The sequence below is a fragment of the Ursus arctos genome, unplaced genomic scaffold (assembly GCF_023065955.2).
Source record: "Ursus arctos isolate Adak ecotype North America unplaced genomic scaffold, UrsArc2.0 scaffold_19, whole genome shotgun sequence".
NCBI classification, from domain to species: domain Eukaryota; kingdom Metazoa; phylum Chordata; class Mammalia; order Carnivora; family Ursidae; genus Ursus; species Ursus arctos.
In genome coordinates this window covers 9376848-9448936 of record NW_026622863.1, presented here as the reverse complement: position 1 = coordinate 9448936, position 72089 = coordinate 9376848, and the positions used below count along the sequence as shown (strand labels likewise).

Here is a 72089-nt window from a genome sequence, read left to right as displayed (position 1 = left end):
CACTGCTAAGGAATTTAGAGCAACATTTTATTTTAGGCTCAGAGAAAAACTGAGCCCTGGCTTGAACATGCAAATCCCTGCAAATGAGCCCATTAAATGCCACCTTCGCAGGAGGTAGTCTGTGCCCTGACAGCATCTGTCCTTGCTGGGATGGTTCTCACTCTTCTTGGACCTATGAATGTCTAGATAGCTGGCACATGGCTGGGCAGTTTCTCTTAGGTTATCCAACTGTGCTCCAACTTTCCACAAATGAACTAAGATACCTCATTGGTTGACTCCCCTGGATTTACATCATCAAGTTCGAAAGAAACTACCAGGAGGCATTCATGATCGAGGATTTGTTTCCTTTGGTGGGGGCCCAATTCCCTGGTTAGGAATAAATGTAAATGAGAATATGATCAGAATCCTCTCCTTAACTCAAAGATATTGCAGAATGCATTGCTGAGATGAAAGCTGCCCCAAAATCCCTTAGACTCTGAGGCCAAAGTTGTTCTCGATAATAGGATAGTCCTTGATTACCTTTTGGCTGACTGCAAAGGTGTCTGTGCTGTGACCAACACCATCTGCTGCACCTGGATTAACTCTTCTGGGAAAGTTGGCACTCAGTTATATGAGGTCACTGAGCAAGCCACTAGGCCTAACACAGGGTCTTTTTTTGCCTTATTTGATTTTGATTGGTTTGGGTCTTGGGGACTATGGCTTCAAAGTTCACTGCAAACATTGGAAATCACCCTGTTTCATGGTCTTAATAATCTCCCTGGTGTGTTGTGTTTTCTCAAAAGCTTTAAATGCATATTCATAGCCATTAACCATGGAGCAAATGATTTTCCTAAGATTGAGACATCAGAAAGGGAACAAAGAAAAGAGTCAACTTAAAATTTATGAAGCTGAAGTCTTGGCCTCTGAATATCACAGAGATTAAAAAAAAATTTCATGACCTGTGAATGCCACATAAAGGATCAACAAAAGCTGTCAGAGTGGTAGCTCAGAGTGTGGCTAATGCCTTAAATTTTGATCAAATGGGGGAATTGTTAAAAAGGAGACAGTAGTTCCAAAATGGAGTCACTTGTGCTAAACCCCACATCAGCTAACTAAGACTTAATATCTAAGCTAATTGCAATTTCAACCCCACAGGAATGTGACCTTTAACCAGTTGACACAGAATTACCTGGTCAGCACTAGTGAGATAACCCAACCGGTTATCTTCAAATACTCTTAGAAGGACAATCTTGCCTGAAATAATGTATCCTTCCTTAATAATTTTCTTTTTATGCCCCTATTCTGCCTTAAGAACCTTTACTTTTCTATGACTTGGTGGACTCCATAACTCTCCAATTGCTAGCTGAGATGTTGTCCAATCCACAAATTATTCAATAAAGTCAATTATCTCTTTATATTTATTCAGTTGAATTTTTTAAACAGTTCTGGTCGTGGAATTGGAAGCATCCAACTCACAGGAAAAGAAAGAGATGGAGAAAAGGGAAAGATGGTAGCTTTCCTCGTAAAGAACTGAGTGTGCCGTAGAAACACAGTCTACTCATCCATCCCCTCCCCCTCCCTCAGGGACATTAGCAAGCAATTGGGTCACATAAGGAGAAATTACCCTCCAGAACTTCACAAGCTAAGGACTGACCTCAACTCCACCCCACACTGGCCCAGATCCCCTTCCTCACTCTGTCGAAATCTTTCCATCCAAAGCCAGGTTCACTCTCAAGGTCATCTTTGGTTGTCCTAACCACTGGACGCTCAGGCAAACCACACTTTCCCACTGCAAGGAAAGGGCATTAGTTTACACAGGCTGCCGCAACAAATACCACAGACTGGGTGGCTTAATCAACAGAAATTTCTCTCTCATGGTTCTGGAAGCTAAGAAGTTGAAGATCAAGTGTCAGCAGGTTGGTTTTTTTTGGGAAGGCCTCTCTCCTTGTCTTGTAGATGACATCTTCTCCCTGTGTCTTCACATGGCCTTCCCTCTGTGTGAGTCCTAATTTCCCCTTCTTATAAGGACACCAGTCAGATTGGCTTGGGTCACTCTAAGGTCCTAATTTTAATTTAATTACCTCTTTAAAGGCCTTGTCTCCAAATAGGGTCACATTCTGAGGCACTGGGGGTTAGGACTTCCACGTATACATTTTGGGAAGACATACTTCAGCCCATAATGGGGAGAAAACAGCTTGCAGAGAAATGAAGTAAGTTTATAGGTCATCTGATGATCCTTTGGTCCACTGGGATCATCCACCTGGGTTTACATTCCCTCTCATTCTTCTCCCTGTTCCCCCACCCTCTCTAAATCTTGACATATCAGAGGCTTTCTCACTCACCCACCATATTATATTTCTGCTTTAAAGCTGAATTAGAGCAAATTGAAAGCATCACTCTAAGTGCAGGAGATGAGCCCTGGAAAATATTGTGACCCATATCGGTACAGGTTATCTTCTGAATTGGGCCCAACTGTACGAATTAATTAACTCGTGAATAGCAGCCATTAGTCACTGGTGGGCTCTTCTCAGAAATTCTTTATTTGATATTTTGGAATAATCACCCAAGAGAGGGTCCACAGGGATGCACCAAATATTCTGGAATTCCAAATGGCTAGAGGAGGCCTGGCCCAGTATTGTCCGCCATCAAACTGGACAACCTGGAATTTATGAAACCTGGGATTGGGGCTATGGAGTGGCTATGGAGAAAAGAGGACCGAATGAAGATGAGGGAACCCTGCTGATCACAACTGGATAGACAATAGCAGCCTGCCCCTCACCCCTCACTGAACCCCAGGTCCTTGCTCATCTCCCCAGAGGGGCTGCCTGGAGGTGGTCTCCTCCATAACCCGTGGGGAAGAATGAGCCAAGAACACCCCCTGACTAACACAGTGATTTCAGCTAACAACATGGCATTAGGAAGTAGAATCAGGGAATTGTTTGCATGACTGGAGTCATTTTAAAAAGCATTTGCCAAATTCCTGTGGACAATGCCCAAGATATATTTTTACTAGTGCCCTCCTAACTTGGGTCAAAGCTTCTGCGTGTGCTGTGGAGAGAGCCTACTAGCCTGTAGTTGCCTTTGGGTGCATTAGAAAGGCCCCACTCTGGGAAAGTATGGTCTCCACCCTACCTCCATGATAACTTGATCCACGGTCAACACCTCCATGCAGAGAAAATGGTGCCCCATCCCTCTGTTGGAGGATGCCACGCTAAGCGAGGGTCCCTAGAACAGAGTCTGGTGCCTAGAAAGCGCTGTACAGAAGCTATTACTGTTAGTCACTGTAGGCTCCATGAAAGTGGGGATTATACCTCCCTGGTTCACCATTGCCTAATGCAGAGACAGACACAGCACCAGAGAGCAGTGAAGGAAACAGTAGGTCCCAGGCAGGTGAAACTGTGGTATGAGCAGCAAGGAGGAACCAGGATTTTTGCTTTCTAAGATATAGAATAAAAGAGCTACTTAGCTCACACTGGGCCCTCATTTTACACTTTATGACCGTCCAACAAGGGGATGATGCTATGTGTAAAAAGCCAATCTCAAAAGGTTACATACTGTATTATTCCATTTACATAGCATTCTAGAAATGACAAAATTATAGAGATGGTTTCATGTGCTTTTATACACATGTTTGTCACAGTTACCTTCCCAACCAGGCTTCTCAAAGCTGTGCGAATGGTAGTGTCTAATTCATCTCTCTCTATGCCATGGCTTAATCCAGTGCCTGGCCCTCTAGCAGGTGCCAAATATCAGCTTGTTAGATGAATGAATGAATGAATGAATGAATGAGCAGATAGAGTCCAGGGAGGGAAAGTAGTTGGACCTCTAGGAATTGTAGGGAACTGGAGTAGAAATTTAAAGAGAAGCCCAACAATTCATAAGGTGAAGCCAAAAGAGAGGCCTGCCAACATCCCTACACAGGCTTCTGGCCAGGAATGGTGTGGTTTTAGAGGGCCAGGTATTTACAGGTGCCGTTAAAACAGGTGAGTGGTTGCACCTGCCAGAAGGCTAGAGGTAAACCTTCAACTTGAGATCCAGAAACAGGACCATTTGCCCAACAGACCCTGTTCTTTGCGAAATGCCCACTCCAGGTGGGGGAGTTTATTGGAAGTCTGGGCTCCCTCCGCGTGCCAATCTGGAGCCAGCTCGGTCCCCAGCCTTCTCGCATTCTTCCAGGCCCTTCCACCCACCATCAGTGCCTCCTGCCGTAGGAGTCCATCTAAAATGTTGAGACTGTGTGTTCACGTGATACACAGAGCAGCTTCTGGGAGCTGGAGACGTGTAGGTTCTTTGGAGGCTGTCTGGGAATGGCTGAGCTGAGAGCAGCCTGCCCAGCTCACACAGGAGCGAGCAGGAGGTCTCATTAAGCTGATTTCCCCTTCCGTTGTTCAGGGACCAGCAGTCCATAACTTGGCGGGGAGAATGAAATCTATGTTTTGAAGAAAATGGAGTTGAAAGCATTTAACCTCAAATCATAAACAGAAGCAATAAATTAGAGAGAGGCCAGGGAGCAGGAAATCAAAAGGGAAGAGGCCCATTTCCAGCAAAGAGGAGATGACAATCGACAGCCCTTCACGAAGATGTTGGTAACTGGGGCCAGGCAGGCCTGGTTGCTTGAGCCACTGGGGGAGGAGTCTGGCCCAGAAGGGATGTCCCGAGGCTGTCCTGCAGGGACTTCTCCATCCAGTTATCCCAGAAGCCCAATCCTAGGGAAGAAAGGGATAAAGATCTCAGTGGGAAATGGGCATCCTTTTGTAACCCAACAAGGAACGCATAACGTAGGCTCTTAGGATTTTCAAAGAAAGGGATATATTTTGAGTACTTCTCCAGCTGCAAACTTGATTTACAACTTTGGGCCATTTGCATAAACTCCTTGGCAATGCAAGTCTACAGCTGCTCTGAGGGCTTACTCTGGGGCCAGCGAGGCAGAGATCAATGAAATATGGTTCTAGATTTCCAGAGCTGCCCAGCGTAGTGGGAGAGAAACATCAGTCACTCAGCCTCATATCAGGCAAGACGGCTGGTGACAAGGTGGCCCATGTCAGTATGATGGAAAAATAAGTCAGACCCAGGTTGCAAACTCAGCTTCACCACGTCCTACTTGATGGACCTTAGGCAAGGTATTTCACCTCCTGGAGCCCCCGTTTCTTAGATCTAAGAAGCAGGGGGCTCATCTCTGGGAAGATCTGTTTGGCGAGGACAAGGGGAAGAGTGTGAATCACATGGAAAGAAAGGTTAGGGACATGGTCCCGACGCTGCCTATGTGTGGACTGAGGTTTTGGGGTGAACATCTAGAAGCCCTATTGAGGTTTGCATCATCCATGAACTAAAGGAAATCTGAAGAAGTATGATGCTCTTCCTGCATTGGGCCCAGGATCAGCACTTGACAAATGTTTGCTGAGCGAATGGGAGAGAAAGCAAGAGAGTAAGTAGAGTAAATAGGAGCATTAATTCGGGACAGACTGCCTGGCCTCTGAGCAAGACCCTCCGCTGAACCCCTGAAAATAAGGGAGATTTTATTTATCTGTTTGCTTAACAAACATATGGCACTTAATATACAGCAGGCATTGTTCTCAGTGCCTTCCCTAAATAAGCTCATTTAATATTCACTGTAGCCCAGAGAGGTGGTGTTACTATTATCCTCATTTTACAGATGAAGAAACCTAAACATCGATAAGTTCAGAACCTTGCCGGGAGTCACATAACTGAGAAGGTGGCAAAGCCAAGCTTGGACCCCAGGCATTTGGGCTCTGGGAAGCCATGTTGCTACTCCAGGAAGGTCTTGTCCATCTGTAGCAGTCAGAGGGTGTCCAGAGCCCAAGTCCTGCCCTCCTCCTCTGTTTTGAGTCAAGGTACTCTGTTTAGGGGCCTCACCATCAAGCCCCCTCAGTACCACTACTCAGCCCTCTCTGAGCCTGGGCCCAACTCTGCCAAAGGTCCTAGAGGCTATGGCAGACTTTCTCTCCAGGTCCTCCCAGCAAAAGCCCTACCCAGTCCTCTCCAGGGCCTCAAGCAAGAATGGCAAACAGATCTGTCCTTGTGCCAAGTGTGGCTGGTCAGTAGTGGTTACCCACTATACTAAGTGGGAAAGTACTTGGGTCACATGTGGATCTAGCAGAAAAGATACCCTGGTCACTGATGTCCCCAATGGTGTAAGACAGGTGTTCTGTCACTGGCCTAGCCTCTCACTCAACCCCATGGCTGAGGCCCACAGTTCTTTGCCCTCTTGACCAACAGGGCTGAGCACCTTCCTCTGGTCACCTACAGGCTGAGAAGCTGTGATGTCAGTCAGGACTCTTCTGGTTGCAAGCAACAGAAACCCAGGTCTATGTGAACAAACACAAAAGAAGAAAGAACTGGTTCACATCACTGAACCATTCCAAGGAAGATTTCTCACCCTCTCGATCTCTCTGTTTTCTTCTGTAGCAATTCATCCTCATGAAGTTTCTCCTGCTCAAGATGGGGGGGGGGGGGGGGAAATGGTGGCCAATGGCCCCAAACTTGTTCAGCAAAAGTTCTAGAATTGAGTCTCATTGGCTTGAGTTGGGTCACATGGCTACCTGTAAGCCAAGCACTCTGTCCAGGGGATGTTCCAGCAGACCATACCTGGGTCACATGACTTCCCCTGAAATGGGATGCGGTGTTGGAGGTGAATTCTACTAACATTCTATGACTCTAGAGTGGAAGAGGGCTGGTTCCCCAAAAGAAATGTGGGGTGATTTCTCCCAAAGAAGTGGGAATGGATTCCAGGGTAGAGACATCAGACGTTCACCATGACTACCAAGTATTTGCCATCATTCAATGGATATATTTAGTTCTTTGATCTTCTTCCTATTCTGGCCCATTCTCTGGTGTGGCCTGTTTCTAGTAGAACTGTTTTAAAGGTCAGTGTAATCCTATATAAGGAAAAAGTCTGTGTTTTCAAAGAGGACTAAATCCTGGTCATTGGTATGCCTTTCCTCTTTCTTCTGTGGTGACATCAAGTAGCTATGCTAGATCTGCCTTCTTTCCAGCACTTACCAAGGGAAGAGAGGCCAAAGGTCAAAGGTCATGCCACTGGCATTGAAAGCCCCACACAAGGGGAACGTGGGGGAAGGGAAGTCCCAGAACTTGTCTTGGGGCCACCACTCCTGTGTCCACCTTCCCACCCTCACTGCCCCCTGACTTTCCTGCCAGGCTCCACTGGGGTAAGAAGGTGAAGGAATGAGACAGTAGAACAAGGCCCTGTTATGGCAGAACTTGAATATCACAGGAAGGAATTTAGGCTGGTGTAGCTGAGCCAGGAAGCCTTTTTGGTCTCCCAAGTAGGGGTGTAATGAAACAGTACTCAGCAGATCTTTCTGGGAGAAGTGTTTACGGGATGGATTAGAGCAGGGAGTCCCACAGTCTCTGCAAACTAGTCAATCCTGGCTTCTATGCTCTGGGTTTTCCCCCCATGGAACTCTGCTGAGGAGATGGGTTCTCTGTTGGCGCTGTAGGTCACTCACATCAGAAAGGAGTGCTGTTCCTTAAGATTTTTTTTTTTAATTGTGGAAAAATTTCAGATACAATCAGAAGTGCAGAGACTCATCTGATAACCACCCCCCTCCCATGCCCATTCCTGGGCTTCAGCAATTATTAACTCTGGTCTACTTCTGTTTCATGTGTAGTCCCACCCGTCCACGCTCCACCCCGGATTACTTTGAAGCTAATCCAAACACCATATATCTTTAAGATGCTCAGATTGCAAGGGCCCCAGAAGATCTGGAGATTCCATTCTTCTTGAGAAGAAAGGAATCTGGTCTGTTATTACTACGTCATTGAGCGAAGGAGAGTTTTGCCCTTCCTCCTCCTCTCCTTACTTGATATTATGCATCTTTATGGGAGGAAAATTGCACTCCAGTTATTCTTGTCTGGACATACTCAGCTGGGGTGATTGCGGTGTGATGTCCCTGGGCCATCCCCATGGGTCGTCCTCATCCCGCCATCTTGCCCACCCCCAGCTCTGCCCACTTTCTGGCTCGATAGCCTTGTTTTCTGGCATGCTCCCCACCCCCTCCTCCTTCCTCGGGATTCCAAGATGCACAGATGGTCCAGGGACCCACGATAGCCCGAGAAACCGATTTCCCATTGCATAATCCCAACCCAGAGCCATGCTGCTCCCATGCACCGTACCAACCTACAAGCGGCCGCAGATGCAATAATCAAAGAGAGACTGGCCTTCGAACGTAAACACGGGCTGACCTTGTGCTTTCAAATTATATGATATCGCTGCCCCAGCCATCCCCCTTGAGTAACTAATAAATGCAAAAGAAATTTGGGAGGAGAAAAAAAAAACCCACAAAAATTATTATTATTACTTAAAGAGCTGGAGAAAGATAGCGAGGTCCTTCTAAAGTTACAACACCATCTTTAGCAGCTGCGGGGTACATTAAAGCAAGGGGCCGGGGGAGGGAAGATAGGGCATATTTCAAAGCTGACTGCTGCAGTTAGAGAAAGCAAGGGGGGCGTTGTGTGGAATACGCCAAGTGTTTGAAGTGGACAAGATTTCTAGCATGTTGCCTTGATGCCTGTACATACTTAATAACAGATGTTTGGTCTCTCTAGGCAGATAATTGTCCTGCTGTAAGGTTGACTTGACCTGCCTGAGCCGTCCAGCTCCGAACGCCATAGCAGTAACAAATGGTCCCAGCTTCTCTCTGTTTTACTAGGGGAATGCTCAGCCACGCTTCCTTTTAAGCACATAATTGCTCGGCGGCAACTGAAGCCCATACATCCCTTCTCCTAATGGCCACGGAGCCATTCGGCCATAATTTATGGGGACAGGGTTCAAAGTTTTAATAATATTTGGATAATATCATTGCCCACACGTCGGTGGCGTCGTGATGAATAGAAGGCGAGCAGGCTTATTTTGATTCCATGCATGACAGTGGGAGCGTTAACGACTGGGTGCCCGCCATGGCCTTTATGGAAACTGCCACCAGGCCATCAGCTCATGAATTATAGATCTGGGCATGAAGGATTATAAACAGCAGTGGGGATCACACAGGGACGCTTGCTCATGAGGAACTGTCCTGTTAGCGCCTCTTCCTTATGCAGATAAATGAATTGCAGGGAACACCAAAACGGCGTAAATAAACCCTTAGTGGATAACATATTAGCACATCAACATAAAAAACCCAGTGCCGGGCCCTGCTCAGGGATATTTATGTTTATACTCTCTGCTCAAGTGGCTTCCTGGTTTTTTGGCTTCTTCCCGCTCACCTCATAATTCCCACATCCTAACAGCACCTCTGGGCACGGTTCTCGGAGCTTCTGCAGAGCCTGTGGGCATCTGCACGCCAGTGGGCTCCGAGTATCCCTTTTGGGCGGGCAGGTGGGTAAAGGACGCCCATCCCAGTGCAAACAGACTGAGGATCGCCTTGGTGAGCTCATGAAGTACCCTCAACACAGGAGCCCATGCAGGCAAATGCTAGTGGACCATCTCTGTCCCGAAGAGCAGGGAGAAGAACCACGGTCTCATCCATAAGCCGGGGAGGGAGGAGCCTTACAGTTGACTGAGTTCAACTCGCACTGCTGCCAAAGAGCAGGTGGCCAAAGTGAGTCTCAGAGAGGAGAAGGAACTCCCCCTAAATCGTATGACTTTGTTGCCAAGCCAAGATTCCTGACTCCCGAGTGTTGCCCCGGGCTGCCTTATCTGTCCCGAGTTTTCTCTCCCCAAAATGTAAACATTCAACACCAGTCCCAAATGATAGTGTTAAGACTGAAACAACGTTTGCCAACTTCCTCCTGTTAATCTAGACTGACTCACGCTGAACTTTGACAAGATTCGCGTGCCGTGAGCAATCGTTGAGCTTACACACTCGATATCCGTTTAATCTGAAGGATTTATTTGGAAAGAACAGCAATTATAGCTGCACCTCAGAATAACCGGGAAACAGTACATTTAAATCTCTTTAAATAGCTTCCTGGAGTTCTAAATCGCTCCCCTACACCCAGGTTCTGATCTTGAGCTCTCGCAGAGACCAGGGGCAGTCTGGAGCAGGTTTCAAACATCCCGGCTTCCTTCTCTACCATGAAGCGCTGTGTACAATGCTTCCTGCCTGCCAGGCCATCTAAAGACTGTCATCTTCTTGTTTATCTTGCCAGGGAAAAGGAGGAAGCAGAAGGACACCGACGTTGATCGAGCCTCCACATTTTCTGAAACGATCACGCAAAAATTCATGTTCGCTTGGTTCCTAGTTTTATGAATTTGTAAACACGTGTCTAGAGCCTTACAGCTACCACTACAATCAGGACACAAAGCTGCTCATCGCCCCCAAATCTCCCTTCTGCTAGTCTTTTAAGAAGTCGAACCCTCTCCCCCCTAACCCCTCACCCCCATCAACCACTGATCTGTTCTTCATCATTATACTTCTTTTAGGAATGTCATTTAAATGGAACGATACAGTATGTAACCTTTGGAAACTGGTTTCTTTCACACTATTCCTTTGAGATCCATCCAAGTAGTTGCCTGAATCTACAGTTGCTTTTTTTTTTTCTTTCTGAGTAATATTTGATTGCAAAGCCTCCACTTAGAGTCAGACGTGTACCAGGCACGTTATGGGATGATAATAGCAGCTAACAGCTAGGAAGCTCTGGCCTGGGGTTTCGCCATATTAATTCATTGAACCTCTCCACGTCCCAGCGGGGCAGCTACTAGCATCGTGTCCATTTTGCAGATAGGGAGACATGCAATGGAGAGGTGACCTAGCTTGTTCAAGAACCACCTGTAAGATTAGAGCAGGGTCCACCCTTGTATTTCATAATGGGAGAAAATAATCATATATGTCTCTGGCAGGGAGATGAGAAATTTCAATCCCCCGGGGGAAGTGTAAATGTCAGATAGCATTCCTTTCCAGAAGCAAGCTGTGTTGGGGACTGGGGACAACTGACAGGACTAGAATAAAACAAGGAAAGGTGACCAGGGGTTCCCTCTACTGCATGTCACTAAGGACCACTTACAGAGTGTATACCCCCTTACACACACCCGAGGAGAGAACAGTGCTTTACAGAAATGCAGTAGCTAATGACTAAGAAACATCCTAGCCTCCACCCATCCTGCCTAGTCTCAGGGATTAGGAAGGGGACCAGGTCTGAGAATGTGGAATTAATTACCATGAATCCTGGGGCTGCTGACCTCAGACTTCCAGAAGGGCAGTCATCAGCTGTCCCATCCAGCATCCTTCAAAGCCTGCGATGCCCTTTCTTTATGTGGAACCCTAACTGTTTATAAGCATAGATGTGGATTCCAGGTATTATCTCACCCGATAATGTACAATGTGGGGGAACCGAGGCCCAGAAAGAGAATGGAATTGCCCAAAGGCACACAACAGATCACCGACTCATTCACTTGCCCACCCATTCAACAGCTACTGAACTGACCATGTGCCAAGCACTTTTCTAGATGCTGGAGACAAATGATGATGAAGATACAGTCCGTGCCCTCATGGGGTTTTAGTGTTGGCAGAAGAAAGGACACGAAACAAATGGTCACAAACAAATAGATCACCTAAAGCTGTAATAAAGACAATAACATTGTCTTAAGACTTGCAGGCAGCGTGTTTCGCCATAAACCTCGCTGTTTCCATCTCCTAAAGGAATGAGGGTGAAGTTTCCTATAGCAGCAGAAGCCTCCATGGGCCCCAAAAAAGGTCATGCAAAAATACAGTTACATAGCCCTGCAGCTTTTTATTATCGATGTCGAATGCTGCCCTCCAAGTGTCACTCACAACCTGTCGTGAGGCACAGTTGAGTCTCTCGGTCCCTGCAGTGGAAAGCACTAAACACCTCGACAGAGCTTTAATAGCATCTGAGAGAGGGCCAGGCCAGGTGAGATTTCTACCGCGATTCTGAACTCTGATTTAAGGATAGTTTCCAAAGTGGTGGTAGGGGGAATTGGTTAGAATTTGGTAACCGCCATGTTGTCATAGCTTCAGACTGATGGAAACAGCAGGGGGATTTCGAGGGGAGGGTTTCAAAGCATCTTAGGGTATAAAACATTGTTGGATGCTTTCTATCGAAGCGTTTATGGGATATTCCTGTAATGAACAATAAAGTTAATTGACTGGGCAAAAGTAGTCATAGAATAGTAACATTATGCTAATGAAGACGACAGACAAGGAAAGCCATGTTACTGTAGACACTAAACCATGTGGGGTGGATGACTTTGTTTCGCATAGAAGTAATCCCTGTTCATTCTAAGCCAGCCCAAAGAGGTAATAATAATAATAATGATAATAGTAGTAATATCCCCGCCTTCATGCCAATCAGTGAGTGTTAAGAAGGTGCAAGGAGACTTATTTTATAGACGTTGAACTCTGAGCTGGAGAGGGGCAAAGAAACTCATTCTGAAGCCTCCAGTTCAAAGCAGGAGAAGCAGGGATTCAAATGCAGGTCTGTCTGTGTCTGTGTTCTACTGCCCCCAGCCAAAGAAACAGAAGATGAAAATTACCCATCATCCCATCACCAATAACCAAGTGGGACCTTTTGGTGACCACCATTTGAGTCTTCTTTTCTGTGTGCAGGTGAGCATACATAATTTTAGTAACAGTTCAATTATTTCTACTCAATTGTCTCTAGCTCTTTGCTCAAGTCATGTTTTTCTTTCTTACTGGCCCAAATCCACGGCTGCTTTTTCTGGGAGAACACTGCCAAGTTCTTCCATTGTCAGCCACGCCATTCAAATGCGGTTCACCACCTTGCCCTACCCTCTGCCTGTTTCAAAGTGACCATGTTACCCAGGATTGGCCAGTTGACTTGGACTTGAGTCAAAGTGATTGATTCTGGGAGTCACATTATGCAAGCCAGACCCATGAGAGAAAATTTTTTGAGACCACTGTGGGGGGGAAATGCCCATTTTTCTCTAAAATTTCTAAGCATGAAGATTCAGTAAGCTTAAAGTTGCCAGTGACCATCTCTGGTATCAGTTGGGGAAATCTGCCTGAAAATGAAGCCCACAAAGAAGAAAGTAGGACCAACATACAGTATATTCTGATAAGGTGCCCGAGCCCCTGGATCCAACTATGCCTGAAGTTGTTTAAACTCTTTTGAACTATGCAGGTACAGAAGCCAAAAAATTCCTTATATGGTTTAAGCTAGTGTAAGTCAGATTCTGGCTCACAAACCTGAAGTCCACAGGGTTTTTCCAATGGCTCTAAGTCCTTGGATCTTATACCTAAGCCTGGACAGCTGAGAGAGCCCCGGAATCCTCAGTAACTCACAGTTGCATCATGACCACCCCTCACCTCCTTCGGCAGCAGTATCTGCTGTTCAAACCTTTGTATTTTGTGTAAGCTGCTCATTCTGCCTGAATGTTCTTTCTCCCAAGTCCAACTGGAGAATTTTACCTCAGACTGAAAAGCTCAAATGAAGGGTCTTCTCTGTGAAGGCTACTTGCTGCCCAATCACCACCACTTGAACCACCATTATCACCACCACCATCATCACCATCATCCCCTCTACCACCACAACCTCCAACACCTTCCTCATCACCTCCACCACCACCTCCACTACCACCATCACCCTCATCATCTCTACCACCACGACTACCATCATCATCACTACCATCACCTGCACCACTCCCACCACCATCACACCATCATCTCCACCACCACCACTACTTCCATCACCACCCTCATCTCCACTACTACCATCACCGTTACCTTCATCATCACCTCTACCACCACCTCCATCACCATCACCTTTGTCATCACCTCTACCATCACTTCCAGCACCGTCACCTTCATCACCACCTCTACCACCACCTCCATCACCATCACCTTCATCACCACCTCTACCACCACCTCCATCACCATCACCTTCATCATCACCTCTACCACCACCTCCATCACCATCACCTTCATCATCACCTCTACCACCACCTCCATCACCATCACCTTCATCACCACCTCTACCACCACCTCCATCACCATCACCTTCATCATCACCTCTACCATCACCTCCATCACCGTCACCTTCATCATCACCTCTACCACCACCTCCATCACCATCACCTTCAGCATCACCTCTACCATTACCTCTATCACCGTCACCTTCATCATCACCTCTACCACCACCTCCATCACCGTCACCTTCATCATTACCTCTACCACCACCTCTATCACCATCACCTTCATCATCACCTCTACCACCACCACCTCCAGCACCTTCATCACCAATTCTACCACCACCTCCATCACCATGACCACCACCATCACCACCCCTACCTCTACCATCACCCACCACTGCACTGTGCTAATCATGCAGCCTTTGTGTCTTTTCAGAAAGGTCATTGCAACACTTGCCAGGGACTTTACAAGTTGTTTGTGAACTCACTGGACAAGAAGCTTCTTGAAGGCAGGGGTCCTTTGATTTAATGCTGAGCCTCCAGCAGCTTGCACATGGCCTGGCCCAGAGCGGGCAGGATACTTTCACTGAGTGATGGGACATGAGGTTCTGGTGAAACCCAGATTCCTGTGCAAGAGGCTGAGGCAAGGTTCCTGGCTCACTCCCAAGTACTATGAAGAGGAAGGGAGGAGCGGGGGAGGAGGAGATCTATCACTTCATGCCAGTCATTGTGCAGGGGTCTGAGAATCCAAGAGGAGGTCTGGGAAGGGTTCCAACCCAGGGAGTTCCCACTCAGTAGACTGTGGACTCCTTGGAGGCTTGCTCCAAGCCCTGATTTAATCAGTGCTCCAACCCCTGAGTCTTACCCAACAGGGACCGGAAGTCAGCCGATATTTGCTACATGAAAGGAGTTTTATTTCCACTTATTTCCTTTTTAACCTTAAAATTAAATCCCCTGGTAGAGTAGGTTTCAAATTTCAGGGGTACATCAGGAACACCCTGGATGGCTTGAGAAACAGATTGCCAGCCCCTCACCTGCAGTTTCAGAGTCAGCAGGTGGGTGTGGATCTGATCAGCTCATTTCTAACCAGTTCCCAGGTGGTGCTGCTGCGGCTCCAGGGACCCCAGTAAGAACCACTGCCCAGTGGAAACCAGCAAGAAGGCGCTGGGATTGTGGATCGAGAAGCCCGGGAAGGACCACCCTTCCCTACTCCATCTTCTCCCATCGTCTTCCCCACCTTGAAGGGCCATCAGGGCAAAGGTCAGAAGCCGCATCAAAGAGTCCAGCCTAGGAGCTGGGACGGGGCCGGGCAGACCCTACCTGGGGAAGGGGCAGATCCCTGGGTCTGAGGGGCCTCCTGTTTAGCCAACAAACAGAAGGGGCCAAATCCCCAACTGGACCTGCTTTTTCAGTAAACACAGTGCAGGCCGCCTGTGTAAACACGCATTGTCTACTGGCGGATTAAGAGGAGCAGAAGCTGGGCTTTCTTTTTTTTCTCTCCTTCATTTTTTTTCCCTTTTTTTTTTTAAGCACTGAGAAAAGCCATTAAGGGATTAACACCCCGATTTATGAAAATGGAGGATGATAAAGGAACAATGGGGTGACAGCATTGTGTAAACGACATTGATTCATTTCAGAGACAGGACTGTTAACTGGGAGAAATGGAGAAATAAATGGAACAATGAGGAGATGCTTTTACCAGCTTGTCATTAATTAGCCGAGAGTACAATTGTTTTATTGTCCTTTTTGAAAAATACAAAATTGGTAGGAAAATACAAGCAGTGAGCAAAGTGATTATTCTGTGTCACCGGCTGACATCTGCTTTTCCTTGTCTCCTGAAGCTCGCCTCCGGAAGTGGTTTTAAGAAGGTAGGAAAAGAAACTTTCCCCCCTGGAAGAAGGTTCTTGTGGGGTTTAGGAATGCAATGACCCCCTCCCAAGTCCTCCCCAAACTTTTTGCCTGTGGAGGGTGGGCTCCATCCTGGTCCTCTCTGGCCTTCACTGGGGAGGGTGTGGGGACTGGGAGGCCAGAGGTGGCCCCCTGGGGGGGGGGGTTCTGGCAGCAGGTGGGAAGGGACAGGAGCCTAGGGGAAGGGAGGTGAGCTTCTGGGGGCTGGGAGACAGGCATGGTGGACCCCCCAATGCCCAGCCTGCCATGTGGGCTTGGTGGCTGGGCCAGTGTGGTTCTGCAGGCTGCCATGAAGTTCCCTCTCTCACACATGTCATCTACAGCTGGGAGCCAAGTGTTCAAAACATGCCCCCATTGAGATGCATGTAATTCACAGGCTCTCCAGATCAGGAAAGTGGGCTCAAATCCTGACAGCAATGGTTATTCCCCAGAGCCACAGACAACCCCAGCCCTGCTTTGGGGAAGAACCCACTTCTGGCTCCATCGAATTTTAAAAAAGACCCTCCGGGTCCAGGAGGCCTTGCTCCCATTAGTATGAGCTGAAGGGGCAATGCATGACGCGAGCTTCAGGTCCTGTAGACTCCCAAGGCTGCCCCCCAGCCCGTCTGCGGGGACTTATGGTGGAGTAAGTCAGGCGTGTGCTGTCTGGACGGTCCCCACCCAGCCAGCCCCTGGCACGTGCAGTGGGGCGAGGCTGCCTGGAGCTGAGTCCTGGTCACCCCTCCATTTGGAAGGGCCATTTGGAAAGCTGAGCATCCCATGTGTAGAGTCCAACATGTCAGATACAGAAAAGTTGGCCAATTCTGGCTATTTCTCGAAAGAGTCAAGCAATCACGGAAGGGTTAATAGCACGTAGAAAGAAGAGGGGCTCAAAGAAACCAACAGTGTGCCTGGCAAGGAAACTGTAAACAGCTTTCCCATTGTTCTTGCCTTCTGTGACTGTTGGTCATTGTTTGGCCTTTAATCTGGAAACACTATGGATATAAATATAGCTATCTTTATAGCATTGTATCTTTGCAGGCAAAGATACAACAATGCATCTTTGAATCTCTAAGCTTTATATTTATATAAAGATATCTTTATTCAGGAAGCTTATGTATGTATGTCTCCCATAGAAATGTGGAGCTATCATAGACTTTTATCCATTCATACCACACACTCAGTGTCCCCTATGTGCCAGGCACTGCTCCCGTGCTGGGCACACAGCAGCGAACAAACACGAACCCCCCCACCCCCACCCTAACCCCCACTCCCTATATAATTTACATTGCTGGATATGAAAACAGGCAATAAATATGTAAGATGGAAGCAGGTCACAAAATAGTACTACGGAGAAAAATCAAGCAGATCTAAGGGGTACGGGGTGGGGAGGAAGTGTTATTTTATATGAGGTGGTCAGGCAAGGCCTCCCTCATAAGGTAACAGTTGAGTGGAATCTGAAGCTGGCAGCCAGGCTGGAGGAAGCGTGATCCAGGCAGAGGGCAGAGCAAGTGCAAAGGCCCGGAGGCAGGAGCGTACTCGGTGGGTTTGAGGCACCGAAAAAGCCAATGAGGCTGGAGGACAAACGGGAACAAAGTTCAAGACAAGGTGCTTTTTAGGCCATTGGTGTTTACTCTGAGGGCACTGGGGGCCACTGAAGGGCTGTGGGCACAGGAGTGACATGATCCAAGGTCTGAGGTTAACAGGACCACTCTGGCTGTAACGCAGAGAATGGACCAAAGACCGTGGTGTAGTTCATAGCCTCAGGGAGGCCATCCATTCTAAGGCACTCACAGGGGCCCAGCCTTTGCCGAGGGGAGTGAATGATGGAGAATTTCGGCGGGAAGGGTGTCAAATAGAAGTCGGCCTGCTTGTCTAAAAGGACAACCGCTCCTGCTGCTTGCTGACCCCGAGAGATATGAGCGCCAAGTGGCCATCGTGTGTCATCCTAAAGCGAGGCTGGATTTTTTAAGTGAGCTCACCTGATTTTAAGCCGTATACAATGACACAATGCAATCTTGAGGCCAGACAAGCCCTCTGTTCATCTTCTCCCTGAAACTCTCATCAAGCAAGGAGAAATCCTACGATCCATCCTCTTACCCTTTGTTACCCGGCTTCCAGGAAACTCAGGAGTAAGTTTCATTTTAAAGCATCCTCACTCTCCTGCAAATTATTGGCAAAAATCATCCTCTTCCTTCTTCCGGTCCTCATAGCTTAATATGATTTTAAATGTCTGGTTATAGAACGTGTGCTTTTTATTATTACGCGACCTCAAGTTACGTTAAATGAGGAATAGAGTCTAGCAAAATGACACCGAGGGAGAATAGCTACACTCTTTGGTAACCATGTATCGTGCTCAGGGGAAAGAAAAATACTGTGAGAACGATACCTTATGAAATGTTTGCTGTTGTCTGTGAGGTTCATGTTCTCGTGACCGTAGGCATCCCAGGGAACAGAGCTAGCTGTCCTTCTCTTCATCCTCCTCTCCCCACCGCCCCCGTTGCAGATCTAATTGCTGCCATTCCCCCCTACACCCCCCACCTTCCTAATTCCTCCTGTTCTGCTTGATGACTTGACTTGAAATGGGCCCTGTCTTAACATCCCCACTCCCAATGCCAGCTCAGCCTGCCTGCTGCTTTGATTCCCTAGAAAGACACCTCTGGTTGATGCCAGTTGGAACCCACAGGAGGGGAAACCGTTCGCATCTCATGTGCCAATTCCGGTCAGGTGGAAGTGGCTATCGAAAGCACACGTGTTAAGAAGGAATCCGAGGTCAGGCTTAGGTTAAGTAGGAAAATGCAGGCTGGTAGATTAGGGATGTCTGCTGTCATTAGCAATTAGGCCATTTCCCATGGTGGGAGGAGGGGCAGGGCTGAAGTTAGTCCATCCCCTTCCAACGGAATCGCATGCGGGGGCTCAGGTGAAACCGGAAGCCAGCAAAAGCAGGCTGCACCTGTTTTGTTTGCCTACCGTTATCAGCCTTCCATGGTGAGAGCTCTGGATTCAAGTTCTCTCTTTCACAGGTTGCATAACCTCTGTCCAGTTCCTTAACCTCTGAGCCTCAGTTCCTCATCTGTAAGATGGGGACAACAGTTGTACCCTATCATGCAGAACAAAAGGGATGAAGTGTAAAGATCTTAACTTGGCTATTGTTAAGTATAGGTCATCATTCGATATTATCTATTATTGCCATTATCATTAGTACTTTTTGGGGAGTCACTCTTGGGTCCATGTCTTCCCACGCCCATGCATCATGCCCTCCACCATATGCCTGACCCTTCAGGAGATCATTGTCTTTCATGGTCTTGGGCTGTGGCGAAGGCTCAGCTCCCCCTCGGCGCCCTGCTCCCTAGCTCACCGCTGCTCTGTTCCCGAGGTTCCCCCCAGCCGACTCTTGTCCCAGAACTAGAAATCCAATCAGTTCACTGCACCCTTCACCATCTTGATCCAGTCATGGCCACTCTGCCAAAGGAAGAGCCCACGTTGCATCCCGTGGGCAGGCAGACCCAAGGACAGCCAAGTCAAGCATGGCAGCCGCCGAGACTGTCAGAGGCAGGGGCCCCCCGTGGCATCCACAGCACCTCCCCAGGGATTCCTTGTTGGAAATTTCTAAGATGCTGACTGACGGGCCATCGAGGTATCAGCCTGTGGCCTTGACTGTGTCCTGCACTAGATTATAAAGAGCCTGGGGGAAGGACATATCAAGGTCACCATGGGGTCCCCTGCCCAGGCACCGGGGGACACTGAGGAAAGGCTTGGCAGGTGAAAGAAGGCCACATCTGGATTCCAGTTCCTGATTCTTCCAGAAAAGGGTTAAGATGGCAGGGCTGGGCCACTTTGACTCCTCAGGCCTATGTTTTTACATCAGTGAAAAGGGGTAAAATTGCTGTTATTTCACTGAATTCCAGCAAAAGCATATGATTTACTTATGAAAAAAAGGAAAACAGGGTACACTTATGATCAGTCCTCCCTACAGATGTCTTCTTAAACTTGGTATTAGTCAGCCACGGCCTGAAGTGCATTAGTCAGCACGCTTCTCCCAGCGACAGAAGCCCAACTGCCATTGCCCTTGGCCTAATCAGCATAAGAATAACAATAAGGAATTGACTGGCTCAGGCAGCTGGCAGGTGTGGGAGTCAGAAATCCTGGCTCCATGCCTATCCCAGCTTTTTGGTTTGAGAGGCATCTCAGCCTGGACCCCCGAGCCAGACGTCCTGGGTTCAAAGCCCGGCTCTGTCACCTTACAGCTACAAGATCTTAGGTGAGTCACTCAACAGTCTGGACGTTGGTTTCTGTTGACATGGGGGTGATGATAATAGCACCAACCTTACAGAACCCCTGCGAGGACTAAGTGATGTGGTACATGAGCGTGTATATGAGAGTTTTCATAGCACTCGACACATAGAAAGCGCTATAGTATTTATTTTATTTTATTCTATTGTATTTTATTTTAGAGAGAGAGCTGAGTTGGGGGGGCGCAGAGGGAGAGGGAGAAGCAGACTCCCCACTGAGCAGGGAGCCAGAGGTGGGGCTTGATCCCACCAACCAGAGATCATGACCTGAGCTGAAGTCAGACACTTAACCCACTGCACCACCCAGGTGCCCCGTGCTATAGTATGAATTAGCTTCCATGATTATGATTTTTTTTTAGTGGCTATTTTTGCATAGTTATTCTTTTGGTTAGCCAACTCATTAACTTCCTTCTTATTTGGGGAACCTTTGCCACTTTCTGAGTCTCGGAAGGAACAGAGCCCACCTGTCTCAGGCAAAGGACGAAAATGGCAGATAGCCACCCTCCCAGGATCCCTTGCAGCTGGAGAGGAGGCGTGTCACCTGTGTTCCACCAATCAAAAACACCCACCCAGGTTATTAATTTATTGCTCGTGATGCAGAAAGGTTGGGCCTGGGAAGTATTCTTGGGACAGTGGTGACCCTCACGGCAAGGCGGGGTCCCGGGGGGCAGCAGGGACAGGAGCTGGGAAAGCTGCGGGCAGGGCCACCCCGCCTCTGATGCATTGGAGTGGTGGCATTCGTGCCCTCACCAGACCTTTCGGTGACATGATTAGGGTGTCTGCCTGCTGCGTGGCCCCTGAGTCTGGCTCGCCACCTCTCCCAGACGACCTTGGTGAGCCGCCCTTATCCCTGAATTCCGTTCTCTCCCGCTCAAGTCAGCCAGAGTCGGCCGCTTTGACTAAATACCTTCCTGATTCAATAACGCAGGGCAGAGACATTTCTGAAAGCTTGGGTAGGATTTCAGTTTTAATTCTTTTCAGTGATGAACCTGGTAAAAATGCCTCTTGCCCTGACCAAGCCGGAGTGGCATGGCTAGGTGCTAGGACTCTGCGCCTGGCCCTGGCTGACATCCCCGCCTTACCCAGAAGATGCCAACTGAGCGTCTGCAGCCACGACTGTCGCCAAGGGCCCTGGAATGTGTGCTCTGCCCACTACTCACCGCACCAGGGTGCCTCCTGGACTCCTCAGGGAAGAGGGGGATGAGAGGACGTTGTGGGGGGGGGTGTGGGAATGGAGATGCTCATAGCAGCTCTGTGCTTACCCTACTAGAATCAAATACAAAGATCACAAGGGCACAGAAAAACATGGCAGGTCTGGCTGGCCCCCGCTGGGAGAAAGCTCACTGGAGAGGAAGCCAATACTAGTTTCAAGAGGCTTTTGAGGTATTGGCAAATGAAAATCAAGCAGCCTGATGTCCTCGGCTGGAAGCCCCTTCCTGCAGTAGGGTCATGTGCACAACCTCTGAGCCCCCACCTGCCGTGGTCACTAGTCACCGTCCTTCCCTTGGAGATGGCCGACCCGCTGCAGGGCACCAGCCCTGGAGAGGGGTGGAGGAACTGGGCTTATTCATTGGCCTCAGGGCAATGGCAGCCATCTGAATTACCCAGAGGGCCTGTCACAAGGCAGAGCCCCACCTCAGAGCTGCTGATTTGGAAGGTCTGGGGGGAGGCCTGAGAATTTGCCTGCTAGCAAATCCCCAGGTGACGCTCCTACTTTGAGGACCATTGACTCAGGAGGAGTGACTTACAGTTTCTTCATCTATAAAATGGGCGCATGACCCGCCTCACAAGATGGTCCTAAGGGTCTATTACATTCATGGATGTGAAAGTCCTGTACGGAACCGCAGGGTTGTTCGTAATAATGCTAATGAGCGTTCCCAGAGTCGAGCTGGCGTGTGGCCCTGCAGTCATAGGCCCGTGCTTGTTGAACCTCGTTATGTGCTCAGCACCCCTCAAGAGTAAAGGAAGTGTGGAAATGATCCCTACCACCCCGTCAGCAGCCTGTTCCCTGAGATTTCTCATTCTATACTCCAGAAAGCCCTTTGGTTTAATATCTTCGTTTTACAGGACATGAAGAGACTTCCCAGAGGCCACCAGTCATGGACGCTTTCTGGGGTGCCTGGTCATCTCCCTACCAGCCTTGCCTCTCCTTCTTAGAACCGACTTCCCACCCCCAGGGCTTGATCTGATGTCATCTTCATGCTTTGTGCCCCTGACATTCCGGCCAGAGTTGTTGGATCAAAGGTTGACCCCTGACCTAAGCTGGTCCAATTAGTATCTCCCTCCTGGGAGTGTAGAACTTCCCCTAAGAGGCAGTGACTGAGTGTGTGGACGAGAGGATGCATGTGTGAGGAGGGGGAGGTAGAAAGCTTGCACACAGAAAGCATCAGAGACAAGATCCAGAGTGTTTCCAGTAACTTCCTGGGCCCCCACTGTATTCCTAACTCTGGATTCCATGTTCTTTTTTTTTTTTTTTTTTAAGATTTTATTTATTTATTTGACAGAGGGGGAGACAGCCAGCGAGAGAGGGAACACAAGCAGGAGGAGTGGGAGAGGAAGAAGCAGGCTCATAGCGGAGGAGCCTGATGTGGGGCTCGATCCCATAACGCCAGGATCACGCCCTGAGCCAAAGGCAGACGCTTAACCGCTGTGCCACCTGGATTCCATGTTCTATTCCTAACTCTGGATTCCACAGTAGGGAGTAATTTTTTTGTTGTTGTTGTTTTTGTTGTTGTTGTTATTGTAAGTGAAAGAAAACTTATATCAAGTAATCTTATATAATAAAGATATTACTGACTGTCACTCATGCAACTAAAAAGTCCAGACGTAGTTCTAGTTTTAGATAGGGTTGATTTGGTAGCTGATAGGACCTAGGACTCAGTTTTTCTCATCTCTCTCTTCTGTCTTTAGTTTATTTATTTGAGAGAGAGAGAGGGAGAAGTAGAGAGAGGGGAGAAGCAGGCTCCTCACTGAGCAGGGAGCCCAATATGGGGCTCGATCCCAGGATCATGACCTGAGCTGAAAGCAGATGCCAAACCAGCTGAGCTACCCAGGCATCCCTGTCTTCTACCTTTTGTGATGAGGAATTATTCTCAGGAACCATAGGATCCTTTGCAGCTCTAGGCTTTTCTTTGGTGGTAGTAAAATGGCTGCAGTAGTTCCGGACATCACATCATAGCTCAAGCTATTTAAAGGAAGAGAAACTCTCTTCCAGTTGGCCCCATACAAATCCTCGGATTCACTGTCATTTGCCAAAACTAGCCCATGTGCCCATCTCAGAACCAATGGACAGGGAGATAAGACATATGCCATGTAGATTAAATCAGGCAGGACTCCGTTGGAGCTGAGGGTAAGGTCTATCCCTCCCATGCTAGGTGTTTGAAGATGAAAGAAAGAATTACCCAAAGGACAATCGAGCATATTTGGTGGAGACAGGAGGCAAGGGAGAGATGTTACAAAAACAACTAACACATCCCCACTATATCCGTAGCCTTAACAAATGATTCTTAAAAAAAAAAAAAAAAAAAAAAGGTGTTTCTTGGGGCACCCGGGTGGCTTAGTCAGTTGAGGGTCTCACTCTTGATTTTGGCTCAGGTCATGGTCTCATGGGTCATGAGATTGAGTCGTGAGTTGGGCTCCGCACTCTGCGGAGAGTGTGCTTAAGATTTTCCCTCTCCCTCTGCCTCTCCCCTACCTCTCTCTCTCTCTAAAATAAATAAATAAAATCTTAAAAAAAAAAAACAAAACAAGAAAATCTTTCTTGAGTTAATTTCTAACTTTTAACCCAGGAGTCCTAGCCAACTACGTGTATGTGATAGTCACCTTTTATTTTAATTTATTCTAAATCATTCCTGAGAGCTCCTGGGATACTCTTGCCCAGTTTACATAGGCAAGAAGAGAAAGGAGCCATATCTCAGTTATCAGGGAGATAGACAGAAGGTTAGCCAGATTTGATCAAGCTCCCTAGCTCTATAAAAATTTAACAGAAATGTAGTTATTGTGACCGATAATACGATATAAACAAGATCTAAAAGAATGATACGAAGTAAAATTATTAGGACTAATTGATAATATTTTAATGCAAATCCTTCATCTTTCATAATGTTTCATTAATTTACAATAATCCATTTCACTCAAGACTTGTTGCTTGACTCATATTGAACAAATCTTAGTTTGAGTCATTGTGATTTAAAAAAAAAAGACTTTTGGGGCGCCTGGGTGGCACAGCGGTTAAGCGTCTGCCTTTGGCTCAGGGCGTGATCCCGGCGTTATGGGATCGAGCCCCACATCAGGCTCCTCCGCTATGAGCCTGCTTCTTCCTCTCCCACTCCCCCTGCTTGTGTTCCCTCTCTCGCTGGCTGTCTCTATCTCTGTCGGATAAATAAATAAAATCTTTAAAAAAAAAAAAAGACTTTTGTTTTACTAGATGTCTTATAGTCCTATAATATTCATATAAACATTTGCAGAGAGGAAAACTTTCAAAATCTTCCCGAATGAGAATAGCACATAAAATTTCAGAACCATCACAAACACGTAAGCCATAAATAATGCTGTATAATTTGCAGGATGAGTGTAATTGCCCAGCGAGAAAATGCCAGAAACAATAGCCATGCGCCCTTTTAGGAAATGCTGAATCACCAATGTGCACAGTGACAGAGGACAATGTTGTACGAATAACACAGACTGAAATCTCAGAGTCGAGGAACAAATTGAGAGCGTTGGACTTCTAACGTGCCTTATCACTGCGCTTCTCCTCTAGGATTGTTCGAGAGGAGTATGGCACTAAAATCATGTTTGAACATGTGTACAAAAGTACTTTCAATCCACTTCATTTCAAAATTCTAGATAAGAAAACACTGCGTGATATTTACTTGATGGCATTTTTTTCCTGCTTCGTGGTATGTGAAATGGTCACTTAGCGACATCCTAGATTTCACAGTCTCGTAGCCTAAAAGCTCACATGAGGCACCCCCACAAAGCTATTATTCCAGTTATAGTGATTTTTGGGGGGGGGCCGTAAATGTCGTTCTCCAAAACTCCGTACACCACTTTCTCCCCCCGCCCCATATATATGCATTGCAGCCTAAGTAGAGTGAAGCCTGGTGTTCAGCACATTCCCTGGGAAGGATGTTATTCGTGGTTCTGTGCGAAAGGGTACGTGCATCTTACAAATAATAGTACAGTAGTGGAAAGGCAATGATATCAAAACTTTTTCTGCGGTCGGACACCCCATTTCCTCCACGAATCTAAGATATGTAAAACAAAACACAGCAACCATATTCAAACACATTACCATTTACTGACAGGCACTGATGACTCCCATGCAAATGGAGAGCAGTTCAAATAAACAAATGCTTAGTGTTGTCCAATGAAGTGTAAACAAGATCCGAATAAATGAGTGGGCGCATTCACTTCCTGCGCAGGCGTCAGTTCCGTATTGGTTGATCTGTGTCTCCAAATGCCTCCACGCGCATGGGATTCATCCGCCAAGCTGCCTTACACCTGTGACTGTTTCTAGAAAATTAAGGCTAGGATTAATGCTAGAACCATGCTAAAGCATGAGCGTGCCTCTTGCAAGTCTTTCTTCTCGTTCGTAGCTGATCATTCCATTACGTCATAATTATCATACAGCTTATAGCGTAAATACATAGTTATTTCCATCTCTCCATCCAGATGGTCGGTTACACGATAATTACAGTATGTTTGTACTTACTGGGTTTAATTACCAGATAATCAGGAAGAACATGCAAATTGCTAGGTTGTTGTTACACAGTACATTGAACCAAGTAAAACCTGTGTATTGCATAAAAGTAAACAAGCTCTTACATGGGATTGTGCACTGTAACCTGTGACGACAAGAAGGCCTGAGGTTTGTTACGGGTCCATTGTGTGGGTTAGCCTTACACTTGCTGAGCTTGGATTAATGTCCAGATTACAATGCAATGTAATAGGAGAGACACTCTGGCTGCCACGCCTGCCATGGGAACAATGGGGGATTGGCCACAGGAGTGGCCGAATTCGGTGCAAGTTCTTGGCTCCGGAGTCCTACTCTGTTCCAAACATGCGCATTCCAGAGTCACGTGCAAGCCTCTAGTCTCAGCCCATCCGTGTACCTGCCCCAGTGCTGACAGAGAGAGATTGCAAACCATCAACCAAGTAAACCTCTCCCAGAAACAAAACATGGCTGCAGGCAGAAGCTACCGTCTAGTTCCCCAGTGTGCCCATTCTGCAGACTAGTACCATAGCTGTGTGCCTCCCTATGCCACACCAAGGGGAGCTGCCCGGGGCCAGTGTCTTCTGATTCCCACGATCAGATCACTGTTGCACTCCTGCACGTTTGCCTCCTTTCTCCTTTTGACTTCCACATGGAATTTCATGTTGTTCTAAGGAAGCCAACTTCATCTCTTGCTCCCAGGAGTGAAACCTATGACCCTGGCAATCATTATCTTCCCTTGCCCCTGCCTACAGTGATTGGTTTAAGGTTGAACATCTGCCTCAAGCCACTTAAGCGGCTCCTGAACAGAACTTTTTCTGATGCCGGAAGCAAATTTCTCTTCCTTCCTGTGAGTGATCAAGTCTGAAGCCTCCAAAGCCATTACAAGGCATCTTGCAACGGAGAAAGTGGGTCTTTGATGACATCATTGAACTGCAGGATCAAGCTCTACCTGAAACCCAATCTGTATTTTCCAATTACATGAGTGAATCAACTCTCTTTATTGTCTGTGCCACCAAAACTTGGGTTTCTGTTATTTTCATTGAGAAGTATAATAACTTAAAAAGTTGCCACAAATTACCTGCCTGGCTTGCCACAGAAAATCTCATAAATTTCTTTTGGGAATCTTCTGCCTCATTGCCTGGACATAAGCAGTCTTCATGTTCCGATACATCATTCCCCCCCCCCCAGTTTTAATGAGATATAATTGACATATAACATTGAGTTTTATGTGTACATGATGATTTGACTTGTGTACGTATTGCAAAATGATGACCACAATAAGTTTATCTAACATCCGTCACTTCAGAGTGACAAATTATCTTTTCTTGTGATGAGACATCTACTCTTTCAGCAACTTTCAAATACACAGTATTGTTAATTACAGTCGCCATACTGCACATTCCATCCCCAGAATTTATTGCCCCCAAAATCAGAAGTTTATAAGAACTTATTTATCTTAAAACTGGAAGTTTGTGCGTTTTGACCACCTTCCCCCACTTCCCTTCACCTCCCACCCCCCACCTCTTGCAACTACGCATCTGTTCTCTTCATCTATGAGTTCAGTTTTTTTGTGGACGTTGCATATAAGCAAGATTATATAGTATTTGTCTTTCTCTGTCTTATTTCACTTAGTCCTCAAGGTCCATCCATGTTGTTGCAAGTGGCAAGATTTCCTTCTTTATTTATGGTTGAATAAGATTCCATTGTGCGTTATCTACTATATTTTCTTTACCCATTCATTGGTCGATGCACACTGAGGTTGTTTCCATATCTTGACTATTGTAAATAATGATGCAATGAACATGGGAGGACAAATATCTTTTCGAGATAGTGATTTCACTTCCTTTTCATATATACCCAGAAGTGGGATTGCTGGATCACAGGGTCGTTCTATTTTTAAATTTTTCAGGAGCCTCCATACTATTTTCCATAGCGGCTGCACCAATTTACCTTCCCACCAACAGTGCACGAAGGTTCTCTTTTCTTTACATTCCCCCCGACACCTGTTATCTCTTGTCTTTTGGGTACTGGCTGTTCTAATAAGTGTGAAGTGATATTTCGTTGTGGTTTTGACTTGCATTTCCCTGATGATGAACGATGTCGAGCACTTTTTCTCGAACCTGTTGGCCGGCTGTATATCTTGTTTGGAGATGTGTATTTAGTTCCTCTGTGGATTTTGGAACCAGACCGTTTATTTTTTTATTATTGAGTGGTACGAGCTCTTTATATATTTTGCATACTATCCCCTTAGCAGATAAATGATTTGCGAATATTTTCTCCCACTCCGTAGTCTGCCTGATACATCACCTCTAAAGCTTACACACTGATTGCTTTTTCTGCTGCCTTGAGAGGGCATCCCAGTGGCTACCGATGGAAAAGGCAGCCCCATCGGTGGGAAGAGAGAAGCCGAGAAAGTTTTCTTCATCCGTGGGTGGGGGCTGGAGAGAGACGCTCACCAAGGGGCTGCTCTGCTTCCTGGAGAGAAGTCTGGTGGGAGGGCCTGGAGGCCATTCCGGTGGAATGTTGCATGTGGTGACTCAAGGTTACAGGCCATGATAGACGGAAACAAAGACACTGCTGGCAAGACAACCGACTTCTTTTTTTTTTTTTTTTTTTTGAATATAGGATAATTGTATTTATTTATTTATTTATTTTTTAAATGATTTTTTATTATATTATGTTAGTCACCATACAGAACATCCTCGGTTTCCGATGTAAGGCTCGATGATTCATTAGTTGTGTATAACACCCAGTGCACCATGCAATACGTGCCCTCCTTACTACCCATCACCAGCCTATCCCATTCCCCCACCCCCCTCCCCTCTGAAGCCCTCAGTTTGTTTCTCATAGTCCATAGTCTCTCATGTTTCATTCCCCTTTCTGATTACCCCCCTTTCTTTATCCCTTTCTTCCCCTACTGATCATCCTAGTTCTTATGTTCCATAGATGAGAGAAATCATATGATAGTTGTCTTTCTCTGCTTGACTTATTTCACTTAGCATTATCTCCTCCAGTGCTGTCCATGAAGACAACCAACTTCTAAACCCAGAGAGCGAAGCAAGGGCGTACTGGCAGAAGTTGGGAGGGGCCTTGGGACAGATATGTGGGGTGGTCTCACACTTCTGGGTGAAGAACAGACCCTGGGTCACTCCTGAACAAGGGCCTGTTATCTACGTCTGAGTCCAGGCTCGAAGCAGCCTTATCAGGCTGGACATTCATTTAGCCCAAAAACATTCCTTTCATGTCAAGGTATAGAGAAATAGAACTGTTCCCCACGTGGACTTAAAGACACATACACCCCAGGGTGGCCCTTACGCTAATCCTTCTTGCAGTTCTCAAGTGAGGCAAAAGATTAAGCAAAGGCCACACAACGTGGCAGTCGCCAGTCTAGAAGAGGGGTGAGAGGTCGTGGGCGGATGCGAGGAGAAAAGCCGACTGAATTCAGGTTCAGGGACACCTTCCTGCGGGAAATGACATTTGCCCGAACTCCTGAGGAATGAGAAGCCTTGGTTGAGGGGTGAACAGGAGGGGAAGTGCTCTCGGCAGAGGTAAGAGCATTGGGCAGAGGGGAAGAAGGCATGCAGATTTCTAGGAACAGGAGGGGCCTGCAAAGTAGGAGAGGGGGCGGCAGGAGGGCGAGTTGGGAAGTGCAACCCCTGACACGGGCAGGGGCTGAACTCTCCAGGGCCTGGTCAGCTGGGCGGGGAGTGTACAGTTTATCTCAAGGTCCGTCTCGAACAGGCAGAATGGGATGCTCAGATGTGCCTTTGAGTGGGTCCTCGCTCACAGTTTGTCCCGAATATATCTCTAAATCACTTTTCCAAGGTCTTCTTTGGGGGCCTAAAGGGAAAGGGAACAGCACCAATAAAGCCCCAAACATATCTTCCTAGAAAATCCCTGTGCAGCAAAAGTGAGGCACAACCCATGCATTTCAGAGGCTCGTGTACTTCCAACTCCAGCCCCCTTTGCTCAGCTGTTCCAAGTGCAAGATGCCCTTGGAAGACTTTCAAGAAATCTTTTTAACTCTGTTTTTCCTCAAAGTAGGAAACCTTGCGCTCAGCCTGTGATTAGGTCGCAAAACCAGCGTTTTCCAGACTCTACTCAGGAGGCACAATGGAGCTCGCAGCCCCGCCCAAGCTCCTGCTCCATCCCGGCCAGGATGCCCATCACCCGCGAGGAGACATCTGGAACCTCTTTCTTCTGATGCTATAAAGCTTGAGAGGGACATTACCCCAGGATGATGTCAGAATCAGGAAAGATAACTGTCCCTTGAGTATGGTGGCCAAATTGTGCCTTCGGCCCGACCCTGCTGGACCAAGATGAATGACAAAGAAAGGCAGGAAATGGATTTTCATTTCCGTGAGTTCGCCTCCCTGCCATGTCAATTTTTTTTTAAAGATTTTATTTATTTATTTGACAGAGGGAGAGACAGCCAGCGAGAGAGGGAACACAAGCAGGGGGAGTGGGAGAGGAAGAAGCAGGCTCATAGTGGAGGAGCCTGATGTGGGGCTCGATCCCAGAACACGGGGATCACGCCCTGAGCCGAAGGCAGACGCTTAACGACTGCGCCACCCAGGCGCCCCATGTCTATTTTTTTTTAATATGCCCAGTCATCATCATCAGAGGTGGAGAAGGAGATTACGAGTAAGAATAATGATCTACAACAGCCTTTGAAAATAATGGCTCCCAATCATCCAGAGCTAAGTACCTTAAACAAACTATCCCACTCTCGCCTCGCAACAGCCTTGTGAGACAGAGAATAACATTGTTCCTATTTTCCAGATGTGAACACTGAGGCCCAGAGAGGTGAACAGCAATGAATATTATTGGGAGGGTTTGAACGCAGGCCATCTCCCTGGGATGTCCCCAAAATGCTTGACCCCTGGGGAAATCCATTATTTATGAATTAGTAGGAAGGTGGTCCCAAGACCCCTTGGCCCTTTTAGGTTCCATGCTGCCCAGCACAGGATAGAAATCTGCCTGCTTCCCCAGGCATTTCTCCCTGGTGAACGCCCCTGCTAGAGGCACAGTGCTGAGCCAAGAGAGGTCCGATCACCTGGGCCAAGTTTTCATTAAAATGTGTGCGTGTTTGGGGGGCTTAATGATTATTTTCAGTCCCGGTTCCTGCTTATTTGGTTTGGGTTTTGCACGATTAATTAGGAGCCTAAATTAATGAGAAGGGAAACACGTGTCCAGCTGGTCCTCCCAGATGTTCCTGGAAACAAACTCTCCAATTTGCACAGCATGACAGTGTAAACACGACTTGGGGAGCTCGCTCGGAGCTGGTTCAGTACCCAGCACTCCTGGCGGTGAGAAATGGGCCTTGCCTGGAGTCTGGGCTTTCCCAGGTCTGAAAGCATGTCTCCCGCATGCTTGCAGATCTGGTTCTCTGGTCCTACAAGAGTGCAGCCACAGTTATACTTCCTCGCCTGAGTCCTGGGAAGAAGGAAATCCGAGCAAGAGCTAGAAAAGGAAGGAGGACAGCCAGCCGTAATAAAGATTGAAACAAAAAGTTCTCCAGATTTCAGTGGTGATGCCAGTTTCACAGACATCCAAGGGTGCGGGAGTCCAGGTTTCCTTCCCATCCTATCCCCGTGTTGCTTTTGTCTTTATGATGAGGGCAAATGGACCCATCGATTCCAGGTACATCCAGTTTGGGGTGGCGACTGAAGGAAACTAAATCAGAATCCATTAGGGTCGTCCAGTATATGGAGTGAAATGCCATCGGGGACCCTCCCCATCTGTGGCTTCCACTTAGAGGAAAAATATGACCAGTATGGAAGCGGACAATTCTAGGAAATCTACAGAAGGTCAGGGAGCTTCACACTGTCTCTCTTTCAACGTATTGGGCACCTACTCTGTGTAGGTGCTGGGCGCTGGGGCTGTGCACTGAACAAGGTAAGCACGACCGTCATCCTCAGAGAGCTTAGGGTCTGGCTGGACTCCTTCAGCAGTCACGAGCCTGAATAAGTCCTGAAGTTCCCTTGGGTATACACATAACATAAATATTATTCAGCCTTAAAAATTCGTTTGGGAAAGGCAAATTAAAATCACAATGAGATACCCTATATACCTCTTAGAATGATATGTCTAAAAAAGTAAGCCTTTCCCTAAAATGTAAATTCCTTTTTCTTAAAAGGAACGAAATTCTGATGCATGCGACAACATAGATGAAACTTGAAGATGTTACGCTGAATGAAAGGAGCCAGACACAAAAGGACAAATATTGGTGAGGCGTTTGGCGTAGTCAGATTCATGGAGACAGAAAATAGGAGAGTCATTCCCAGGGCCTGGAGGGAGAGGGACAGGAGTCAGTGTCTAATGGGTCCAGAGTTTCGATTTGGGGTGATGAAAAAGTTCTCGAGATGGATAGTGGTGACGGTTGCACAACATTGGGGTGTACTTAACGTCACCAAACTGTACATTAGAAATGGCTAAAATGGTAAATTTTATGTGCATTTTACCACAATAAGAAAAGAAGGAAGATCTGGTAGGTCTCACTGAACACAGTTCCTGGGTGAGTGGACAAGCTGAGACCCCCCTCTATAAACAATCTCCCACCCTATGCCCCTACCGTGAGCCCCTTATTCAAGTGTGACCATCACTGATCAACACAGCATTCGTTCAACAAATATTAACGACACTTCCCAACGCTGCCTTAGGGTGCTGGGAATACAGAGAAAACCAACACAGAGAAGGTCCTGCCCTCAGAGGCTTACATTCTAGCTGAGGTCAGTCAATGAGCAAGCACCTTGCAGACCCCACCCCCAACATGCTCTGTTCTGGCCCTATTTTATGTTTCTACTTAACATTTGTCACAATCTGACATAATACCTATGTTATTAATTCATCCAGGGTGCCTGTATCTGTTGACTGGAATATAAGCTCCATTATAATGATTTTATTGGTGTAACCACATCGTACCTGGCACATAGGAATCATCAATACAGGTGTAAATAAATAAAAGTAAACAAAGCTATCAAAAGGATAATTTTTGATTGTCCAAAATATTTTAAAGGGAAGAAACAGTGTTCTGTGAAGCAATGTCACTTATAGAGAAAAAAAAATTACAATAACTTGGGGTGTACGATTTTGAATTAGATGATCAGGGATTTTTTTTTTTTTTTTAATAACGTCTGAACTGGCACTAGAGGGCAAGAAAGAGAGCTCCATGGATCCTTCTGGAGGAAGAGTATTGCAGGCAAGGGAAATCGCAAATTCAAAGGTCTGGTGGCAGGAAATCTTTCATGTGTTGGGGGAAAATGAAATAAAAACCCAGTGTGGCTGAAGGGGAGTGAGTGAAGGGGAGTGATGCCAGGTGAGGTCAGAAGTCAGCAGGGACCAGGTCCTGCAACGCCTCACACGCGATGGGAAGAAATTGGATTTTATTCTAAGTGTGATAAAAAAGCCACTTTTTCTTTGTAAGATAGTTTTTTTTTTAATTGTGTTAAAACATACATAAAACTTAGCATTGTAGCCACTTTTTAAAAGATTTTTTATTTTTTTAGTTATTAGAGAGAGGGAAAGAGGCAGAGGCAGAGGGAGAGAGAGAGTTACAAGCAGACTCCACGCTGAACACCGAGCCAGATGCGGGGCTCAATCTCATGACCCTGAGATCACGATCTAACCCTAAACGAAGAGTCGGACGCTCAACCGACTTCACCACCCAGGCCCCCCGCATGGTAGCCATTTTCAAGGGTACAGTTCAGTGGCATTAAATACATTCACCTTTCTGTACAATCATCACCACCATCCACCTCCAGAACTTTCTCATCATCCCAAACTGAAACTCTGAACACATTCCATGAGAAGGACCCATTACCCCTCTTCCCTCTGCCCCAAGTAACTACCATTCTACTCTCTATCTCCATGAATTTGACTGTTCTATGGACCTCGGATAAATGGCATCATACAATATTTGTCTTTTTGTGACCGGCTTATTTCACTTAGTATCACGTCTGCAAGGTTCATCCACACCGTAGCATGTGTCAGAATGTCATGCCCTTCTAAGGCTGAATAATACTCTATTGTATGTATCTACCATGTTTTGTTTATCCGTTCATCTGTTGATGAATATTTGGGTTGTTTCCACCTTTTGGCTCTTATGAGGCATGCTGCTATGAACATGAGCGTACAAATATCTCTTTGAGACCCTGCTTTCAATTCTTTTGGGTGTATGCCCAGAAATGGAATTGCTGGATCATATGGCAACTCTATGTTTAATTTTGAGGAACTGCCCTAATGCTTTGCACAGCAGCTAGACTATTTTACAGCCCCACCAGTAACACACAGAGTTCCAAGTTCCCTACACCATCACTAATGCTTGTCACTTTCTCTTTTTTTGAAAATAGCCATCCTCACGGGTATGGGATGGGATCTCATGGTGGTTTTGATTTGCATTTCATAATGATTAATGATGCTGAGGATCTATCCATGAGCTTATTGGCCATTTGTAGATCTTTGGAGAAACTTCTATTCCAGTCTTTTCCCTCTTTTTTTAACTGGGTCTTTGGGGTTTTGTTGTTGAATCGTAGGAATTCTTTATATATTCTGGATATGACTCCCTTCACAAATGTATGTTTTGCAAATTTTTTCTCTGACCTCGTGGGTTGCTTTATCACTCTGTTGCTGTCCCTTGAGGCACAGAAGTTTTAAATTTCGATGAAGCCCGATTTATCTATTTTTTTCTTTTGCTGCCTGTGATTTTGATATTGTATTGAAGAAATCATTGCCAAATCCAATGTCCTTAAGCTTTTCCTCTATGCTTTCTTCTAAAAGTTTTATAGTTTCAGTCTTACATTGAGCTCTTTGATCAAGTTTGAATTAGTTTTTGTATATGGTCTAAAGGAAAGGCCAACTGTATTCTTTTGCATGTGGATATCCAGTTCTCCCATCACCGTTTGTTGAAAAGATTGTCTCTTTCCCATTGAATGGTTTTGTCTCCCTTGCAGAAAATCCTCGGACCATACACGTGAGGGTTTTCCTGGGCTCTCTATTCTCTTCCTTTGGTTTTATATGTCTGTCTCTATGCCAATGCCACACTGTTTTCTTTACTATAGCTTTGTAGGAAGTTCTGAAATCAGAAAGTTAATACCTCCCACTTTGTTCTCTTTGAAGATGTTTTGATTCAGAGTCCAAAGTCCCTTGATAGTTCATGTGAATTTTAGGATGGAGTCCTCTGTTTCTGCATAAGCATAGTTGGGATTTTGATAGCAATTGAATCAAATCTGTAGATCTCTTTGGGTAGTATGGATGTCTTATCAATATTGAGTTTTCCAATCCACAAACACTGGATATCTTCTCCTGATTTACGCCCTTAATTTCTTTCAACAATATTTTGTAGCTTTCAGTGTACACATCTTTTACCTCCTTGGTCAAATTTATTTCAGTATTTTCTTATTTTTGGTGATAATGTAAATGGGATTGCTTTCTTTTTTTCTTTAAGAGTTTATTTATTTATTTGAGGAAAGGAGAGAGAGCAAGAGCAGAGGGAAGGGGAGGGGCAGAAGGAGAAGCAGACTCCCCCCTGAGCAGGGAGCCCAGCGCAGGGCTCGACTCCAGGACCCTGAGATCATGACTTGAGCCAAAGGCAGATGCTTAACCCAATTCCAGGCGCCCCTGGAATTGTTTTCTTAATTTCCTTTTCAGATTTATCATCATTAGCGTTATAGAAAAGAAACTGAATTTTGTGTGTTGATCCTGTATCCTACAACTTTGCTGAATTCAGTCATTATTTCTAACAAGTTTTTTATGGGATCTTTTCGGTTTTCTGTATATAAGATCAGGGTATCTGTGAACTGAGATCATTTTACACCTTCTTTTTCAATTTGGGTATCTTTTATTTCTTTTTCTTGTCTGATCATCCTTGCTAGAACTTTCAGTACTATGTTCAAAAGAAGTGGCAAAAGAGGACGTCTCTGTTTTATTCCTGATTTAGAAGAAAAGCTTTCAGTTTCTCACCATTAAATATGTTTGTTGTGGGTTTTTCTTACATGGCCTGTATTGTGTTGAGATAGCTTCCTGAGATAGTTTGTTGAAGTGTTTTTATCATGAATGAGTGTTGAATTGTATCAAATGTTTTCTCTGCATCGATGGAGATGATCATGTGTTTTTTCTTGTATTCTGTCAATGCAGTGTAATACTTTGATTAATACATCAGTGATAACCATCTATTGAACCATACTTGCATTCCAGGAATAAATCCCACTTGGTCATGGTTTATGATCCTTATAATACACTGCTGAATTCCATTTGTTAGTATCTTTTTGAAAACTTTTGCATCAATATTCATAAGGAATATTGAGCTGAAACTTTCTTTTCTTGTAGTACCTTGGTCTTTAGTATAAGGTTAATGCTGGCCTTATTGAATGAAATAGGAAGTGTTCTTCTCTTCATATTTTTGCAAGAGTTTGAGAAGGATTGCTGTTAATTCATATTTTAGTGTTCAATAGAATTCACCAGTGAGTCGTTTGGTCCAGGACTTCCCTTTGTTGGGATATTTTTGATTACTGATTCAATCTCCTCACTATAGGTCTACTCAGGCTTTATATTCCTAATTCAGACTTGCAGGATTGTGTATTTCTAGGAATTTGTGCATTTCATGTAGATTATCTAATTTGTCGGCATACAAGTCTTCATCATACTCTCTTACAGTCATTTTTTCCCATAAAATCAGTAGTAATAGGCCCATTTTCATTTCTTATTTAAATAATTTGAATCTTTCCCCTTTTTACAGAATCAATCTAGCAAAAAGTTTGTCAGTTTTGTCAATCTTTTCAAAAACTAACTTTTGGTTTAATTGATTTTTCTCTGATATTAGTATAACCACCTCAGTCCACTTTTGGTTACTGTTTGCATAGAATATCTTTTCCGTAATTTCACTTTAACCTAGTTATGTCTTTAGATCTAAAGTGAGTCTCTCATAGACAGCTTCTAGTTGTGTCGTGTTTTTGCATCCATTCTGCCAACCTATACCTTTTGATTGGGAAGATTAATCCATTTACATTTAAAGTGATTACTGATAAGAAAAGACTTACTTTTATCATTTTGTTATTTGCTTTCTGTGTCTTATAGCTCTTTTGTTCCTCATTTCCTTCATTACTGTCTTCTTTGTGTTTAGTTGATTTTTTTGTACTGACACATTTTGATTCTTTTTTCACTTTCTTTTATGTATATTTCATAGATATTTTCTTTGTGATTATCATGGCGATTGCATATAACATCCTGAAGCTATAATAATCTATTTTGAGTTGATGCCATCTTAATTTCAATACCCTACAAAAACTCCACTCCTTTTTTTAATAATATTTTTTTAATATGTCAGTCACCATACAGTATATCCCTAGTGGGTTTTTTTTTTTTTTTTAGATTATTTATTTATTTATTTGACAGAGACAGACAGCCAGCGAGAGAGGGAACACAAGCAGGGGGAGTGGGAGAGGAAGAAGCAGGCTCCTAGCGGAGAAGCCTGATGTGGAGCTTGATCCCAGAATGCCGGGATCACGCCCTGAGACGAAGGCAGACGCTTAACGACTGCGCCACCCAGGCGCCCCAGTACATCCCTAGTTTTTGATGTAAAGTTCCATGATTCATTACTTGCGTATAACACCCAGTGCACCATGCAAAAACTCTGCTCCTTTACAGCTCTATCCCTGACTTATTTTATGTTATTGATGTCATACGCAAATTACGTCTGTATGTATTGTGTATCTGTTCACATAGATTTTTTTTATGCTTTGTCTTTTAAATCTTATAAAAAATAGAAAGTGGAGTTACAAACCAAAATTTCAATAATACTGGTTCTTATATTTGCCTGTGCATTTACCTTTCCCAGAGATCTTTATTTCTTCATATGGCTTTGAAGCTAGCATCCTTTTATTTCAACCTGAAGGATTCCCTTTAGGATATCTTATAGTGCAGCTCTTTCAGTCATGGCCCTCTTAGCTTTTGTTTACCTGGGAATGACTTTATGTCCCCTTCATTTTTTGAAGAACAATTTTACCAGGCATAGAAGTCTTTGTTGGGGCGCCTGGGTGGCTCAGTCGTTAAGCGTCTGCCTTCGGCTCAGGGCGTGATCCCGGCGTTATGGGATCGAGCCCCACATCAGGCTCCTCCGCTATGAGCCTGCTTCTTCCTCTCCCACTCCCCCTGCTTGTGTTCCCTCTCTCGCTGGCTGTCTCTATCTCTGTCGAATAAATAAATAAAATCTTTAAAAAAAAAAAAAAAAAAAGAAGTCTTTGTTAACAGGCTTTTTTTTTTTTTTCTCCCAATCAGCACATTAAATAGAACATCCCACTGCCTTCTGCTGAGTAATCGACATAATCTTTTGAGGATCCTTTGTACATGATGAATCAGTTTTCTCATGTTGTTTCCAACATTCACTCTTCATCTTTTTCTTTCAACAGCTTAATTATGTCTCTCTCTCTCTCTCTCTCTCTCTCTATATATATATATATCTTTGGTTTTATCTTACTTGAAGTTCATTGAGCCTTTTCAACTTGTATTTCATTTATTTCCTCAAACTTGGGAAGTTTTCAGCTGCTATTTCTTCAGATAAGTTATCTTCCCTTTTTCTCTATCTTCACCTTCTGGGACTCCCATAATGCATATATTTGTCCACTTTGTGACCTCTTGGGCTCTATTCACTTCTCTTAAATCTTTTTTTCTTTCTGCTCCTTACACTCAATAATTTCAAATGTTCTACTCTCAAGTTCGCTTATTCTTTCTGCTTCCTGCTTGAGTATGCTATTCAACCCTTTTGTAAATTTATCAATATAGCTATTATAATTTTCAGCTCTGAAATTTCTGTTTGGCTTATTTTTATAATTTCTTCTCTTTATTCATATTCTAATTTTGTTCATTTATCATTTTTCTGATTTTCTTCAATATTTGTCTTTGTTTTCCTTTAGCTCTTGAGACTATTTAAGACAGTTCTTTTAAAGTGTTTGTCTAGTAAACCTGATGTCTTCAGGGACTATTTCTACCACTTTACTTTCTTTGAATAGAGCACATTTTCCTTTTCTTTGTGTGCCTTGTGATTTTGTTTTCATTGTTGTAAATTGGCCATTTTTATTTTATTTATTATTTTTAGAGAGCGAGAACGTGAGTGGATGGGGAGGGGCAGAGGAAGAGGGAGAGAGAGAATCTTAAACAGGCTCCACACTCAGAACAGAGCCTGACGTTGGGTCAATCTCACAACCCTGAGGTCATGACCTGAGTCAAAATCAAGATTTGGATGCTTAACCAACTGAGCCACCCAGGTGGCCCCCAAATTGGCCATTTTTAAAAGGAGATTTTTTCCCCACTCTTTGTAGACTAGCTGTGACAGGGAAGTCCTTCACTAATTAGCTAGGCATGTTCTAAGCCTGAGGAGAAAGCTTAAGATTTTCCCAGATCTTTTCTGAGCATGAATCTTTCTTGGGCCTGTGTGCATTTTGTATTCCCCTGTACACAGAGCTGCCTTTAAATGTTTTAATTTCCCATAGAGCTTCTTGCCAGCTGTTCCTGGGGGGTCTTAGATAGTCTACTGTTTGTCTCTACCCATGATCTCTTGCTCCAAATGTCCACAGTCTTGGTCTCCCTCCAGCTTTCCCAAGTAGTATCCATTGCTTCTTCCCACCTGAGATCCATGTTAGATGAAACAAAGATCAGTTCTATAGGCAGTTCCATGACAGGTGAGAATGTTGCCAATGAGGATTACTCTGTTCTTTCCACTTGGAAGGAGAGTATTGGGAACTGGGTTGCTTTCTTCAGACCAAGACCACTACTGCTCTTGGGGAAGAGACAGAGCAAGGGCAAGCAAAAATGCCACAAACTTTCCTAATGTTTTGCATGTGTCTTTTTTCTTAATTGGGTATTTCTTGGATTGCTATAGATCTTTGACCATTTTCCAGAGCTCTTATAAGGTTATTTTAGCAAGTTTGTAGGGTTTTGTTTGTTTGGCTGGTTGGTTTTTTGTTTGTTTGCTTTTAGGTCTCCATGGGGAACAAGGGTTTGGAACTTCCTAGTCTGCTTTTTGCCTATGTCATCTCCACTAGAAAGTTCTTGTGAATCAGTCTTTGCTGAAAAAAATCACAGACATCTCAGGAAAACACAGCATAGAAAGACTGCATGAGTTTATTTGAACTTGGACCTCAATAAAACATCTATGAAAATGAATCTTAGTGGGGTGGGGTCAGTTAAGTGTCAGACTCTTGATTTCAGCACAGGTCATGATTCTTAGGGTCGTGAGATCAAGCCCCATGTCAGGCAGGAGCATGGAGCCTACTTAAGATTCTCTCTCTCTCCCTCTCCCTCCACCCCTCCCCCTACTCATACTTGTGCAGGTGCTCTCTCTCCCTCTAAAAATAAAATAAAATAAAATAAAATAAAATAAAATAAAATAAAATAAAATAAATAAAATAAAATAAAATAAAATAAAATAAAATAAAATGAATGTTAGCACCAAAATCAAAGCAAAGAAGAATGGCAGGGATAAGGCTCATGAAGGATTGGTTTGTCTCAGGGGACCACGGAAGCATTTTTAAAATAGTTTTATTGGGGCGCCTGCGTGGCACAGTCGTTGGGCGTCTGCCTCTGGCTCAGGGCGTGATCCCGGCGTTCTGGGATCGAGCCCCACATCAGGCTCCTCCACTATGAGCCTGCTTCTTCCTCTCCCACTCCCCCTGCTTGTGTTCCCTCTCTCGCTGGCTGTCTCTATCTCTGTCAAATAAATAAATAAAATCTTTTTTAAAAAAATAAATAAAATAAAATAGTTTTATTGAGGTATAATTGATGTGCAATAAATTGCACACTTAAAATGTACAGTTTGATACATTTTGACATGTGTATCTACCTAGGAAAGCCACAGCACAATCAAGAAAACAAACATCCTTTACATACTAAGTTTCCTCCTGGTCCTTTGAAATTGCTTCTACCTTTTTTTCCCACCTCCCATCCCCCACCACCCTCAGGCAACCACTGATCTGCTTTCTCTTACAATAGATTCCTTTACATTGTCTAGAATGTCATATAAATGGAGTCATACAGTATATATTCTTTCTGTTTTCCTTCACTCAGCACAAGTATTTAGAGATTCATCTATGCCGCAGCATGTATCAATGATCAATAATCATTCCTTTTTCTTGCTGCATAGCACTCCATTACATGCAGATGCCACACTTTTTTACCTATTTATCTGTTGATAGATAGTTGGGTTGTATCAAGTTTTGAACTATTACAAATAAAGCTGTAATGAACACGTTGGTACACGTTTTTGTGTAGACATAAGCTTTCGTTTCTCTTGGGCAAATAGGTAGGAGTGGGCTGGCTGGACCACATAATAGATATTCTTTTAACTTTTTAAGAAATTGCCAAACTGTTTTCCAAAGTGCTTATACCATTTTCTATTCCCACCAACAGTGAAAGAGAGTTCTAAGTCCTCTGAATCCTCACTAACATTTTATATGTTCAATCTTTTTAATTGTAGCCATTTTAATAGGTGTGTAGTGGGACCTCACTGTGAGTTTCATTTGCATTCCCAAGGGACTAGTGATTCTGAACTTCTTGTGTGTTCATTTGCCTCCCACAGTATCTTCTTTGTTTAAGTGTCTGTTAAATCTTTAAGCCATTTTTCACTGAATTGTTTGCTTTTGTTTTTTTCATTATTGAGGGTCTTTTTTTTTTTTAAGATTTTATTTATTTATTTGACAGAGAAAGAGACAGCCAGTGAGAGAGGGAACACAAGCAGGGGGAGTGGGAGAGGAAGAAGCAGGCTCCCAGCGGAGAAGCCTGATGTGGGGCTCGATCCCAGGACTCTGGGATCACGCCCTGAGCCGAAGGCAGATGCTTAATGACTGAGCCACTCAGGCACCTCTATTGAGAGTCCTTTTTAAGATGTATTTATTTAGGGGCTCCTGGGTGGCTCAGTCATTAAGCGTCTGCCTTCAGTTCAGGTCATGATCCCAGGATCCTGGGATCAAGGCCCACATTGGGCTTCATCTCCCTCTCCCTCTGCCCTTGCCCCCCACTCATGTTTTCTCTCGCTCACTCTCTCTCTCTAAAATAAAAAATTATTTATTTTAGAGAGAGAGAGTGAGCATGTGAGTAAGGGGCAGGGCAGAGGGAGAAGGAGAGAATCTCAAGCTGACTCCCCGATGAGTGAGCCTGATGCAGGACTTAATCTCACAACCCTGAGATCATGACCTGAGCCAAAACCAAGAGTTGGAGACTCAACTGACTGAGCCATCCAGGTGCCCCAACTGTTGTCTTATTATTGAGTTTTGAGGGTGTGTGAATATATGAGTGTGTGTGTGTGTGTGTGTGTGTGTGTATACTCTGGATACAAGTACTTTATCAGTTATATAATTTCCAAATCTTTTCTCCCACCGTGTATCTTATCTTTTCATTCTCTCAGCAGTGTCTTCTGAAGAGCAAAGGTTTTAAATTTTGATGAAATCCTGTTTGTTATTTTATGGATCATGTTTTTGGTGTCAAATCAAAGAAATCTTTGACTAACTTAACGTCAAAAAAATGTAACCTATTTTCTCTAGATGTTTTATAGTTTTACTTTTTACATATAGTTCTAGAATTCATTTTGAGTTAAACTTTTTATTAGGTTGTACAGAATAGATCAGAGTTTTTTGGGTTTTTTTTTTTAATTTGCATATGGCTGTTCAATTGTTTACCACCATTTGTTAAAAAGACTATGCTTGGGGTGCCTGGGTGGCACAGCGGTTAAGCGTCTGCCTTCGGCTCAGGGCGTGATCCCAGCGATCTGGGATCGAGCCCCACATCAGGCTCCTCCGCTATGAGCCTGCTTCTTCCTCTCCCACTCCCCCTGCTTGTGTTCCCTCTCTCACTGGCTGTCTCTATCTCTGTCGAATAAATAAATAAAATCTTTAAAAAAAATAAAATAAAAAAAAATAAAATAAAAAGACTATGCTTCTTCAACTGAATTGCTTTTTGCACTTTTGTGAGAAGTCAGTTGTCCACGCATCTGTGGGTCTATTTTTGCACTCTCTAGTCTGTTCCATTCACTTATTTTCTTTTATTTTTTTTCAAGATTTTATTTATTTATTTGACAGAGCACCTGCACAAGCAGAGGGAGGGGCAGAGGGAGAGGGAGAAGCAGGCTCCCCACTGAGCAGGGAGCCTGACATGGGGCCCGATCCCAGGACCCTGGGATCATGACCTGAGCCAAAGGCAGACGCTTAACTGACTGAGGCACCCAGGTGCCCCATCATTCGCCTATTTTCTATCTTACCCCAAACTGCTTCTCCTGATTACTGTAGCTTTTTAAGAAGTCTTGCAATCAAGTAGGGCCCTTTACATTGTTCTTTTGCATAGCTGTTTTGGCTATTTAGGTCCTTTACATTTTCATAGGAATTTGAAAATCACCTTGTCGTTTTCTACAAAATGTAAAACTGCTGGAGTTTTGATTGGGATTGAATTATCCATAGCTCTATAAATCAATTTGAAATGAAGAATATTGAGACTTCTGACCCATGAACATGGTATATCTCTCCATTTATTTAGATTTTTAAAAATTTCTTACAGAAACGCTTCATAGTTTTCAGTGTCCGGGTCTTTTATTACACTGAAGTGTTTTAAACAGGGGATCGATGTGGTCTACTTTAATTTCTAATGTAGGAATCAAGGACTGGAAGAAGGTGGGAGTGGGATCAGGGAGACCAGTTGGAGACTACGGCATAGTCTAGGTGAGTGATGGTAGCGGTGAGGATGGACAAAAGAGCCGATGTGAAATTAATTAGGTTGAATCCTGTGGAATTACCATTTTCTGCAGGTCAAAGAAGATATAATATTGGCAACTTCATAAGGTCCCAGCTAATATTTTGGAGATACATCAGGATTCAGGACTTGCTGGCTGATTCGATGCTGAGAACCAATGAAAGGAAGAATCAGGAGTGGCTCTCAGGCGCTTCGTTCCAACTAATGAACGGAAGACGGTGTCATGTCCTCAAAGCGTACAGACGATGGGAGGACCCGGGCAGCCCCGTTCTCTCTGACTTTCTCTTTATTCCCAGTTCTTTTTTCTTTCTCTCCATCATCTTTAGCTTTTTAGGGAACACAATTATCACAGGGCTACATGTTTACTTTTAAACATGTGTTTCTCCCACCCAGCTCCCTGTCTGACACTTTAATGACTTTGGCTGGCTTAGCTTTTCATGGGCATAGCATGCAGAAAGAACATACTTTCTGTGCAGTTTGAGGTTCGTGCACACCCCCTTGATTTTAATGCCATAGCAACATGCCCCTGACTTTTTATTTCTCTGAGCCCGGCCCTCATCTGGAAGGGTTCTGGGCCACATTTTCAAGCAATTTGGTGCCGATCATCGTGAGGCTCCCGCGTTTATGAAGGGAAGGCTCGGAACGCATGCTTGAGTTTATACTCAAATTACTATCCTAAATGACTCCACGGGGGGTTTCTTTTAGGGGTCACTGAGAGCCAGAGTGGAATGTTTTTCCTTCTTCACTTTATCCCAGGCCTTGGGGCACAAGGACCATAAATGCAGGTAATGTGTTTTATAGCCAGATTCTCTAGGTTCGTTTTTCCACCTCTCTCCCCTCCCCCAGTGATAACCATGAAACTCCGCAGAGCTGGCTGGAGACTTCCTTTGTCCGGCGCTTTTCCTACAACGGCGAAGAGATTCAGTGGCTGGGCAACACAGCAGAGGGTGCATTTGCGGAGCCTGGCACTTCCTATCTGTGGCTCAGCCAGGCATGTGTGATTACCCTCAAGACCAATATTGAAAAAAAAGGTGCTCGAAAGGTAGTAAGTTCCCCATCACTGGAGGTATTCAAGGAGTGCACAGACAAATGCTTGACAAAGGTCTTATAACTGGCCATTTATGCATCTTGACAAGGTGAACTATATACCTTTAAGTGTCCTTACAATACACACTTGTTTAGACTAAGATATCCCTTCATTGTTTCAACAGATATTTATTGAACACCTACTGTGGGGCTGGGAATACAGCAGCGATCGAGGTAGACATAGGCCCTGCCCTTAAGGAGCTTGTGGTCTAATGAGAGTGACACTAACAAGGGAATTACAATGAGGTGATGAAAATAACCGGCTCTCAGGTATGAGGTCAGGGTCCTTGTTGTCCTTTTACAGGGTTATCTCAGAGATGCTTCCTGACCCCGAAAGGCCAAACTCCACTTTACCAATTATGAAATGCAGCTCAAAAAGATTGCATAAATCCAAGCTGACCCAGCTGTCACCTGCTGAAGCTGGAAGAGCAGCCCAGGCCACTCAGTCTCCGGGGCCCATACACTCACCTAAACCCCTAGTTAAGATTCTTACAAGACCGAGTCAGTTCTCAGGTCCTGAAGGCCCAGGTCTCGGCGCTCCCGACCCCCACTCTCACCTCGAGAAAGGTAAACAGTACAGGTTTACTCACTCCCTCTCTCCTCGCTCCACATACTGGCCCTCGGAGGCTTTCAAATAAAAACCATCTCTATGCCTTACGCAATTAAGTTGGCCAGCTCCTAAAAAAATTATAATAACACGTCTTACTTCAAACTTGAGGCTTGATCCTTGCCAGAACTCCCACTGTCATGTGCAACGTGAAGAGCAGAAAAAGGAAAGGCAAGACGCTTTGTGGAGGCCCTACTGTGTGCTCAGCCCGAGAAGAGGGGTGGGGGAGGGTTGAGAGGCTGGAGTGTGGTCCACAACTAAAATTCAAGATGTGCTGCTTGCCCCTGATGAACTTAAAATCTCCTTGAAGAGGGGCGCCTGGGTGGCACAGCGGTTAAGCATCTGCCTTCGGCTCAGGGCGTGATCCCAGCGTTATGGGATCGAGCCCCACATCAGGCTCCTCCGCTAGGAGCCTGCTTCTTCCTCTCCCACTCCCCCTGCTTGTGTTCCCTTTCTCACTGGCTGTCTCTCTCTCTCTGTCAAAAAAAAAAAAAAAAAAAAAAAATCTCCTTGAAGAGACACAGAGGAGACAAGCTGAGGGTAGGCAACAGAAGACCAAGGAAAAGACTGAGGTATGGGCATCGTGATTGGCATTTTCAAATCCTGGGTCTTGCTGTGTGTCTTTGGACAAGTTCCTTTGCCTCTCTGAATTTCAAATCTTCCTCTGTAATAGTGCTATCCAGAAAAACTCTCTGCCATGATGAAAATGTTCCACACCTGCCATGTCCAAGGGGGTGGGCGCTAGCTACACGTGCTTCTGAGCTTGGGAAAGGTGCTCAGTGTGACTGAGGACTGAATTTTTAATTTTATGTAATTTTTTGTTATTTTCAGTTTAAATGGCTACAGGTGGCTAGTGGCTACCGTACTGGGCAGCACAGATCTAGAGAATTGGGGTTTAAGAGGCTTTGTCTATTCCACATAATATGTGGAGAGAAAATTGCAGAAATGTGCATTTTTGCCTGTGGGAAAAAAGTATTAGTGAAACACCTGGGCTCTGGAGTCAGGGTCCTACGTCCCAGGTTTAACATACCTGGTTTTGGGGGCACCTGGGTGGCTCAGTCGTTAAGGGTCTGCTTTCGGCTCAGGTCATGATCCCAGGGTCCCGGGATCGAGCCCCGCATTGGGCTCCCCGCTCTGCTGGGAGACTACTTCTTCCTCTCCCACTCCCCCTGCTTGTGTTCCCTCTCGCGCTGGCTGTCTCTCTCTCTGTGTCAAATAAATAAATAAAATCTTAAAAAAACAAAACAAAACCTGGTTTTGAGGCCCTGGACAAGTTCCTCAGCCTTTCGGTGCCTCAGTGTCCTCATCTGTAAAATGGGGATGGGATACCCATAGACGCCCACTCACCGGTTGGTATGAGGACTAAATGAGGTAATAGATGGGACTCTTTCAGAACAGAGACTGATACTTGGTAAATGCTCCCCAAACATAGCTGTTTTATTTTTTTGTTATTTGTCATTATTTATTTATATATATATGTATTTTTTTTTTGAGAGAGAGAGAGTGTGTGTGTACAAGTTGGGGGGAGGGGCAGAAGGGGAGAGAGAGAGAATCCTAAGCAGACTCCACGCCCAGCACAGAGCCCAATGCAGGGCTCGAACTCACGACCCTGAGATCATGACCTGAGCCGAAATCAAGAGTCGATGTTTAACCGACTGAGCCACCCAGGCACCCTGCCATTATTATCAAAGGCATTCAGCATTATCCGTCTCCTGGAATCTCACCTTGTCCCCCTAGCAGCTCACTCTTCATCAGGGAGGCATCAGGAACAGCCATGTTCTTGCTCTCAGTTACCGAAGCAGAAGTATGAAGGCTGAGTCCAAAGTCTAAGGGCACCCTCTGGATACAAAGGACATTTCCCATTTTAACAAACACGGAGAGCCTCTTCCTTTCCAGCACCTGAGAAGACATGAAGAGATCTTAATATCTTTATGGCATCGGCACCCTGGAGACCTCTGCCAAAGGGATTAAGACTGGTTTTGGGTTTCTAGACTAAATGGGAAGGGCAAATCAACAAGCCAATGATTAAGATGAGACATTCTGATATTTTTACCTGGGAGATTGTTTTTTCAGGTTGTGAACAAAATTCACACGGTCTCACAAAGAGCACGGCATTTTCTTCTCTTCCTTTCTTTACTCATTTCCAATGCATTTGAGAAAGCGGAGAAAAAAAAATCCTTCCAGTATGGAAATCTGGTCTTAAATTGGTTTGAATTCAATTAAATTTAAGGGTTACCATGGGATTTCAGTGTATGGGCAACTCCCTGCGGAGTCTCAGTGATGTCACCAACCCAGTGTGTGACCGTGGGCAAGTATTCTCTTCGCTGGGCTTCAGTTTCCCCCTGAATTCAACAGGGATTTGGGCTGGATTGGAGAGTGGTTCTTTAAAGACCTTTTCAGCTCTGAGTGTCTAGGGTTCAATGATACTCTTTCTTTCCAAATTGACACTATGACAGGGTCATAAAGGATTCGTCATTAAACAGTATTTCCACTCTCCAGGCCCAGAAATGCACAGATCAGGAATCAAAACCTCAAATGTTTCCAGGAGCCGAGCAGGTCGCAGGAACGAGTGACCTGGCTGAATGAGGACCGAAGGGGACTAGAGAGCTCACACCCCATCCCAAGGCTACCGTTGCTCTACGTCTCTCACTGATGTGACCACACAGGAATGGGGACATTTTCAATTTTTCCGAGTAACATCAGAAAGTCTAGAGTTTAAATGTTGGTTCAGAAAAAAACAAAACAAAACAAAAACAAAAACAAAAAGCAAACAAACCGAAAAACCCAAACACACAAAAACCCTTTTTCAGGCCAAGCTAAGAATATATGCGGAATGACATATGTATGGGTACGTCCTCATCTCTACCTCTCCAACACCAGCTGTAGACGATAGACCAGAAGGACCTGAATCCAGGACAGACCTTGGAAGGGGATTTTTCAAATCTAGAGAGCAGACCAGTTCTTTTCATCAGACTCTTTCTGCTAAAAATCAACACGACGACCTTTGGTCAAAATCAGTAAAGTCCAACCCGGACTAAAAACCAACAGCAAACAAGATTCCTGCTGATTTCAGGGAGTTGGCTCTCTTGTGTCAAGAGAGCTCGGTATTGCACTCCATCAAATTTCCAGGTAACTGGACCCAAAATTTCCTGGGTCATCTCGAATTCCTGGGCAGCAGAGCAATCAAAAAATTCCCATTGCTGAGTCATAGAGTCCCTGTCCCAGGATCGTTAGGAAACCAACACCCCAAGTGGTGTCTCGTTCCCATCCACACCATCCTGGAAATGGTAGAAGTCGGGACCCCTTTCCTTCCTTACCAGAGCCTCCTGCCTCCGTCCTTTCTAGCATGCATCGTAATCTACGTTTTTAAAATAATTTGGTTTTTTTGTTTATGGTCTGCACCCTTCACCCCACTAACATAGAAGCTCCAGGAGACCACGGACCCCTGTCTGTGTTTTTCACACCAACGAGGTTCCACATATACACCGGGAAACAATAAATTAATGATTGATCAAGGTTATATTTTAGCATCTCCAGGAACAGGGAGCTATTATTTCCCAAGGCAGACCATTATTTCTTTGGACACTCTTTGCCGAATAGAAAACTTTTCTAAAACAGATCTGAATCTCCACGATCTCTGTAGCCCCGTTTTTATCACGTGGGGTCACACAAGCTAAGCTTACATGCTCTTGCAACTCCTGGGTTCCTAGATATCTACACACTGGTGTCATTTCTCTTTCAGTCTTGTTTTTCATCCCAGGCAATACGTGTACATTCCAGCATTTCGATCTCTTAAAGGGGGAGAACGAGAGCTGGGGTGAGGAAAGAGGTGGGAAGAGGAGGGGAGGTCGGTAAACTGGATGTCCTGAACCCAGGATGTGCATTTAAAAGTCAGATGATCCCGGTTTCTTAAATGTGCATTTCTCGGTCACATTTGGATATAGACATTGAAAAATAAGCCTCTGTCTTTGGGCCCAGTCATCTTTCCATGTGAATGTAACAGAAGGATCTGTCAGTCCTGCTACACGAGAGTATCTTGGGCCCTGCCAGCCCTGAGATTCTAGAACGCTATGAACACCACCAAGCACTGGGCCCAAGAATGGTGGATGTCGGACTTGAATGCACCACACCCCTTTGGTGTCCTGAGGAAAATTAATCTTTATGAAAAACGGGGCTATGCAGAAGTTAACTGACCAAGCCTGTTAATTATCTGACAGAGTCTGGATAAGAAGCAGATTGGAAGGTCCAGCCAAGGTCCTCCTGAGACCAGGACATCAAGCTACATGCCTAGTTAGAACCCACACGCCACTCATGAAGACTTTGCCCTCGGAAGGCCCTGTGCCCTGGGAGGGCCAACTTTTAAAGCACCAGAAAGCCAGAGAAGAGGAAGAAGGAGCGGACAAGGCATGATGTGTAATCTTCATGAAGGAGAGTGAAAACAAGAGGATGTATAGTTGGGGACCGCGTACGCCTGAATATCAGGCAATGTTATGTTTCTCTAAAATTATTTCTTGATAAGAGAGAGTTGGATTATATTTAAATCTGCTTAGAGTCTCTCATGTCGTAAAAGGCTCTCTCAAATGCTAGCTTTTGAACAAACAGTACTATTTCAGGAAAACAAATTAGCCTGAACCTCAGCCAGCTGGTTGGGGATGCGGAGAGAGGTCACCTGACAGAATCAATAAAGAAAGAGGGCAGAGACATTTGAAACAGATTAGTCATTCTTCCTGAGGGTATGACTTTACAAGAACAAGTTTTGAATGTGGTCCTACACGAGCCTTTGAACGATTGGTTCAAAAAGCAATATAGTAAGTTATTAGTACCAGGAGATCAGGAACCGTTCTTGTGCATCGGTATAAAATTTCCAATGACAGCATCATTCAAAGATTCAAAATGTGGAGTATCTCGACACAAAGAAAGACATTTTGTGATGCTAAAAGGGTCAGTCTGACAAGAAGGCACAAGATCTCTATACATTGATGCGTCTAAAAACAGAGCCCCAAAATTTATGATGTGAAACCTCACAGAATTGAAGGAAAATTAGATATTTCCATAATAATAGCCAAGGACTTAAATCTCCCACTTTATACAATGGGTGGAACAATTAGAAGATGAAGGAAATGGAACACTGTTAACCACTAGACCTCACAGACATCTAATGAAATACTCCACCCAAAAACAACAGAGTAATACACATTCTTCTCAAGTGAACTTGGAACATGCTCTGGGATAGGCCATATGTGTTAGGCCATAAAACAAGCCTCAGTGAATTTAAGAGGATGGAAATCATACAAAATGTATTCTCTAGCCATGATGGAATAAAATTAGTAATCAGTAATCAAAAGAAATTTGAAGCATTTGTAAATATGTGGAAATTAAACAACACTCTCCTAACTAAACAACGAGTCAGCAAATAACTCACAAGAGAAACTGAAAACGCTTTGAGGTGAATAAATATGAAAACGCAACATCCCAAAGCTTATGGGATGGATGCAGTGAAAGCAGTGTTTAGAGGGAAAGTTATAGCTGTAAGTGCCTATATTTAAATTTAAAAAAATGAAAGATTAGAAATCAGTAACTTACACTTTCATCTTGAGACACTAGAAAAAGAAGAGCAATTTCAAAGCGAGAAGGAAAGAAACAATGAAGATTGGAGTGGAAATAAATTAAATAGAGAATAAAAAAATTGGTCGGGTAAATCAGTGAGAAGAAATATTGGTTCTTTGAGAAGATCAACAAAATTAACAAACCTTTATAGAGAATGACCACGAAAAATAAAGAGAAGATTTGAGTTACTAAAACTGGGAATGAAACAGGGGACATTACTAATTAGCTTACAGAAAAAGGGCGGTATCCATGCTTCTGTAGGTTTTGAGAAACTGGTTTTAAAATATATATGAAAAGGCAAAGGAGCTCAAAAAACCAAAAGAATTTTCAAAAAGAAGGACGTTGGAGGACTCACACTCCCCGTCCTGTGAGGCTCAGAACAGGTTTCAGATTTCCTGGGCCGCCATCTTGGATTCTCTCCAATCAGATCCCTCTGTGTTCTGAGGGAAACTGTGCAACCCTTCAGCAGGGCACTCATTGCACTATATTGTGTGATGTGTTTCTTGAGGACACAGATGGCATCTTTTGCTCTTATACCACTCCCTGCCCCAGGATCTAGCAGAAGAGAAGCAGTAACAGAGAAGATGGTTGATAAATGTTATTTTAAATGGATGGATGAATCATGGATTGATGAATCATGGATGGATGGATGGATGGATGGATGGATGGATGGATGGATGGATGATGGTTTTGGAATCCTTTCCCTGCATACACATGGGTGAGGCAGTGTGGTTTCTTCGATGGTTACTACAGAAGAAACACTAAACCGGGAGACCAGAAGACCTCCAGTTCTGCCACGAACCTGCTATATGACTTTAATTGAATTACTTCCTCTTTCTGATCCTCAGTTTCACTGAGAAAATGTATGGGTTTTACTAGATGGTCTCTGAACGGCATCCAGATTTAGGTACTATTATCCTAAGACTAAGCAGATTCTTCTAGCCATGTCCAGTATATTTAGCATTTTATGGAATTGGCCTTTTAAAAGCTAAATTTAAGGAGCATATTCATCGAATGTTTCAAAGTGGTTGAACCAGCTAGGTACCTACAATACTCTATCCCTCTCAAAACCTTTTGCATAATTCGAACTCAGTACCCTTTGAGCTCCTTTTGTAGGAAACGTACATGGCACTCAATCAGCAGGCACAACGGGTTGTGGGTGTGGATAATTTGTCAGCCACAACAATGTCACTCTATAAACTAGCCCTAAATTCCATTTTCTGTTACTGATGGAAAGAGCTCTGTGATAGGACTTTATGGGGCGCCTGGGGTTTGACTGACAGTCATGTGAGTGAAAGAAAAGGCCAAAGGTGGTCTCCTTTGGTATTTAAAATCATAGGTCCCCCTGTAAAACCTGGAAGTTGTTTGTAATGTGCTTTAGCAAAGGAAAGAACTGTGGGTTTTTTTGTTTTTGTTTTTTGCCTCTCCGTTTTAGAGACAATCTAGTTCAAAAATTGTATTATTTCTCAGAGATCTTCTTAACACAGAAAAAAAAATGGTTTGGTCTAATTGCAGAACTTTAGCTCCTTTTAAATTTTGACCAAGACACCCACTCTATTTCTCATTCTGACTCCAACCACAAGAGATTGTCTGGGCCAACATGGTGATTAAAATCTAATATTTGGACACAGACTCTTGCAATTACTTAATTATCCCACCTTTGTGGTAATAGTAGTCAGTTTTGCGTTGGAGCGTTTTCCATAATGCAGAACTGAAGGACCACAAAAGCTGCTCATTCGCTATCCTTAAAAAAAAAAAAAAAGAACCACCATTGTTAATAGAAAAAAAAAAAGGGTCATCCTTTAGTGTAAAGAGTTGGCCATTTTTCCATTGGTTTTCTAGAACTCATTGTTCTTCTGGAAATGGTATCATTAAGAACATCTGGAGCTAGAACCTGCTTTTTATAAAGCATCTGTCTAGTGACTCTGCAAAATGTTTTTTCTTTCGGTCACTATCAGAAATTCTTAAACGTCACTAAAAACACCTACAATTTTTATGCAAAAGTGTGATTTGGGCTTACCGCTTCGCTAGTTTGACTTCTCATCAAGAAAGACAAAACTGGACACTAGGCTAAAATGGGGGAAAGGAAAAATGTCTTCTTCTGACTTTCAAGGGAGCTCACCAAGAGGTTATTAGAAATCAATGGAAATGCGTTCATGGAAGGATACAGACCCATTAAAGAATGCCTCTGTATGTATTTGGCCACCTTGGGACATATTTTCAGGATTTCAGCTCCAGCATACACACCATAGCAGGGGGCTGAGAATTTAGCTGGAGAGCGAGGTGAGCTCCCCAGTGCATTCACACCCCAGCGCCCTCACTGACCAACTGCGTGCCTGTGTACAAATTAAAGGAGGGGAATTTGAATGTCTGGCTTCCTGGGAAATCAAAGGTCAGAGGGTTTATTAGCACCATCAAGCCTGGATTGCCCAGATCCACGGAAAGGAGCAGTGGCCCGGAACTCCAAGTGACACTGCCATTCCCTCTGCAGAACCTTGGAGGATTTTCCCTCCCGCGTGTGTTATTCCATTACCTTCCATCTGTGCCAGTCTCCTCCTCTGGGAGGAATTAGTTTGTGGACACTGAGGACTGATTCAAGGAAGGATCCTTTTTGTTTTGACGAGTCACCTAGAAACTCTGGGTGCACCTTAGCATGGTGCGGGTGTGGTCAAATGGTGACGTGAATGAATTAAAGATAAAACAAGTTGGGCCCGGTCTCAGCAGAGATTTGGGAGGCAGAAGGTAGAGGGGAGGAGGCCTAGCCATAGGCCCAACACTTCAGTCCTTCAGTAGTCATTTCAGTCCCCCCCGCCACAAGGCATCCTTCTACACTTCCCAGTTAGGGAAAGGACCTGGCGTTGACGTCCCTCACATCCATGCCATCGCTTCCAAAGAGGTTCCATAATTTCTCCCCATCAGAACCCAAGCATCATCCCACTCCCATGATAGAAAAGATAATTCCAGCAGGTAGGCAGATTCTGTACAAAAAAATACTTAATAAGATAGATGATTGATCGATAGACAGATAGACGGACAATTGAATGAATAGATAGATAATAGATGGATAGATAGATGATACATAATGGAAAGAAGGAAGAAAGGAAAACAGTAATAAAATTGAAAACTATGGCTTGCTGACATTGCCCACTGGGATTACAGGGCCTAAATCTTCTCCTATCTTGAAACTCTGTATTTCATCCTTGGCAAATTATGGAAGAACATATCCCTTCAACAAACACTTAGTATGCTCCACTATGTCTAGAGTGAAATACCCCACAGGCTGTAGTCTGGCTTCATCACTAAGAGAGCTCTTCAAAAATAGGTGTTCCCAGGGGCGCCTGGGTGGCTCAGTCGTTAAGCGTCTGTTAAGCGTCTGCCTTCGGCTCAGGGCGTGATCACAGAGTCCTGGGATCGAGCCCCACATCGGGCTCCTCTGCTGAGAGCCTGCTTCTTCCTCTCCCACTCCCCCTGCTTGTGTTCCCTCCCTCGCTGGCTGTCTCTCTCTGTCAAATAAATAAACAAAAAATATTTTAAAAAAATATTCATTCCCAGGACCTGCCCCAAAGATCTTCACTCCATAGATCAAGGGCGAGACGAACGCTATCTTCTTCCCTGGTTAGTTTACTGACCTGGGTAGTCTGAGAACCTCTGCTATAGGACATGCAAAGGAAAGCCAAGTCAAAGGGACTTGGAAACATGGTCCACTTCCTATTCTGACCCCAGTGCATCTAAGGAAATGGGGAAGAAAGACCGGGTTGGAGGCCAGCACTGAACCTAAGCTCAGCTACCTACTCCCATGGACATCTTGGCCAAGCCGCTTCAAAAGAGTTTTCGCAAGTCTAAAAGGAGGCTGCTAATAGCCTCTCTTCCATGGGGTAGTTGAATGGGTGGAATAAAATACCACATATACAGCACTTGGCATAGGACCTGGGACAGATAATGAGAGTTTTTAAAAATTGGACTATGTTGTTGGTATTCTTTTCACAGCCAAGTTAGAGGGGTCAGGCCCTATTCAAGTGCTGTGAAAGACAACAGAGAGGAGGTAAGTTTAGAAACTGATTACTAGTCAAGGAAAATATAATAGTAATAATAATAGTAACAGTTGGGGGCTACTCACTCTGTACCAGGCTCCGTGCTTGAGAGATTTTAATTTAATTTAATTTAATTTAATTTAATTTAATTTAGTTTAATTTTTTTACAGGGGGTGGGGTGGGGCAGAGGGAGAGAGAGAGAGAGAGAGAATCCCAAGAAGGCTCCACACACAACAGAGCCCAATTCGAGGCTCGATCTCACAACCCTGAGATCATGACCTAAACTGAAATGAAGAGTCGGACACTTAACCGACTGAGCCACCCAGGCGCCCCCGTGCTTGAGAGATTTTAGAGAAATACTGTTATCAGTCCCAACCAGTAAGGTCCTCTTTCCAATGCTTCCATGGTGGCCTTCCTTTAGTTATTATAACTGGAGGCTGAACCAAGCTCTACCCACGCTGACGACAGAGCTTAGAAGCCACGTAGGGACTTTGGCAAAACTGTGACACTGGGCTTGGCTTCCCTTGCTTCTTTGGCTGGTCACCTTGGCCTGACTCCAGACACGTCTCCTTCTTAACCGTGCTTGGGCCTTGCCCTCCCTCCCAGGAAAGGACTGATAACCCCAGTTGTGGGGTGCTGTAGGTGGTACATGGCCCCAAGAGAGCTCACCCCCCACGGCCATCTGGAAATTTGCACATTTTCTGAGAGCTAGAAGCCTGAAACCAAGGGGATCATCTCTGATTGAAGAAGTGAGGACATTCCCAGATCAGATGGGAAGGGGCCACCAGATGTTAGCCCACCCACAGGAAGTGAGCACCTGCTGCCCCCAGGGGGACAGCACTTCCCAGGAAGCCTCTTACCCGTGCCTCTTGGCAGTTTTGTGACACAGACAAGGCAGATGAGGCCAGCTGCTAGAGCCCAGAGAGCAAGCACTTAAGGATCAAGAAGTCTGGCATTCCAGAAGTATAGGTGCCTATGCAGAAACCCCCACCGCTCTTCAAAAGTTCGAGCTATGCCACTTCGCTTTTACAAAAGACCTACATTAGTACCTGCTTTCAATACCCCAAAGAAATCTGAAGAGGATTTTTGCTTTTACAAAAAAAAAAAAAAAAAAAAGGCAAAAAACCAAAAATTAGCATTCAGCGCTTGGTTTTCCAGCAAGTGATTATAGAGGCAGTGCACACCCGGAGCAGCCAGAAGGGCCCCGGCCAAGCTCCTTCCTGGAAACTACACTCCGCGTCTCCGCATCCAGCCCGCAGAGCTCTGAACTGTGTCCGTGAGCATCTGTTCTTGATCCCCATCTATTCTGTACATCCGTTAGCGAGATGTGTTCTAAGGTTACAGAAGAGCCTAAGAGAGGTGATTTGCTGGGTTTGGAAAAGGTCAACAATTTTTTCCATGTAAATTAATGGTAATTGCTTCTTGGCTTTACTGCATTTCGGCTTCGGAAAGTTTTCATAGGAATGTTCTACTTTCAGAGAGCGGGGACACCTGACATACGTGCGCCACGGTGAGCGGCTGTAGCAGGACCTCAGGTCCTTACAAGACTCCCTTGCGGCCCTCATCCCATCCCTCTGATGAGCTGTAGAGAAACAATATGTCTCCAGGGGTCCTAACATGTCTTTCGCCCCTTTCTAATCCTGACCCATCTCTGTTTTTAAGAACCACAGGTGCCCCTACAGCAGAATCCTCAGCAAGCCACGGCATTCAGTTAGAACTTAATTACAGACTGTGGTTTTATTTACGTTATACCTATTTCTTCTATTACCTTCTACTTATGCCAACTGATTTTCTGTCTGTGAAAGTGCATGAAGCTTCCTTTTCAAAAAATGTTATTGCGTAAATAAATTGAGTGAGTCCATTAAAAGAAAAATATTAACAGTATGAATAAGAGTCCATGTTCACAGATCTGACAAAACTTGGAAAAAATGATATACACACATGCTTGGATTCTAGAACCCTCCCTCCCCCACTGACACAACCCATCACTCTACTGATAGAGAGCCAAGGCTAGGGCCAAGGTCACTTGCTTGCTGGTAGCAGAAGTCATCGGGGGTTCGTGCCGAACATGCAGCCAACACTAAGACATGAGCAACTGAAGAAATATGATGTCTGGCTCTCGCGTAGCAGAATGATGGGGCAGAGGAAGAAAAGACAAAGGCCCTCAAGCGTCTAAAATCTGATCAACAGTGAACCCGTGGTAGGCATCTGTCTGCAGGATTAATTCTGCTTCCGGAGGCAAAATTCAGGGTAGGCGCTCAGCTAAACCTTCAAGTTCAGGGTGTTTCCTTTCTGCAGAGAATCTGTGGATAAAATAGAAACATCTCAGGTCCAGTCTCCCTGGTTCAGTTGTTGGACTTTAGGAAATAACCATTGATGACCTTATCATTTCTCTTTGCTTGGTGTTTGGGCTATTACTGACCCCTTGGGATTAAAGCATGGTTTCTCAATTTGGGCATGATGGACATTTGGGGTCAGATAATTCTTTATTGTAGGAGACTGTCGCGAGCACTGTAAGATGTTTAAAGCCATCTCTAGCCTCTACCCAGTCGATGATGACAGCAGCCCACTTCCCATCCCCTAGTGATGACCAAAAATACCTGCAGAGGGGCGCCTGGGTGGCACAGCGGTTAAGCGTCTGCCTTCGGCTCAGGGCGTGATCCCAGTGTTGTGGGATTGAGCCCCACATCAGGCTCCTCTGCTATGAGCCTGCTTCTTCTTTTCCCACTCCCCCTGCTTGTGTTCCCTCTCTCGCTGGCTGTCTCTATCTCTGTCAAATAAATAAAAATAAATAAAATCTTTAAAAAAAAAATACCTGCAGACATTGGCCAATGACCTGAGGGGAGGGTGGGGCAATGTTGCCCCTGGTTGAAAACCACTGGGCTAACGTAATTCCAAGAGGCTCCTGGACAATTTAAGGAGAACATAGGGGAAGTTTCGGAGGGAAATATTGTGTACCATGGTTCCGAGGGATGCAGGAGCTCAAGAAACATATTAGAAAAACAAAAGTATATACCACAGGGCTCTCTGGATAGAAATATAGAGTCTGACATATACTCAGTGCTCAATATTTTAATTTCCTTGCCATGGTGTTGGTCTTTTGCATGTCTATTTCTTCCATAAGCTTTAAAAAAGCAGTGTGAACATGGCTATGTTCATTTCAAAATTAGAAAGAGAAATTGGACGGGGAAATTGAGGGAGAAAATCTTCTCTTGTATAAAATGCTACAAAAACAGGACTGTGATGGGCATTGTGGCTTCTTTGCTTTGGTCAGCTCGGTATTCTTCCCCTTTGTCGTCTGGGTATAGTGATGACTTTTTCTTTGGAGAAGAGGCAGCTTAAGACACCTCACTTAGTCTTGGCCACAGGACGAGAATTGAATAACCAAGGCCAATCAAAGACTCTTTCCTGAGAGTTTGGCTCTTGAGTAGAGGTGCATAGGGATGGGTGTTTGGAGTGTGACCACGGGCTGGTTGCCCTCAAGAAAGAGGTCATAACTGAGATAACTAGAGATGTTCTGCATCTGGCCAGTAGGCCTCCCATAATTCCTTGTTCCTGCTCCTTGTTAATGAAGCTCGGGGGCGCCTGGGTGGCTCAGTCGTTAAGCGTCTGCCTTCGGCTCAGGGCATGATCCCGGCGTTCTGGGATCAAGCCCCACATCAGGCTCCTCTGCTGGGAGTATGCTTCTTCCTCTTCCACTCCCCCTACTTGTGTTCCCTCTCTCGCTGGCTGTCTCTCTCTCTGTCCAATAAATAAATAAAATAAAAATCTAAAAAAAAAAAAAAAATGAAGCTCGGTCTATTATCTGCAACCAAAAGACCCCATGATAAAGTCTTTAAAACTCGAAGACTGACACAAATTGAACCGGCTTCCTACAACGCGAACTTTTGCAAATTAAATTCTATTCAACCAATCAGAAATATGTTAAGGTCCATGACATATACAGTGGAAGTAAATTTATGAAGTCTCAAGGGAACGTGAGGTGGGGGGAGGCAGGTAGTATAAACGCAAAAGAAGAAAAAAATTAAATCAAAATCGTCAGCACTGGACAACTCTAGCGTGCATTCTACACAAAGAATCGCAAGGACGTTATTCTACCATGGTTGGGTATAGTCCGGTTCTTGTATTAGGGAGTAGAGTTTGTAAATTTATGCAGAATTGTTGCATCGTACGAGAATTGACAGTGCTCAGAGTCAGCTAAGGAAGTTCGGTAGAGATAGGGAAGGAGAAAGAAAAAGAGAAATCGAAATAGGACAAGATGTCCCGGAAGTAGTGTGCAGTGGGATTCGTGAATCAGCCAGCTCCTGCCAACCTCATGCCCCGCACGATACGAGCAGCTTGCTCCAATGTGACTTTATCCTTTTCCTCACACGGCTCCTAAACGACTTCACCTAATACTCAGCTGACAGAGTGTGCTGTCTTCCAACATTGGAGGAAATTCTAAGAAGTTTGGATTACCGAGAAAAGGTTAAAGAATAATGTTTTGATTTGAAACCATTTGGTGTTGGGGGTTTTTTGTTTTGTTTTTTGGGGTTTTTTTTCTGTTTTCAAGGTTTTATTTTTACATTTTACAGTCAGAATCCATGTCAGTTATTACTTATCTGTCCTGGTGGAATGGTCAGAGTTGATATGTGCTCATAACTTGTTACCATACAACTTTGCAAGCTCAAGTCTGCTTGAAAGAAGAGCGGACTCTCTGCGTTGGGTTCAGTTCCCAGCCTTGGAAGTGGGGAGTGGTGGACCTACAGCTCCCTGGAAGAAACCCTCAATTAATAGCAGAAAGGGGGTCAGTAGATGAACACAGCTTCCTTGCCTCCCAGAAGCTTTCACTCTGAATTGAGTGTTCTGCTCTGGCTTCCCGAGTTTTCAGTGGGAGGGAGTTCCATGCATCTGCGGTGACAACTCCTCCTTTACTTGACTGCCTGCCCTTCCCTGTCCCACTTATAAACCATGGGCTCTCAAATTCTTACCTTGGGACCTACTTCTGGAAGAACCCAAACCAAGACTCCTGGCAGTTTTAACATCTATGATTGTCACCTCACTGCTATGCTCCAAAAAGGAGAACTTAGTCATTTTTCAGGGTCGAAGTCCATCTAGCATTGCCTACCAGGTCATCCTCTCAAATAGAATCCATAGACATGCTTACAGCCTGGGAACTTTCCGAGGACCTGCAGAATGTTCGAGACCTAAAACAAAAGGTACTGCTCCAGCATATCGAGAGAAATCTGCCAAAACCAAATGTCATCTATGTTTGACGAAATGTCTACAAAATGTAGTAAGAGGTCAACTCGTCAACCACACCTCAAACAGATTCGTGGGCCGTTCTAGATGAATTATAATGAATGTGGGTTGTGGGGACTTTCAAGGGTGTGATAAGAAGTGGGGCAGAGCAGGAAAAGCGTGCTCCTGGACAACGAACGTTACGGAAGAGTCCTGGTGGTTGAGATTGAAATCCTCATGCCCAAGATGACACTCAGACTCTTCAAAACAGAGGTAAACATGTTTCTCCTGCTCCCCCTGCTTCCCCCCTGCCTGAGTTATGATCACCATCTGCAGACAGAAATCTCTTCCGGGTTGAAGGTGTCACCACCGCGCAGAAGCCAATACTCGCCCCGGCTTTGTTCCGCCTTCGCCGGAATCCATGCTTCCAAGCAGTTCTGAGGGGCTCACAATCTGCCCGGCCGGCCGGATGCTGACACCGCTGGCCCCTCCCCCACATTAGCTTGCCATCCAAATGTGACTCAGAGGCTGGCGAGGCTCAAGGGGGTCAATGACAGCTCCAATCAAAGCCACCCAGATAGGCGGTGCGCTGACCGCTCCTTGATATAAAAGGTGTTTTATTTCTCATCCCTTTATTTTTGTCACTGAAAGAATGCTTCCCATGTGTGGATTAATTAAAGTGTAAACATTAAATATTGATTGATGCATTATCAGCGTGGAGCAGTGGCCTCCCGTCTGATTGATTCCTGCAGTGATTTATTGTCATATTTGGGGAGTCATTTCACTTGATAACCAAGAGGGATGGCCTGCCCCCCCCCCCACCGCACTGGTTCCACTCCCCCCCTCTTCTCCCTGGCACCTCCTCTTATTCTTCTAGGTGACATCTGAGTTCTAATAACTAAAACATCTTCATCTTACTGTCGAGAGAAAAGCGTGTGGCCTGACATTTGTGTATGTGTATGTGTGTGTGTGTGTCTCCCAGGTAATTATCAAATCAATTAACAACTTAACACTGAAAATAACAAATCTACTGGCTTCGATGGGATAGCTCGGATTAGCAGAGCTCGCCCCTCCAGAGCGCCGGGAAAAATAATTATGAGCCGGGGGGGGTGGGAGGGGGCGAAGATAAAATGAAACAAAGGGAGAAAAAAAACTCCACAGTTCCGATCTTGTCATGTCTCTGAGGTGTGTTTCACTGTGGAACTGGAAAGTGAGGGGGGACTAAAGTAATAATTCATATTTGTAGTTGGTCCTGAGTCTCTATAGATAGGAATTAGCATATAGCACATCGCATCAGATTGACCCGCACAAAATTACTATTTGTACAGGTCAAAAGCAATCAAATGTTGACCATTTCATACGGCTCAACCTTCTCTATTTAAATTCCCTTCTGAAGGAGGATAGATAGGATGGTTAGTGTTTACCCCCTTTCTTCCCCCAATGAGAAAATTGGCACAAAAGGGGTAAAGTCACATAGAGCCACCGTTCAGTTTGAGTGTGGGCATAAACCAGGCCTTAATCTAAATGCTTTATATAATTTCCTCATGGAAAACTTAACCACAGCACCGTGGTCTGAATGCTTGTATCCAACCCAAATGTAACCCGCTAGGTGATGGTATTAGGACGTGGAGACTTTGGGAGGTGGTCAGGTTTTGAGGGCGGAGTCCTCATGCATGGGATCCAGTGCCCTCATAACACAGGCTCCAGAGAAATCCTTTCTGCCATCCCCCTTCCACCAAGGAGAAGTCAGCAGCCCATGAGAGGGCCCCTACCTGGCCGCACGGGCACCCGGCATTAGACTTGGAGCCTCCAGAGCTCTGAGAAATAAATGTCTACTGTCTACAAGCCACCGAGTTTAGAACAGTTTGTTACAGCACCCTCCACACACTGACAGGTAAGGCAGTAGGATTTAACCCATTTTACAGATCAAAAACACAAACAACAGAACTACCATGGGATCCAGCAGTTGCACGACTGGCTATTTACCCCAAGAACACGAAAACGCTCATTTGAAGGGGTGTTTGCACCCCTGTGCTTCTTGCAGTATTATTTACAACAGCCAAATTATGGAAGTGTCCATCGATAGATGACCGAATAAAGAAGATGTAGTGTATAGATATGCAATGGAATATTATTCAGCCATAAAAAAGAATGAAATCTTGCCACTTGAGACAACATGGATGGATCCAGAGAGTATAATGCTAAGCCAAATAAACCAGGCAGAGAAAAACAAATACCATATGATTTCATTCACATGTGGAATTTAAGAAGCAAAGCAAACAAACAAAGGGGGAGAAAAAAGGGATAAATCACAAAGACACTCTTAACTATAGAGAAGAGAGGGTTACCAGAGGAGAGGTGGGTGGGGAGCGGGAGAAATAGGGAATGGGCAGTCAGAGCCCACGCATCACAACGAGCACTGAGCAATGTATGGAATTGTCAAATCACTGCATTGCACACCTGCAACTAACCCAACACTGTATGTGAACTTGAACTACAATGGAATTAAACACACACACACACACACACACACACAAACAACAATGCAAAAAGAAAACAAGGCTTCAAGAGGTTAAATAAGTCAGTGGAGACCCCACTGGACATCCAAGTCGAAAGGTGCCCTCACCCCTGCAGTGTGTCCGGTTCAAGGCCCTCGCCACTCCAGGGGAGACTCCCAGATACCCCAGAGCCCTGACTCCAGTCAGTGTATACAGGAACCAGCAGCTCCATGTATGGGTTGAAGCCCTAGGCTTGGAAAGCTTTCTGTGTCTTGGTTCCTTCCTCCTGGCAGGAGAAAAAGTGCTGGCGCTGCCTAGACCGGGGTAGAAAAAAACATCAAGGGGGGTGTTTGACCCAATTCTCTAAGTTGCTGATCTGAGCAGGAGTCGAGCAGGTGCTGTTTAAAGAAAGGGGTGTTGGTGGTCTTCTTTGCTCCAGTCCAGATGGAATTTTCCAGTGGTCTTCTGTCTGGATGATGTCCTCAGGGAGCTAGGAGTCTGGTTTCCTGCTAGTCATCAGACCAATTGTCAAGTGGAACTAGAAAAGGAAGCCAGCACACTGTTGCCCCTCTACCTCCCTCTGCTCCCCTGGAAATTCCCCCTGGTGGCTGAGGGTCCTCCCTCCCCACAGGACCCTGCATATTACACTCTGGTCTCCAGGTCCTGCTTGATGCCATTATCATATTATACAAATTGCATCACCAAGCAAGATGCCTCTTCACATGATCAAGGGTCGCTCCTCACAATCCCTTTCATCTTCCTTAATTGGTGCTTTTCCAAAGAGGATGTGGATAAAACATCGTATGATAGAATGGCTACTGTAGAATGGCTATATCATGTAGAAAGCATCATACTCTGCATAAGGCACTATATAATTGCAAATTATTGATTAATGGAAAATGAATCACTTTTGGAAAATCTCCTGGTAGAAACATATCCCATTATCCTAAGACTTTTCCGTGAAAAAATTCAGGTGGAAACTTTCCTTCCTTCCTCTGTGTGTGTATGTGTGCGCACATGCGTGCAAGCGCGTGTGGTTGTTGGTGGTGGTGTTTGTTTTCCAGCTTCTTGAGTTCAATATTCAGTTCATGCATTTTCAATCTTATGTGTTGATAAAACCCTTTAAGGCTATGAATTGTTCTCTGAGTACTGCTTTAGCTATATCCCATAGGTTCTGGCACATGGTGCCATTAATTTCTAAATAGTTCAACTATTTCAGTTTTGACTTGTTAACCTAAGAGTTTATTTGGAAAGGTGTTTTTACATTTCTAAGAGAAAGTTTGCAGCACATTTTGTAGAAATATTATCTACAGTAAATCCTAGAAGGAGCTAAATGTCCTTCCGTTGTTCTTTTCAGATCAATTTCATAGCTCTTAAAATTCAAAGATCCCATAAGAGGTAAATGGCATTATCCCAGCTCTGTAAAGTAGAGCTGGTATCCACCGGCTTGCTAGATGGATGAAGTCCAAAGGGGATAGGTAGTTTTTCCAAAGCCACAGAGCAGAGGAGGGACACACCATAAGGCCTCTTGCACCTAGTGGAATGCTTGTCCCTACCACATTCAGTCGTGGGGCTCAAACTCACAACCCCAAGATCAAGAGTCAAATGTTCTTCTGACTGAGCCAGCCAGGGGCCCCAAGTCCTGGCTCTCGAAAAGGTTTATTTTTTTGATAGTATTTATTGCAAGTCTAGGGTATGCCAGGTACTCTTCTAGGTATTGGGAATGCACTGGTGAACAATACAGACTAAAATCTCTGCCCTCCTGTGCCATTGCTTGGGGAGTTTACTTTCAGGATAACGAGGCCATAGGTGTGACAACAGGACCTAGAAATAGCAGAGGACCCCAGGAGTACAGGGGAACCGGCACTGCAAAGTCAGGGAAACAGCAAGTCCTCATCTACTGGGGTCCCAGGAATTCCTCCAAGTTCCCTTCACCTCTTCCTTGGTGGCACTCAGGGCAGAGGTGACACTGCCAGGCATTGCTTCTCTCCAGAGCCACCCAAGACGCACCTTCTTCCAGCCCCCTGACACCTGCTGGGCCCCTACCGCTCCAGCCACAGGGCTGAGAGCTTGCACCGATGATCTCTTTTCATTTAATCTGGACATTTCCGCCAACTTCTCAGATGAGCACACCAAGGCTCAGACAGTGAACTCACCCAAGGCTGGGATCTGACTCCAAGGTTTTCTGACTCCAAGACCAGTGCTGATTTCAGGACCTCAAGGTTTTGGGTCTCTGGGGGTTTTTTGGGTTTTTTTATTCTTTTTTCTCAACAGAAGGAGCCTGTGGGGAAGAATCTGCAGAATTTCAGTTGGTCTACTGGCCTCTGTTACCAACATGCACCAGCCTTGATCTGTCTACCTTGTTGCTGACATCACTGTCATCCCGTCAGTGGGATAATCATTGTTACCACTGTCTGAGCACCCAGGGGCTGTGCTAAGCACAGGATGGGGGCTGAATGCAGGGATTCTGGAATGGCGGTCCTGGGTTCAAGGGCTGTCTCTGGTCTTATCACCTGGGGAGGGTGGCCTTGGGCTTAGTCTCACACTCACTATTGCACAGGAAGTAAATGGCAGCCTGGACTCAACCCAGGTCTGTTGAGCTACAAAACTCATGTTCTCCTGCCTCCCGCAGGCTGGTCATGAGCTGCAGACAGAGTCTTTGAGAGAAGAATTCTAACACCCTCGGGGTGCCCATGGTTCTGTAGCTCTTGAACCCATGGATGACAACAAATGCTCCTGAAATATCCAGAGTTGTAGTGGGAACACATCTGGCTTCGATAGGCAAAGAGGAAGAAAGGAGACGCACAGACACTTTGGGGTCACAAGCGGACCTGGGGAAACCAGAGGCCAAGTTTTCTTGCCAGGCAGAGCACTCCTGCCTGGAAGTCAAATGACTCAAGGAGGGTTCCCTAGAAACGCAGCCCAAGATAGGAATCTGAATGCCCACAATGTGTTGGGGTGTGTTCACGGGAGGGAAAGACGCAGGCCAGAGAAATGAATGATCGGGCTGGGCAAGACTGTGATTTGGAGTCAAGTTTACATGTGGCCTGCGGAGGTGAGGACTCTGAATGGTGAACTGCCTCTTAGGGCCGTCTTCCCGCGGGGGCTGGCCACCCACTGGCCATGGGCTGCTCAGGGAAGGCTGGGTATTACTCTCCAGGAAAGGTGACAGGTGGCACAGGCAACCCACACTCTCAGTGGCTGGGGAGTGGCTGCCCTGACCCAGAAATGGGCATCCGTGTGGACACAGAGCTGGCGTGTCTGTGCATGACTGAAGGACCTTCCGGGACAGCACACGGGTACTCTATCACTGATGCTAGAATTGCCAGCTTATGGTAATAATAAAAAAGAGACGACTTTAAGTTGGCGTTCATTATCTTTTCTCTCACTCTTTTTTAAGATTATTTATTTTTTGAGAGAGAGAGAGCGTGCATGCATGAGTCAGGGGGAGGGGCACAGAGAGAGGGAGAGGGACAAGCAGACTCCGTGCTGAGCACAGAGCCTTTGGGGGGCTTGATCCCAGGACCACGAGATCATGACCGCAGCTGAAACCCAGAGTCGGCTGCTCAACCAACTGGGCCACCCAGGCACCCCTAGTGTTTGTTTTCAAATTCTCCACAGTCAAGGCCCCCCGGATTGCATGCACACCACCCCCGGTGCACACTTCCCCACCAGGGCTTTCTGAGCAGAGAAGAAGCCAGGCGGCCCTTTGCAGAAATGACCAGAAGGTGTTCCATGGTGTTTCACGCTGCACGGGCCTCTGTTTTTTTTCACCGCCCAAAAGGAGTTGCCCTGAGAACCCACGACGGCCTGAAAGGTTTCCCCTATTCTCACCTCTGCCCTCTCCTCCGATAAGAGAACAGGATTTCTGTCCACAGGAAGAATCATTCGAGTCCCACCCAATCTGACGGCTTCACTCTTACACATGAAAGTCAGATACCCCCGTTTCTGACCTCTGAAGACATGGGGGTTGAAAGAGTATCATCTGATCTCAGCATCCAACATTCAAAAAGAATGTCCAAATGGCTCTAGGATGATCTTTATCAGAAGACACAGAACCCTGGACAGTATGTTCTTAACACACATCACCCAAGGATGGATGACTCCTTCACCTCAGGAAGGAAAGATCTGGCATCCCAGGGGGTGTCCCTCCCCCTACAGACACATTGCCGACAAACTCAGTGCAAATTGTGGCTGAGTTTATTTTAAAAAGGATCCCTGGAGGCGAGAGGACTGAGGGCTGCCTTCTCACGCTGGGCCAAGGGGCCCCTGTAACACACATGAATTCAGAGACAAAGGGACACCAGAAGGGGTCCTGTGTGACAGAGGGGTCCCAGAGTTGCCACAGAGTAGGAGCTGGAGAAGGAATGCAGAAAACAATGCCTTTGAAAGGCGGGTAGGGCTTTTTGGAAACGGACTTTATACGAAAAAGCACGAGAATCCCTTTTACACAAAAGCTCTATCTGTAACAAATTGCCCGTCTCTTTTTCACTGTCCAGGAGAAATGATTAACCAAAAGAAAAAGCCTCTAATATTTTACCTTGCTCTCCTACCCCCCCCACCCCGCATGACGCAAAAGACGTCCTTATCACCCAAGCGCCATAATTCTACTTGGACTTGGACCCTCTTATCATGCAAGCTTACCTAGTGTTTCCAAAAATGAGGGTCTAGAAGAGAAAACGGCATCCTTTCTTCTACAAAAATGGCTTTCCCATTTTTTGAATCAACAAGCGGGAGCCATCTCCTAATGTTGGTGTGTTATTTCCTGAAATTGAATATAATGGGTTTAGAAAAGTTTGGGGGTGGGGAAGAGAGTTTTGAAGTTTGCTAAATGCCCACCATCTCCATAACCACTCAAACAGGCTCTTTTTTGTAATTCCTGTAAATTAAATATCTTTGATAATAAATGCAAATCAGGGAACAATAAATTATAACTTCTAGGCTGACCAGTGACTAATTATATATATTATAATTAACTCCGGTTTCCAACACAAGGTATTTATCTTAATAATCAACCCATATACATTAGCATATCTTAAAGGGATTTAAAACAGGCTTTACCATCTGAAGAGCCGGCTGAGCTTCCTCCCCTGGACTCTGAAAGGGTGCAGATTCAAAAGAGAAGAAATTACTTTAAAAAGAAGTTTGGGCTAACTATAAGTTGAGAAACTCAGATTATAGGCATAAAACCCTGACTTGAAAATATTTATCCTAAATACACCCTCTGACCATCACTAAAGAGCCTTCAGATTCTAAAAATCTACAATTGCCACGAATCCTGTTCAAAATATCTTTAACCCTGCAAGGCTCTTAAAATGCCACCGTCAAAATCTGGGGTCAAGATTCGAACTTTCTCGAAGGAGACAGATTTTTCAGAAGCCTCTGACATGTTTTTTTGAAAACCAGCAAGGAGAGCCCACTTTGGGGGGGTGGCAAGACAAAAAAAAAAAGACAAAAAACAAAAAACGCATGCCACTGATTTCATTCCTATGCCTGCCTTCCGTTCATTCTAGAAACAATTCCTTCTCTGACCCACAGGCAGCTGAGCTCTTGGGATTGTAAGCAAGTCAAGAAGGGCCCGCGTGGGCTTTCTGGAGCCCAGTTATCCGCCCGGCTTGTTGTAAGATTGTAGTTTTTCTTTCCGGATTTGCTACGGAGTTTAGGGGTTCGCTCGAAGTGCACCGGGGAAGGAGAAGCAGTTCCAAGATGCTCCCCTCTCTTGCCTGCAGCCTGCCTTTCTTAAAGACCATGCGAACCTCCTCCTAGGGCTTTTTCTCTGGTGCTCAAGAGTCTCTGGGGTGAGCAGTTAAGCCTTTTGATACAGCTGGTAATCCCAGCTCTGGCCATTATCTGTGCATTTTCCAACTGTCCCTGGGTAATTGTCCAAGGGACTTAGACAAGTCGGACCAGCCAAAGGCACCACGAAGGTCAAACCACAATAGAGCATGCCCTGATTTTATCCAGGAGATTGATGTGCAAATCACCTTGATTTCGATTTGGCACTCGGGTTATAAAATGCACTCACAATCACCGATAACATGAGATCAGGCCCAAGCGTGGGACACTGTATTTTATACCCTCTGTGGAGTTTTCCCTAATGCAACCATAAATCAGCCCGCAAAGCAGGGCGTTCGGTCCATGCTAATAGAGACAACAGCGAGAAACCCAGGGTGCGTGGGGGATGGAGACATTTGGGGAACTTCGGACAAGCTTGAAATCTTTAGCGTGTATCAGGGCCACCCGGATGTCAACTTCAAGGGGGACAGAGCACAGCAAGGGCTTTAGGGGAAGCCACAGAGGAAATCAGGGTCACCCAGGGAGACGTGCATGTCCATGGCCCCCTGCGTGAGTACATGTATGTTTCTGAGCTCTTGAGAGGGGACTCAAAACCGTCAGGAAGGAGAAAAAGGATTAAGATAGAAGGCGAAATCAAAAAATAAAAAAAAAAAAAAAAGGTAAAGTCTTTCTAATGCACACATTTGAGTGTGGAAAAGAGAATAAAGTATTGTAAGGAGGGAAAATAAGCAGTCCCAAGCCGAAAGCCACACGGTTTGTCATCACTTTCGGCAGTGACTACGATATCGTTCCTCTGGTATCTTTCCTGTCTGCCCCCATGAAACGCTAGCATCAAATTAATTAAAAAAAAAAAAAAGAAAGAAAGAAAAAAGACAGACTTTACTTTTTAAAAACTCACCAGCACCGGTCACGGTAGTTTATATAACCATTTTATAAAGTCTCCTGAGCGAGAGGTTTCAGTGGTCTTGGGATGTGGAGCTCAGTATCAGAAAAAGAAAGAGCAACTTGTGCTCCAGGCCCGTCTTCCCCTTGGCACAGTGGCTAAAGTTCAGACCCCAAATCTGCTTATGGAAACAGCTCTGCTCCCCCAATCTTCCTTCCCTCCCTGACACCACCCCCTCCCCGCCGCTGCCCATTTACCTGTGCAAGCCCAGGCCAGCAGACACCTGGCCTTGCTCTCTGCACGGGGCTCGGGGAGGGCGGGGGCAAGTCTACCATGCCTGATGGGGAGCTAGATGGAAAGAAAGAGAAAAATCGAGGTTGGAAAAAAAGAGAGAGAAGTAATGACCAGCATTATTTTTTTTTCTACCATTTTTATTCTTCTCGAGCTTCCAGACTTCGCCCTCCCTGTCAAGCAAGGGAGCAGACATCGAATGAAAGTGATCCCTCTGCTTGGGGTGCTCCCAGTTAGCTCTCTTCCCCCAAGTGAATTTGTGGGGGAAAATGGACTTCAGTTAACACAACCAAAATTCCCTTAAATTTGAAGAAATGCTGCTTCCAATCCCTACACATATGTAAGCCTTCTGTAAAGTCTCACATTTGTATTCCTGAATGCCATTTAGGAGTGAACATGATTTGGGTTGGAAATCGAAGAAACCAGACAAACCCGGAGCCCTGGTTTTGTAAATAACCCCGGAGGGCGGCGTTGGCCGGGCTGGAAACCTGCTTCTCAGCGGGCTATCATTCCAAGTTTTATTTTCTTTTTAATTAAAGTGGAAAACATAGACACACACACACACACACACACACATACACACCATTTCTTTTTTAACAATCCTTTCTCTGGTGTTATCCTATCAAGGTAGGAAAATAAGTCACTAAGTGAAAATTTTGCATGGAGGTTAGAAAGGGGAAGAATCTTACAAAATCTTAAGACTCCCAGTCTTGAAGGTAATTTCTGTTTCTGATATCTGGCTTCATTGTATCCAAATGAAACTCTTGGGCAGTTTCATACAGTTGAAATGGACACGAAACGAAACAAAAAGATAAGAATGAAAGGAAGCCCCCTGCTGCGCCTCGCCCGAGGTCACCATATCAACCTGAAATAACCAAGAAAGAGAGAAAGAGAGAAAGAAATCACATTCTCCGTTAAGAGGCAGACACTGTGCTCAGTGATCAGAGAAAAATCCAAACCCCTTTCCTGCACACGGGCTCCCCTTTCTCCCTGTCACTCTCCTGCACAAGGTGAACACTTTAGGGGCCTCTGTGGGCAGACCCGAACCACCTCAAACCCCCAAACAGTCTTCTTACCGAGGGGTCCCTCCCTGAACCAGCCAAGCAGGAGCACAAAAGGTTCTTCCTTCGGCTTCCAGACCACAGAGATCTTTCTGGATAGTACCGCCCAGGGAGTACGGACGGAATCTCGGGGAGCCAGCCAGGTGGAGAAGGCCAGGCTGGCCCAGTACCAGGCCCAGAGCTCCTGCCCTCGGCGCCCTGGGAACCTAGGCAGCCACGTGATTCCCCAGCTGAGGGCTAGGAGGCTGACCTCCTTGTAAAATGTGTCCGCTAGAGCCGGAGAAGGTGGCAGGGGAGGGTGGGGAGTGGGTGTACCTCCTTCCAGGTGGTGGGCGGGAGGCAGAGAAGGATGTGCGAGATAGATCCTAGAGATCCCCCCAAGCAGGATGGGATTTACTGTGCGACCTCCATCTCCTCCGAATCAACGTCTCCTCAGGGCGGTTGGGGGGCCTGCTCTGACCTCATCTGGTCACTTACGGTGAACCGTGAGGCCTTGCGGGTTAACCTGTCAGGGTCTCCTTGCTGGGCAAGGCGGTGATGACCTTGTACTTCACAGTGCAATCCAGATGTCCTGCCTGGACATCCTCGCGGCTCGGCCACCCGCAAGCTCTGCGACAGGGAGGCGGTGAGTCCGTCCAGCCCCTTTACCCACAAATGAGGGAAGAAGCGGTTGCTCGTTGGCACCGCTGAGATCAGGCCGGCTGACTGAACGACTGAGTCGTTAGCCGGTGCCGGGCACACAGCAAAGCCCATGAAAACAAGCTTGTCTGCATGTGTGTTTGCTTTCAAAAATATCATCCTTGGCGTGCCTGGGTGGCTCAGGTCATGATCCCAGGGTCCTGGGATTGAGCCCCCAGCAGGGAGTCTGCTTGTCCCTCTCCCTCTGCCGCTCCCCCCCCACAACTTGTGCGCTCTCTCTCTCTCTTTCAAATAAAATACATGATCCTGGGGCACCTGGGTGGCTCAGTCGTTAAGCGTCTGCCTTCGGCTCAGGGCGTGATCCCGGCGTTCTGGGATCGAACCCCGCATCGGGCTCCTCCGCTGGGAGCCTGCTTCTTCCTCTCCCACTCCCCCTGCTTGTGTTCCCTCTCTCGCTGGCTGTCTCTCTCTGTCAAATAAATAAATAAAATCTTTAAAATAAAATAAAATAAATAAAATAAACGATCCTTACGTAAAGGCAGAGTGGGGGGAGGGGCACAACCCATTTGAGGGTCACGGATGCACCCCTCCTACGACAGTGTCTGAGAGAGTCAGGAGACACGTCAATCCCAAATGACCTCAGTCAAGGCCGCTCGTGTGCTTGTAAAGGTTACCAGAACAAATGGGGAGTCGGGGCAGGGGGGATGAAAGGCCTAGAAAATACACACAGATTTAGTCATCCTTTCTGGGGAGGAGACCTCAAAATGGCAGGTATTGGGGAATCAGAACAAAGGCAACCTCTGAGGCGAGCTTTGCAAAGGTAAGGTGAGGGACAGCAGAGCGGAGCTCACAAATGGCCCGCGGGGTCTTTGAGGCTTGCCTGCAACTCCTGGTGGCAGGTT

The 72089-nt window shown here is 45.4% G+C and overlaps 2 long non-coding RNA genes across 3 annotated transcripts; both read right to left on the bottom strand.

Moving 5' to 3' along the window:
* Positions 1 to 43244: 43244 nt before the first annotated feature.
* LOC130544122 (uncharacterized) lies at positions 43245 to 48185 on the bottom strand. The gene is made up of 2 exons (XR_008960125.1): positions 46886 to 48185; positions 43245 to 43615 (listed from the first exon to the last, which is right to left on the bottom strand). It is a non-coding gene; the product is annotated as an uncharacterized LOC130544122 (long non-coding RNA).
* Positions 48186 to 55955: 7770 nt separating this feature from the next.
* Positions 55956 to 71635, bottom strand: LOC113252232 (uncharacterized). Of its 2 annotated transcripts, XR_007191029.2 has the most exons (7): positions 70564 to 71635; positions 70177 to 70352; positions 69454 to 69544; positions 67579 to 67614; positions 67162 to 67282; positions 57400 to 59551; positions 55956 to 57102 (listed from the first exon to the last, which is right to left on the bottom strand). It is a non-coding gene; the product is annotated as an uncharacterized LOC113252232 (long non-coding RNA). The 2 variants fall into 2 exon arrangements; XR_008960124.1 differs by having other exon boundaries at positions 57400 to 67282.
* Positions 71636 to 72089: the final 454 nt, after the last annotated feature.